Raw genomic sequence first — 72,089 nt, forward strand, 5'->3', positions numbered from 1 at the left:
CTAAAGTACAAGAATACTGAATCATCTTACTGTCTATGTTTTGAACCGTCCCTGTGACACTAGTTATAGATTCCGATGCTTCACTCCAGGTTTACTGTATCCCTTGGACCTTTTTATTGACGATGAAACACAGAATTTGCATCGGAATTAAATACAAAAGGCACAATACCGACTTAAGTACAAGAAGACTGACTCTTCTTACTGACTATGTTTTGAACCATTCCTGTGACACTAGTTATAGATTCCGATGCTTCACATCAGGTTTACTGTATCCCTCTGACCTTCTTATTGACGATGAAACACAGAAATTGCATCGGAATTAAATACAAAAGGCACAATGCCGAATTAAGTAGAAGAAGACTGACTCTTCTTACTGTCTATGCTTTGAACCATTCCTGTGACACTAGTTATAGACTCCGATGCTTCACTCTAGGTTTACTGTATTCCTTGGACCTTCTTATTGACGATGAAACACAGAAATTGCATCGGAATTAAATACAAAAGGTAAGATGCCGACTTAAGTAATAGAAGTCTGACTCTTCTTACTGACTATGTTTGAACCATTCCTGTGACACTAGCTATAGATTCCGATGCTTCACTACAGGTTTACTGTATCCCTCTGACCTTCTTATAGACGATGAAACACAGAAATTGCATCGGAATTAAGTACAAAATGCACAATGCCGACTTAAGTACAAAAAGCCTGACTCTTCTTAATGTCTATGTTTTCAACCATTCCTGTGACACTAGTTACAGACTCCGATGATCACCCCAGGTTTACTGTATCCCTTGGACCTTCTTATTGACGATGAAACTCAGAAATTGCATCGGAATTAAATACAAAAGGCACAATGCCGACTTAAGTACAAGAAGACTGACTTTTCTTACTGTCTATGTTTTGACCATCCCTGTGACACTAGTTATAGATTCCGATGCTTCACTCCAAGTTTACTGTATCCCTTGGACCTTCTTATTGACGAAGAAACACAAAAATTGCATCCGAATTAAATACAATAGGCACAATGCCGACTTAAGTACAAGAAGACTGTCTCTTCCTACTGTCTATGTTTTGAACCATTCCTGTGACACTAGTCATAGATTCCGATGCCTCACTTCAGGTTTGCTGTATCCTTTGGACCTTCTTATTGACGATGAAACACAGAAATTGCATCTGAATTAAATACAAAAGGCACAATGCCGACATATGTACAAGAAGATTGACTCTTCTTACTGACAATGTTTTGAACCATTCCTGTGACACTAGTTACAGATTCCGATGGTTCTTTTCAGGCTTACTGTATCCCTTGGTCCTTCTTATTGACGATGAAACACAGAAATTGCATTGGAATTAAATACAAAAGGCACAATGCCGACTTAAGTACAAGAAGACTGACTCTTCCAACTGTCTATGTTTTGAACCGTTCCTGTGACACCAGTTATAGATTCCGATGCTTCACTTCAGGTTTACTGTATCCCTCTGACCTTCGTATTGACGATGAAACACAGAAATTGCATCGGAATTAAATAGAAAAGACACAATGCCGACTTAAGTACTAGAAGACTGACTCTTCCTACTGTCTATGTTTTGAACATTCCTGTGACACTAGTTATCGACTCCGATGCTTCACTCCTGGATTACTGTATCCCTTGGACCTTCTTATTGACGATGAAACACAGAATTTGCATCGGAATTAAATACAAAAGCAAAATGTCGACTTAACTACAGGAAGACTGACTCTTCTTACTGACTATGCTTTGAACCATTCCTGTGACACTAGTTATAGATTCCGATGCGTAACTTCAGGATTACTGTATCCCTCTGACCGTCTTATTGACGATAAAACACAGAAATCGCATCGGAATTAAATACAAAAAGCACAATGCCGACTTAAGTACAAGTATACTGACTCAGCTTACTGTCTATGATTTGAACCGTCCCTGTGACACTAGTTATAGATTCCGATGCTTCACTCCAGGTTTAATGTATCCCTTGGACTTTCTTATTGACGATGAAACACAGAAATTGCATCGGAATTAAATACAAATGGCACAATGCCGACTTATGTACAAGAAGACTGACTCTTCATACTGACTATGTTTTTAACCATTCCTGTGACAACAATTATAGATTCCGATGCTTCACTTCAGGTTTACTGTATACCTCTGACCTTCCCTTTGACGATGAAGCACAGAAATTGCATCGGAATTAAATACAAAAGGCACAAAGCCGAATTAAGTACAAGAAGACTGACTCCTCCTACTGTCTATGTTTTGAACCATTCCTGTGACACTAGTTATCGACTCCGATGCTTCACTCCAGTTTTACTGTATCCCTTGGACCTTCTTACTGACGATGAAACACAGATATTGCATCGGAATTAAATACAAATGCCATAATGCCGACTTAAGTAAAAGAAGTCTGACTCTTCAAACTGTCTATGTTTTCAACCATTCCTGTGACACGAGGTATAGATTCCGATGCTTCGCTCCAGGTTTACTGTATGCCTTGGACCTTCTTATTAACGATGAAACACAGAAATTGCATCAAAATTAAATAGAAGATGCACAATGATGATTTAAGTACAAGAAGACTGACTCTTCTTACTGACTATGCTTTGTACCATTCCTGTGACACTAGTTATAGATTCCGATGCTTCACTTCAAGTTTACTGTATCCCTTGGACCTTCTTATTGACGATGAAACACAGAAATTGCTTCGGAGTTAAACACAACAGGCTGAATACAGACATAAGTACAAGAAGACTGACTCTTCTTAGTGACTATGTTTTGAACAATTCCTGTGACACTAGTCATAGATTCCGATGCTTAACTTCAGGATTACTGTATCCCTTGGACCTTCTTATCGACGATGAAACACAGAAATTGCTTCGGAAATAAATACAAAAGGCACAATGCCGACTTAAGTACAAGAAGACTGACTCTTCTTACTGTCTATGTTTTGAACCATTTCTGTGACTCTAGTTATAGATTCCGATGCTTCACTTCAGGTTTACTGTATCCCTCTGACCTTCTTATTGACGATGAAAGACGGAAATTGCATCGGAATTAAATACAAAATTCACAATGCCGACTTAAGGACAAGAAAACTGACTCTTCCTACTGTCTATGTTTTGAACCATTCCTGTGACACTAGTTATAGATTCCGATGCTTCAATTCAGGTCTACTGTATCCCTTGGACCTTCGTATTGACGATTAAACACAGAAATTCATCGGAATTAAATACAAAAGGCACAATGCCGACTTAAGTACAAGAAGACTGACTCTTCCTACTGTCTATGTTTTGAACCATTCCTGTGACACTAGTCATAGATTCCGATGCCTCACTTCAGGTTTGCTGTATCCTTTGGACCTTCTTATTGACGATGAAACACAGAAATTGCATCTTCATTAAATACAAAAGTCACAATACCGACTTAAGTACAAGGAGACTGTCTCTTCTTACTGACTATGATTTGAACCATTCCTGTGACACTAGTCATAGATTCCGATGCTTAACTTCAGGATTACTGTTTCCCTCTGACCCTCTTATTGACGATGAAACACAGAAATTGCTTCGGAATTAAATACAAAAGGCACAATGCCGACTAAAGTACAAGAAGACTGACTCTTCTGACAGTCTATGTTTGAACCATTCCTGTGACACTAGTTATAGATTCCGGTGCTTCACTCCAGGTTTACTGTATCCCTTGGACCTTCTTATTGACGATGAAACACAGAAATTGCATCGGAATGAAATACAAAAGGCACAATGCCGACTTAAGTGCAAGAAGACTGACTCATCTTACTGTCTATGTTTTGAACCATTCCTGTGACTCTAGTTATAGATTTCGATGCTTCATTTCCGGTTTTCTGTATCCCTTTGACCTTCTTATTGACGATGAAACACAGAAATTGCATCTGAATTAAATACAAAAGGCACAATGCCGACTTAAGTACAAGAAGATTGACTCTTCTTACTGACAATGCTTTGAACCATTCCTGTGACACTAGTTACAGATTCCGATGGTTCTTTTCAGGTTTACTGTATCCCTTGGTCCTTCTTATTGACGATGAAACACAGAAATAGCATTGGAATTAAATACAAAAGGCACAATGCCGACTTAAGTACAAGAAGACTGACTCTTCCAACTGTCTATGTTTTGAACCGTTCCTGTGACACTAGTTATATATTCCGATGCTTCACTTCAGGTTTACTGTATCCCTCTGACCTTCGTATTGACGATGAAACACAGAAATTGCTTCGGAAATAAGTACAAAAGGCACAATGCCGACTTAAGTACAAGAAGACTGACTCTTCTTACTGTCTATGTTTTGAACCATTTCTGTGACTCTAGTTATAGATTCCGATGCTTCACTTCAGGTTTACTGTATCCCTCTGACCTTCTTATTGACGATGAAAGACGGAAATTGCATCGGAATTAAATACAAAATTCACAATGCCGACTTAAGTACAAGAAGACTGTCTCTTCCTACTGTCTATGTTTTGAACCATTCCTGTGACACTAGTCATAGATTCCGATGCTTCACTTCAGGTTTACCGTATCCGTTGGACCTTCTTATTGACGATGAAACACAGAAATTGCATCTTAATTAAATACGAAAGTCACAATACCGACTTAAGTACAAGAAGACTGACTCTTCTTACTGACTATGATTTGAACCATTCCTGTGACACTAGTCATAGATTCCGATGCTTAACTTCAGGATTACTGTATCCCTCTGACCTTCTTATTGACGATGAAACACAGAAATTGCTTCGGAATTAAGTACAAAAGGCACAATGCCGACTAAAGTACAAGAAGACTGACTCTTCTGACAGTCTATGCTTTGAACCATTCCTGTGACACTAGTTATAGATTCCGGTGCTTCACTCCAGGTTTACTGTATCCCTTGGACCTTCTTATTGACGATGAAACACAGAAATTGCATCGGAATGAAATACAAAAGGCACAAAGCCGACTTAAGTGCAAGAAGACTGACTCATCTTACTGTCTATGTTTTGAACCATTCCTGTGACTCTAGTTATAGATTCCGATGCTTCACTTCAGGTTTACTGTATCCCTCTGACCGTCTTATTGACGATAAAACACAGAAATCGCGTCGGAATTAAATACAAAAAGCACAATGCCGACTTAAGTACAAGAATACTGACTCAGCTTACTGTCTATGATTTGAACCGTCTCTGTGACACTAGTTATAGATTCCGATGCTTCACTCCAGGTTTAATGTATCCCTTGGACTTTCTTATTGACGATGAAACACAGAAATTGCATCGGAATTAAATACAAATGGCACAATGCCGACTTAAGTACTAGAAGACTGACTCTTCATACTGACTATGTTTTTAACCATTCCTGTGACAACAATTATAGATTCCGATGCTTCACTTCAGGTTGTAGCGTTGCTCTTGGGGGACAAAAATAAAAAGAATTGTTACTTTTTTTTTAATGTCGAAAAAGTGAATATTTTGGTGGGCCACTTGGCAACAGAATCAGGGATTTATTACGCTATTATAATAACATACGTTGACCATTAAATACCTGAATAAGAGCAGCATATTGATATATATATTTGAGATCGCTCGGAAGAAACATTATCATTTCTGTGCATTTTTATAGTCGCGATGTAGTCATACGCAGATCAACACTAAGGGACCAGAAGATTTATAGACTTTAAAAGAAATGCAACACTACACAATTAAAAAAAGTTGGTTCAGAAATAATAGGAAAACGATAATGTTCCTTCTGCCTCATGCTGCGTTCGGCCCATCAGCGTGATCGTAATTTCTGATGATGAAGTAACACAAAATAATTGACAGTTAAGTAAATAAGGAGATGGACTCATCAAGGTTAATTTACGAAAATAAGCACACTTATCTTTAACACACGTTTTTTTTAATGCTACGTACCTTTTCATATTAAATTACAATAGATGACCATTGTGGTTAAATACTTTATACATAACAGTCAAAATGTCCTCTTGACGCTGTCTGTTCGATATCAGTTACAAGAAACTACATGTTTTCTGATTGGAAAAAAATAACAATTAGCATATTCACTAAATATTTTCACATAAAATATAAAATACAGTTGCGGAACGCAGCAAGTCCGCGTCCGCCTCTCATGGAATACAATCAGTAAAAGGTGAGGCGCGAAAAGCCTCATTTGTCTTGAAACAACAGAATTCTTTTTTTTATACCATTAATCGATACATGTACATAGAGATTTACTGGCACCGCGCAAGAAGGGCAAAGATAAAGAATAATAGATTCTGTCGCTGCTATGCGATGATTCATTTCTTTTACTTTACAATTTTTCGATAACTTTAGGCCATCAGGCGTTTACTATTGAGCGTATATTAATGTTTGTGAGGCGAAAATTACTAATATTACACTGCCTCCCATGAGGAGGGAAGGAATACCGAAGGTATTACTTTCATCCTCATGCACATTGGAATATTTGTAATTTTCGAGTGTAACATACAGGTTATTAAAAGTTTCATTTTATATTCATTCCATAATAAAAGAATTAACGTTTCAATTTGTAATTACTGACGGTGGATCATTGTGAATTTGTTCTGTATGTCTATCAGTGTTTGTATGGATTCAGTCTATCTTGATGATTCTTAAAATTAAGGCTATAAGTACACATATTTACAAGATTTATAAGGAAATAGAGTCACACTTCATTTTTCATCGTTGCAAAAGTAATTTGACTATCACAACTGGTACACAACTTTCAGTTTTGACAGTATTCATTATATTGTCATCGTCGTGTCGATTGATTGCCTTGTCCGTCGTCGCATTTAATTATACATTTATTTTCGTCGCACATACACTATTTATGATAGACTTGGATTGTAGAGCGGCCACTGGTGATGGCTTCGAAAAGGAAGTCCATATCTTTCACTTTCAGGGCTCGAGTGTGGCTCTCCGAATTATTTCACATATGAAACAGATAAAATGTCTTATATTAGAATAGCTTACAAAACTAATTTTATATACATGTGGGATGGGATATAGGAAGGATCGGATCCTTTGACGTATTTTCGTGTGCTTATTTTCATTCGTATCGTGACCTCTCGTCAAAGTTTACATTTCAACAGTGTTCAGAGGTGACCTTGTGACTTGTCTCTGTGTACAATCAGTCATTATAATAATTACGTTAACTTCTCTATTTTAGAGTCTCTCGGAAGGTTTATGATACATACTAAATGTTTTCAGTACTGGGTGTGAATGTTTTTGCTACAGAATGTAGCGCACAGCAACTGTGTTGTCGGTTGAACGTTTACATTATTTCGTCACGTGGTGGCTGTCCGCCTCCACTGTTGCGAGCAATCTTGAAATTCAGTCTGTGCGCGCGCACGTGACCGGAGCTTTCTTGCAGAGCGTTGATTTCGCGCTTGAGGTGCCGTGCGTCGCTTTTGTTCGGCGGATCGTGGCTTTGTGCTTTTTAGATTGCTGGAGGGAGCTTCTGCCACCGAAACTGCCTCACATCACTTCCTGTCCACTATCCAGTTACGGATTCACAGGTAAGTGGTAGCTACCGCTGCAACTGCATGTGTGGAATGACACTGATTATTACACACTGCACACATCAACGAAATTGTTCACACATATGGTGCAGTAGAATACTGCCACTGACAATCGTCGAACTTTAAAACTTCACTTGCACTGTGGTGAGCGTCTGCGTGAACGGTGTATTAACAGAAATTCTCGCGTCATAACATCACACGGTGTTTACAAGTTGATTTACATACTAATATTTACAAGAGTTCATTTAAATCGAGAAATAATCTAATTGACCACTTTGAATCAAAACAATTGTTTCTTAATTAGTCTTTTTTTTATTTAAGTACTTTTTCTTTGACCAACTCCATTCCAATCTCCTTTACAAATTAATTTCATTCATAGTAATCTTTATCACGCTTGCTTATTCATTTTGTAGGACCAATACTTTTTTTTTTTTAGTGCTCGTCTTGTTTAGTGTCAAAAGTTTTTCTCGTATGTGCTTGTCTTTAAAGAAAGTTCGAGGACAGATTTGAAAATAGCAATTCCGCCTCTGAGTTTCGTGTAGAAATACAAACAGTCGAAAAAAGAAAGGTGGGAAAAGCGGGTCTACTCGCTGATCGTCGACAGAATTTAAATTACTCCTCAACCAGGTCGAAAATTTAATTTACCTTGCGCATTACAAAAGCAATATGCGCGTCGCGAACCTACTCATTTTTATAAGTAGTGCCTCACTTCCTAAGCACACGTGCATCTTTACAAGTTGATCCTGAGGAGTGGATAGGATCAAGGATCTTAAAGGATTTGCACTTAGGAAAGGGATTCAATAATCACATAATCACAGAGAAAACAATAAATATTGCAGTGCACACTTAAAATAAAATCTATCACTTCAAGCATGTATATCTAATATGTATCTTGCTGCAGCTTGCTTACTACTCTTTGCTCATTTCTTAGACTAAGTCAAGTTTATGCATTACGCATTTGGGTATTAATTATCATTTGTATATCTAAGCCTCTCACTAGAGTGTTGTTTTTTTTTCTGCTGTCGCTACCTGTGAAGCTTGGGCGAGATCCTTATTATATGTGCTGCTAGCTTGTGAATTTGCAGTATCGCTAATGCTCAATAGTACCGTGAAGTTGGCATAATAAACCATGTTACTCATATATTCTTTTACTCAGCTTGTTTATAGTCTGGACTCATCTTACTTTGCGTTATATAATAAACTTCCTTTTTATTCCATCACGCTTTTACTTAAGGTTAACGTCAGGCCTTTTTAGAACAATTGCACTGCGTTATCAATCTGTTCCTGCTTAATCCTAGGTATCTGTTCACGTCAAAGAGATGTTATTTTATCGCTGGCACAGCACTGTGCTGGAATTTACAAGTTAAATCTACCGACTGTTTTACGCTAACAGGTGGTGCCTTATTTATGTCACCTCTTTTGTCTGGACGTTTAAGTATTTCCTTTTAAAACAGGCCATTAATTTGTCCTAGATTAAATTTCACTTACTAATACTAAGCACATATAATCATCATTTTCATATTACTATTTAGTGAGAGAAGTGCATTATTCGCTCCTTCCTGCTCATTCTCAAATTACTATTTAGCGAGAGAAGTGCATTATTCGCTCCTTCCTCTTTCCTCATTTTAGTACCTCGGGGCTAATTAATACCTCTCGAGTACATCATTTTCCTTACATACTAACTTATAACTAAAATTGAAAATCGCCTCTAGGACATGTCCTCCTGTTTACATAAAGATTATTCATGTAAATACTTGTCTACAACTTATTCTGTATTTTATTTTCCAGACACGTTGTTTTGATACATAAGGTTTCCTTTTAGCACCGGCTAACGTCCGTAGTCAGTTCAGTTCCGTTCTTGTTACTCATTGGTTAATCCTGGTCTCCAATACCTTAGAATTTTCTTACAGCTTAAATTAACTTAATTCCTGGCGTTATAAAATTTTCTTAAATCTTGATGGTGGAACAATCCTTTGATTTTATTCGTGGCAGGGTCAGATAACAAATAGCTACCAATGTGTGGTTTCCTCATTATCACAAAGGGACCTTCATAAATGTGTTGCCACTTACGATTCTTCTTTAACAACAGGGATGGTTTAAAGTGAGTCCTGACTAATACCTTTTCTCCTTCTTTGAAATCTATAACTCTGTTTACCTTCTTATCAAATGCCTTTTTTCGGAGGTTAGCATACGTTGTCAATGATATGAGAGCTTGCCTGATTTTTGCGTCTAGGTCCAATTCGTTGTCTTGTAACTTTGGAAGGGGGTCTATCCATTCATTCCTCTCTTTTGATCTTGACATTAACTCATGTGGCGTGAATCCGGTCGACAGATGAGGAAGGTGGTTTACAATCTGTTCGAATGGTGTTACGAAGTCTACCCACTTAGATTGCTTATTCGGAATGTACGTCCTTATAAATCTGTTAAATTCTTTGAAGATTCTTTCTGTCGGATTCGATTGCGGTCGAAACAGGGATATCAAAATTTGTTTGATTCTATGGCGAGCAAGAAATGCACGCCACGGGCGTGATGTGAAATTTGAAGCATTATCAGACAAAATTGATTCTGGAACCCCGAATCGTGGGAAATAATCATTTTCAATGCGACGAATTATTGGATTTGCACAAGAAGATTTTACTGCGTACAGTCTTATGTGCTTAGAAAAATTGTCCAGGATTGCTACTAAGTATTTAGCGCCTCCCCTACCGGTGGGTAGTGGACCTGCTAAATCAATACTAAGAAGCTGGTTTGGCCTTTCAGTAACTATTGGATTTAGTGGAATTGAAGTGGAAATGTTTAAGGATTTTGCCTTTTGACAGATGACACAGTTTCTCAATAATTTATGAATTCTCTGGTGTAGATTCGGAACATAACAGTAAGTCGAGATTTTCCTTTTACATTTTTCTGGTCCGTAGTGACCCCATGAAATGTGAGTGTACCACAGAAGATGTTCAATGAAATTTCGAGGGATGCAAACACACCACCTCTCAGATGACTCAGACGTCTTATGAAATAGCACTTGGTTATGAACTTTATAAAACTTGGACAACTTGTGGGCTGGATTTTCGTGAAGAATTTGTATAACCTTTTTCCATTTTGGATCTGTATTTTGAAGAATCTGAATCTGCCTACATAACTGAAGAAAATACTTTCTGTGAATTGGATCTTTCATTAACAAGACTTTATAATTAGACATTTGTTCCACCAGTTCGCTGGTTTCTAGTAAGCCCTCAGGTGAGCGAGAAAGTGCGTCTGCTATAACATTATCTTTACCTTTTATGTATACAATGTCAAAGTCATATTCCTGCAGGAATAAGCACCATCGAGTAAGACGAGGGTGTTGCAACTTGCATGTAAGGAGGAATGATAAGGCTTGATGGTCTGAATAGACTTTAATTTTTCTTCCATAGATATAATAGTTAAATCGCCTAAAAGCCCATATTACGGCAAGTGCCTCCAACTCCGTAACCGAATAAGACTTCTCACACTCTGATAACACTCGACTCGCAAAGCTAATCACTTGGATTTGCTCGTGTCCATTTACTAATTGAATCTGGAAAAGACAAGCGCCGATACCCACAAAGGAAGCGTCTGCAGTAATACAAAATTCCTTATCCATCTGAGGATGATGGAGAATGTTACTGTTAACCAGACTGTCTTTAATTTTCTTAAATCCGTCTTGGCATTCCGGCGTCCAATTCCAATGTGAATTCTTTTTTAAAAGGTTGTGAAGAGCGGGATTGTTCAATACCTGATTGGGAACAAAACGTCTGAAAAATGACGTAAGACCGATAAATCCTCTCAGTTGCCTTTTTGTAACAGGGGTTGGAAAGTTTTTTATAGCAGATAATTTTTCCGGGTCGGGTTTAATTCCTTCAGGGGTGATGATGTGCCCTAAAAATTTAATTTCACTTTTTCCAAACTTGGATTTCTTAAGATTTGCTGTAACACCATACTCTCTGAATCGTTGAAATATCTTTTGCAGAAGGGCCACATGATCTTCCCAATTTTTCAATGCTACAAGAACGTCATCCACATAGACTGTTACCTCATCTAAAAGTTCAGGACCTAGTACATAGTCAAGGGCAGAAATAAAAATTCCGGAACTCACATTTAGTCCAAACGGTACAACTTTGAAATGGTAAGATCTACCTGCAAATATAAACGCAGTGTACTTCCTAGACTCCTGCGCAAGTTTTACTTGCCAGTAACTGCTTTTCAAATCAAGGGTACTCAAATACTTAACTCCATGAAACTTCTGCAGATGCTCTTCAAGAGCCTCTGGTCTCGTTCTTATGGGTACTATAATTTTATTGATTAATCTTGCATCTAGGACTAGCCTTACGCTACCATCTGATTTTAGCACAGACAATAAAGGACTCGAATAAGGTGAATGAGATACTTCTATCACATTCCAGCGTAACATTTTCTTGATCTCGCACTTGACAGCTTCGCGTCTCGCATATGGAATGGAATAGCTTGTTCTACAGTAGGTTGAATGGGGCAGGACATCCATTCGATATTCAAAGCCTTTTATTAGTCCAGGTTTCTTAGAAAATACTTGAACGTAATCTGTTAACAAATTGTAAAGCTCATTCTTCTGTTGTTTGGATAATTCAATGGACTCACTAGCTTTACCGTATAATTCATTCTGACCAGGAATTAGGTCTTTATACTCATCGTCATTAACACTTTCAAGATCTGTCATGTCTTCTGTCTGACTGTACTGTTGTCTTTTAGTCCATGGCCGTACTGCTGTTTGAAGCACCCCAAAGTTTGTCTTCACCTTACTTCTTAACAAATTTACAGTTACTTGTTGCTGGCTCGCTACTAGAGTACAGATTCCACACTCGATGTCAATTTTAGCTTTCGTCTGCCTCAAGAATTCCATACTCAGGATACATGGCACTGATAGGTTTTTAACAATAAGAAAAATGCACGTTACTGAAATAGACTCTATCTGGATTTGAAGCTGAGTCTGAAGATTTACACGTTGTGTTAGTGGACCAATTGCTCCCGATATGGTGCAACCTTGAATTGGAAGTGATAAAACTTTGCATACAGAGGATATTTGCTTAAATAAACATAAAGATAAGACATTTATATTAGCTCCTGTATCTACAATAGCTGTTACTGGTATGTTGGCAATTGATATCCTTATGGAAGCTTGAACTTGTTCGTCCCATACGTCATCATTGTCTTTCGTCTCAGTGTCTGCTACTAGATCATCCCGTAAGTTTGTCTCTTTGTCATACCTAATTGCTTTAATTTCGGGTGGACTAAGGGACAGGGTGCCCCCATTCAAACCTGCAGCATCCTCTAGGAGGCTCAAAGGTGCTGCTTTTAATTTTCCGCTCGACGCTTACTTTCCTGCTGATTTATATTTCTTAATGTTTCTTCCGTCTGGAACTGGTGTTGGTTTTGTGGTACGAACTCTGTTGGAAACGGATCTTGTTGTCCTGGCGTATTCGCTTGCGCATAATAAATTTGCGTATTATGCGGGCGTTTAGGCTTCAGAGTTCCCGAAGGTCCGTTCGCTTGTGGCTGAACAGTATTTTGCTGTGGCTTGTGTTGATTGTAACCGTTAGTGAAAGGTGTACATTGGTCTCCACCTTGATTATGCCATTTATTTCTTTTCCACTGTCGATTTGAATCGTAAGACTGATCATTTTGATAATTCCCGTTGATCGGTTGCGTGTTTCCATATTGCTGGGGCTGTGTGTTATAATGTGCATTTTCGTACTGAGGTGGTGACGAATTATATATTGGATTGTATCTCTGGCCGTTATTGTACTTATTTTTGTATTTGCTGTTGGAGTACGTAGTGTGTTTATTTTTGAAACCGTTGTGGGGTTGGTACTGGCTGTCGCTGTGACGCGCTTTCGCTCGGCCACCATTGTTGCCTGCGTATTCTGTATTGTGCTGGCCGCCTGCACTGAAGTGGGCGTTGCCAACATCAACTCTAGCGTCCTCGTAAATCAGATCTAACGAGTCTAACACAGATAGGAAAGTGTCCGTATCGTCCTCAGACACGTTTACTAACTTTTCTCTGATCGCAATCGGGAGCTTAGTTTTTAGAATCATAATAACGTCTTTGGCGGTGATCGGCGAATCCCAGAACTTGATTTTCGCTAAATACTTTTCAAAATATCTTCTCAAATTACCGCGCTTACTGTTAAACACTTCGGCGTTGTAAACCTCTTTCCTCAGGCGCTGCTGCACACCAGAACTCCAGAATTTAGCTAAAAACATCTGTTCAAACTCTTTGTAACTTTTACAAGAGTCGACCATTTTGGTTCCCCATAAGGCAGCATCGCCTACGATAAATCCACTAACGAATTGAATTCGCTGGCGGTCACTCCAGCTACTCGGGAAAATTCCTGAAAAATTTCGGAGGAACACTATAGGATGAATTTCTCTTTTCTGTGGGTGAAAGGTCGGAAAAATACGATGTTTGATCACGCTTTCCTCCTGCATCAAACTGACAAAAGTGGATGGGCTGGTAGTCTGGTTAACTTGTGCTTGTATAGAACTATGAATTTGAGCGTTATCAAATGGTGAACGGTAATGTACCTGCTGTTGTTCATTACTTCGTGGTGAATTATTCCAGTTTCCTGACACGGGAGGTGGGGAATTTTCAACTTGACATTTTAGTGTACGAACTTCATCAACTATCTGTTGACGCCATTCAGGTAAATCTTGAGCTAACGTTCGTCTTATCTGGCCTAATTCTGACATCACCGTGTCTCCTGTTTTTCCAGGGGCTGCCAATATTTCAAAGGTCACGTTTTTGACAGTTTCCCTGAGTTCGTTCTTGACCTTGTTTTCTATAAATCCGTCTTTGTTTTTAATCCACTCTTGGTAGTGATCAGACAATGCTTCAGCATGTGCCTTAACAGTATTCTTTATTTGGTCCTCTACATTAAGAGTCTCAATCTGTTTCGAAAGATCATCAACAACATTCTCGATCGTGTCTACTGCGGTTTTAACTCCTTTGACCTCATCAGAGATTGCAGTATAATCTTCTTTTAAGGTCGCAGCTTGTTTTTGATATTCTATCACTTTTGAATTTATCTCTCCCTTGGCTGCTTCGATTTTTTCATCTAACCGTTTTGAAATATCCTCTATTTTTGACTCTACTTGTGTGTCAATTTCTAGCCTCATGATCGTGATCTGACTGCTGATTTGGCTTTGGACATTACCCAACAGGGTATTTAAATCAGCTGTTATGTCTGCCTTTAGTTCGGCCTTTACCGAATTTAACCGTGTATTTAGGTCATTTATCTCCGTTTGCAGATCTGTTTTTACTGAATTTATGTCTGTTTTTACCGAATTTATTTCTGTTTTTACTGAATTTATGTCTTCTTTTACTGAGTTGCACAGATTTGTAAGGACCTGATTTTTATTATGCCGTCTTTCGGCCTTCTCTTTTTCTTCGCGGGCCTTTTCATCTAATTTTTCCTGCTTTTCACGTTCCTGTCTTTGCGCCTCTCTCTGTCTTTGACTTTCGAACTTGCGTTCCATTATTGCTTCGATCATTGCAGCCAAGTCATTTTTTTCAAAAGCGGGAATAGTTTGCACACTAGGACCAGCTTCCAAAACTTCGGTCGAGGCTGCTTCTGCCTCCGCTCGTGTACCTATCGCGCGTGATCGTAATGGATAGTGAGGTCCATTCGCATCACCGCTGTCGTCTGGTTTTGTTTGTGTCCGCTGTTTACCGTCAGCCATGTTCATGAATTATTTGTCAAACGTCAAAATGCTACAGATATTGTTTGTCACTGCCGTCAGTCGTTTGTCTGTGACGTAGTGCTATGGCTTACTGGGACCTAAGATAAAATTTTAACTCTGGGTAACAACTGACGTTCATTTACGCCAAGAAGACAAGATGGTTCCTACTAATCACAAACAAATGAAATATCACACGTTTTACCAGTTTTGAGCGTAGTTATCCGCCATATCGTAATTTTTTTTATGCACTGACAACAATGGTACACTTTCACTGAATTTAACTACATAGGAATGGACTATGGACAAATTGAAATAAAGCTGTTTCAAGGCAAGGAAAGACAGGTTTACGTTCTGATCAACTCGAAAGATGCTACGTCACTACGAAAGCTTGGCTACTGCGTATAAAATTTGACTTACTAGGGCTGTCTTGATGGTGATACGGATGAATACTCGCGTTTTTTGGTAATTTCATCAATCGTTCTTCTGAATTAATTAAAAGGTTTTCCCACTTCTCTTTCTCGGTTGAATTGTATCCACATGAAAAAATGAAACAGTTATTAGAACAAGCAAAGAAAATTTTTTAAACACATACATGAAATGATTTTTTGATCAAGTCCCTGTTCGGGCGCCAAGTGTAGCGTTGCTCTTGGGGGACAAAAATAAAAAGAATTGTTACTTTTTTTTTAATGTCGAAAAAGTGAATATTTTGGTGGGCCACTTGGCAACAGAATCAGGGATTTATTACGCTATTATAATAACATACGTTGACCATTAAATACCTGAATAAGAGCAGCATATTGATATATATATTTGAGATCGCTCGGAAGAAACATTATCATTTCTGTGCATTTTTATAGTCGCGATGTAGTCATACCCGGATCAACACTAAGGGAGCAGAAGATTTATAGACTTTAAAAGAAATGCAACACTACACAATTAAAAAAAGTTGGTTCAGAAATAATAGGAAAACGATAATGTTCCTTCTGCCTCATGCTGCGTTCGGCCCATCAGCGTGATCGTAATTTCTGATGATGAAGTAACACAAAATAATTGACAGTTAAGTAAATAAGGAGATGGACTCATCAAGGTTAATTTACGAAAATAAGCACACTTATCTTTAACACACGTTTTTTTTAATGCTACGTACCTTTTCATATTAAATTACAATAGATGACCATTGTGGTTAAATACTTTATACATAACAGTCAAAATGTCCTCTTGACGCTGTCTGTTCGATATCAGTTACAAGAAACTACATGTTTTCTGATTGGAAAAAAATAACAATTAGCATATTCACTAAATATTTTCACATAAAATATAAAATACAGTTGCGGAACGCAGCAAGTCCGCGTCCGCCTCTCATGGAATACAATCAGTAAAAGGTGAGGCGCGAAAAGCCTCATTTGTCTTGAAACAACAGAATTCTTTTTTTTATACCATTAATCGATACATGTACATAGAGATTTACTGGCACCGCGCAAGAAGGGCAAAGATAAAGAATAATAGATTCTGTCGCTGCTATGCGATGATTCATTTCTTTTACTTTACAATTTTTCGATAACTTTAGGCCATCAGGCGTTTACTATTGAGCGTATATTAATGTTTGTGAGGCGAAAATTACTAATATTACAAGGTTTACTGTATCCCTCTGACCTTCCCTTTGACGATGAAGCACAGAAATTGCATCGGAATTAAATACAAAAGGCACAAAGCCGAATTAAGTACAAGAAGACTGACTCCTCTTACTGTCTATGTTTTGAACCATTCCTGTGACACTAGTTATCGACTCCGATGCTTCACTCCAGTTTTACTGTATCCCTTGGACCTTCTTATTGACGATGAAACACAGATATTGCATCGGAATTAAATACAAATGCCATAATGCCGACTTAAGTAAAAGAAGTCTGACTCTTCTTACTGTCTATGTTTTCAACCATTCCTGTGACACGAGGTATAGATTCCGATGCTTAGCTCCAGGTTTACTGTATCCCTTGGACCTTCTTATTAACGATGAAACACAGAAATTGCTTCAAAATTAATTAGAAAATGCACAATGATGACTTAAGTACAAGAAGACTGACTCTTCTTACTGACTATGTTTTGTACCATTCCTGTGACACTAGTTATAGATTCCGATGCTTCACTTCAAGTTTACTGTATCCCTTGGACCTTCTTATTGACGATGAAACACAGAAATTGCTTCGGAGTTAAACACAACAGGCTGAATACAGACATAAGTACAAGAAGACTGACTCTTCTTACTGACTATGTTTTGAACAATTCCTGTGACACTAGTCATAGATTCCGATGCTTAACTTCAGGATTACTGTATCCCTTGGACCTTCTTATCGACGATGAAACACAGAAATTGCTTCGGAAATAAATACAAATGGCACAATGCCGACTTAAGTACAAGAAGACTGACTCTTCTTACTGTCTATGTTTTGAACCATTTCTGTGACACTAGTTATAGATTCCGATGCTTCACTTCAGGTTTACTGTATCCCTCTGACCTTCTTATTGACGATGAAACACAGAAATTGCATCGGAATTAAATACAAAATTCACAATGCCGACTTAAGTACAAGAAGACTGACTCTTCTTACTGACTATGTTTTGAACCATTCCTGTGACACTAGTTATAGATTCTGATGCTTCACATCAGGTTTACTGTATCCCTTGGAACTTCTTATTGACGATGAAACACAGAAATTGCATCGGAATTAAATACAAAAGGCACAATGCCGACTTAACTACAAGAAGACTGACTCTGTTTACTGACTACGCTTTGAACCATTCCTGTGACACTAGTTACAGATTCCGATGCTTCACTTCAGGTTTACTGTATCCCTCTGACCTTCTCATTGACGATGAAACACAGATATTGCATCGGAATTAAATACAAAAGGCACAATGCCGACTTATGTACTAGAAGACTGACTCTTCTTACTGACTATGCTTTGCACCAATCCTGTGAAACTAGTTATAGATTCCGATGCTTCACATCAGGTTTACTGTATCCCTCTGACATTCTTATTGACGATGAAACACAGAAATTGCATCGGAATTAAATACAAAAGGCACAATGCCGACTTAAGTACATGTAGACTGATTCTTCTTACTGTCTATGCTTTGAACCATTCCTGTGACACTAGTTACAGATTCCGATGCTTCACTTCAGGTTTACTGTATCCCTCTGACCTTCTCATTGAAGATGAAACACAGAAATTGCATCGGAATTAAATACAAAAGGCACAATGCCGACTGAAGTACAAGAAGACTGACTCTTCTTACTGACTATGTTTTGAACCATTCCTGTGAAACTAGTTATAGATTCCGATGCTTCACATCGGGTTTACTGTATCCCTCTGACCTTCTTATTGACGATGAAACACAGAAATTGCATCGGAATTAAATACAATAGGCACAATGCCGACTTAAGTACATGTAGACTGACTCTTCCTACTGTCTATGCATTTGAACCATTTCTGTGACACTAGTAATTGGTTCCGATGCTTCACTCCAGGTTTAATGTATCCCTTGGACCTTCTTATTGACGATGAAACACAGAAATTGCCTCGGAATTAAATACAAAAGGCGCAATGCCGAATTAACTACAAGAAGAGTGACTCTTCTTACTGTCTATGTTTTGAACCATTCCTGTGACACAAGTTACAGACTCCGATGCTTCACTCCAGGTTTACGGTATCCCTTGGACCTTCTTATAGACGATGAGACACAGATATTGCATCGGAATTAAATACAAAAGGCACAATGCCGACTTAAGTAAAGGAAGACTGACTCTTCTTACTGTCTATGTTTTGAACCATTCCTGTGACACTAGTTATAGATTCCGATGCTTCACTCTAGGTTTACTGTATCCCTTGGACCTTCTTATGGACGATGAAACACAGAAATTGCAGGGGAATTAAATGGAGAATGCACAATGCCGACCTAAGTACTAGAAGACTGACTCTTCCTACTGTGTATGTTTTGAACCATTCCTGTGACACTAGTTATAGATTCCGATCCTTCACTTTAGGTTTACTGTATCCCTTGGACCTTCTTATGGACGATGAAACACAGAAATTGCATCGGAATTAAATACAAAAGGCACAATGCCAACTTAACTACAAGAAGACTTACTCTTCTTACTGACTATGCTTTGAACCATTCCTGTGACACTATTTATAGATTCCGATGCTTAACTTCAGGATTACTGTATCTCTCTGACCTTCTTAGTGACGGTGAAACACAGAAATTGCATCGGAATTAAATAAAAAAGGCACAATGCCGACTTAAGTACAAGAAGACTGACTCTTCTTACTGACTATGTTTTGAACCATTCCTGTGACACTAGTTATAGGTTCCGGATCTTCACTTCAAGTTTACTGTATCCCTCTGACCTTCTTATTGACGTTGAAGCACAGAAATTGCATCGGAATTAAATACAAAAGGCACAATGCCGACTTAAGTACAAGAAGACTGACTCTTCTTACTGACTATCTTTTGAACCATTCCTGTGACACTAGTTATAGATTCCGATGCTTCACTTCAGGTTTACTGTATCCCTTAAACCTTCTTATTGACGATGAAACACAGAAATTGCTTCGGAATTAAATACAAAAGGCACAATGCCGACTTAAGTACAAGAAGACTGACTCTTCTTACTGTCTATGTTTTGAAACATTCCTGTGACTCTAGTTATAGATTCCGATGCTTCACTTCAGGTTTACTGTATCCCTCTGACCTTCATATTGACGATGAAACACAGAAATTGCATCGGAATTTAATTCAAAATTCACAATGCCGACTTAAGTACAAGAAGCCTGACTCTTACTACTGTCTATGTTTTGAACCATTCCTGTGACACTAGGTATAGATTCCGATGCTTCAATTCAGGTCTACTGTATCCCTTGGACCTTCCTATTGACGATGAAACACAGAAATTGCATCGGAATTAAATACAAAAGGCACAATGCCGACTTAAGTGCAAGAAGACTGACTCTTCTTACTGACTATGCTTTGAACCATTCCTGTGACACTAATTATAGATTCCGATGCTTAACTTCACGATTACTGTATCCCTCTGACCGTCTTATTGACGATGAAACACAGAAATTGCATCGGAATTAAATAGAAAGGCACAATGCCGTCTTAAGTACTAGAAGACTGACTCTTCCTACTGTCTATGCTTTTGCACCATTCCTGTGACACTAGTTATCGATTCCAATGCTTCACTCCAGGTTTAATGTATCCCTTGGACCTTCGTATTGACGATGAAACACAGAAATTGCATCGGAATTAAATACAAAAGGCACAATGCCGACTTAAGTACAAGAAGACTGACTCTTCTTACTAACTATGTATTGAACCATTCCTGTGACACTAGTTATAGTCTCCGATGCTTCACTCCTGGTTTACTGTATCCCTTGGACTTTCTTATTGACGATGAAACACAGAAATTGCATCTGAATTACATACAAAAGGCACAATGCCGACTTAAGTAAAGGAAGTCTGACTCTTCTTACTGTTTATGTTTTGAACCATTCCTGTGACACTACTTATAGATTCCGATGCTTCACTTCAGGTTTGCTGGATCCCTCTGACCTTCTTATTGACGATGAAACACAGAAATTGCATCGGAATTAAATACAAAAGGCACAATGCCGATTTAAGTACAAGAAGACTGAATCTTCTTACTCTCTATGTTTTGAACCATTCCTGTGACACTAGTTATCGACTCCGATGCTTCACTCCTGGTTTACTGTATCCCTTGGACCTTCTTATTGACGATGAAACACAGAAATTGCATCGGAATTAAATACAGAAGCCACAATGCCGACTTAAGTAAAAGAAGTCTGACTCTTCTTACTGTCTACGTTTGAACCATTCCTGTGACATTAGTTATAGATTCCGATGCTTCACTCAAGGTTTACTGTATCCCTTGGACCTTCTTATTGACGATGAAACACAGAAATTGCATCAGCATTAAATGGAAAATGCACAATGATGACTTAAGTACAAGAAGACTGACTCTTCTTACTGACTATGTTTTGAACCATTCCTGTGACACTCGTTATAGATTCCGATGCTTCACTTCAGGTTTACTGCATCCCTAGGACCTTCTTATTGACGATGAAACACAGAAATTGCATCGGAATTAAATACAAAATACACAATACAGACTTAAGTACAAGAAGACTGACTCTTCTTACTGACTATGCTTTGAACCATTCCTGTGAAACTATTCATAGTTTCCGATGCTTAACATCAGGATTACTGTATCCCTTGGACCTTCTTATTGACGATGAAACACAGAAATTGCATTGGAATTGAATACAAAAGGCACAATGCCGACTTAAGTACAAGAAGACTGACTCTTCTTACTGACTATGTTTTGAACCATTCCTGTGACACTAGTTATAGATTCCGATGCTTCACTCCAGGTTTACTGTATTCCTCTGACCTTCTAATTGACAATGAAACACAGAAATTGCATCGGAATTAAATACAAAATTCACAATGCCGACTTAAGTATAGGAAGACTGACTCTTCCTACTATCCATGTTTTGAACCATTCCTGTGACACTAGTTACAGATTCCGATGCTTCAATTCAGGTCTACTGTATCCCTTGGACCTTCCTATTGACGATGAAACACAGAAATTGCATCGGAATTAAAAACAAAAGGCACAATGCAGACTTAAGTACAAGAAGACTGACTCTTCTTACTGACTATGTTTTGCACCATTCCTGTGACACTAGTTATAGATTCCGATTCTTCAAATCAGGTTTACGGTATCCTTCTGACCTTCTTATTGACGATGAAACACAGAAATTGCATCATAATTAAGTACAAAAGGCACAATGCCGACTTAAGTACATGTAGAGTGACTTTTCATAGTGTCTATGTTTTGAACCATTCCTGTGACACTAGTTGTAGATTCCGATGGTTCATATTAGGTTTACTGTATCCCTCTGACCGTCTTATTGACGATGAAACACAGAAATTGCATCGGAATTAAATACAAAAGGCACTAAGCCGACTTAAGTACATGTAGACTTCCTTTTTTTACTGTCTATGTTTTGAACCATTCCGTTGACACTAGCTATAGATTCCGATGGTTCATTTCAGGTTTACTGTATCCCGTGGACTTTCCTACTGACGATAAAACACAGAAATTGCATCAGAATTAAATACAAAAGGCACAATGCCGACTTAACTACAAGAAGACTTACTCTTCTTACTGACTATGCTTTGAACCATTCCTGTGACTTTATTTATAGATTCCGACGCTTAACTTCAGGATTACTGTATCTCTCTGACCTTCTTAGTGACGGTGAAACACAGAAATTGCATCGGAATTAAATACAAAAGGCACAATGCCGACTTAAGTACAAGAAGACTGACTCTTCTTACTGACTATGTTTTGAACCATTCCTGTGACACTAGTTATAGGTTCCGGATCTTCACTTCAGGTTTACTGTATCCCTCTCACCTTCTTATTGACGTTGGAGCACAGAAATTGCATCGGAATTAAATACAAAAGGCACAATGCCGACTTAAGTACAAGAAGACTGACTCTTCTTACTGACTATGTTTTGAACCATTCCTGTAACACTAGTTATAGATTCCGATGCTTCACTTCAGGTTTACTGTATCCCTTAAACCTTCTTATTGACGATGAAACACAGAAATTGCGTCGGAATTAAATACAAAAGGCACAATGCCGACTTAAATACAAGAAGACTGAGTCTTCTTACTGTCTTTGTTTTGAAACATTCCTGTGACTCTAGTTATAGATTCCGATGCTTCACTTCAGGTTTACTGTCTCCCTCTGACCTTCATATTGACGATGAAACACAGAAATTGCATCGGAATTTAATTCAAAATTCACAATGCCGACTTAAGTACAAGAAGCCTGACTCTTACTACTGTCTATGTTTTAAACCATTCCTGTGACACTAGTTATAGATTCCGATGCTTCAATTCAGGTCTACTGTATCCCTTGGACCTTCCTATTGATGATGAAACACAGAAATTGCATCGGAATTAAATACAAAAGGCACAATGCCGACTTAAGTACAAGAAGACTGACTCTTCTTACAGACTATGCTTTGAACCACTCCTGTGACACTAATTATAGATTCCGATGCTTAACTTCAGGATTACTGTATCCCCCTGACCGTCTTATTGACGATGAAACACAGAAATTGCATCGGAATTAAATACAAAAGGCACAATGCCGTCTTAAGTACTAGAAGACTGACTCTTCCTACTGTCTATGCTTTTGTACCATTCCTGTGACACTAGTTATCGATTCCGATGCTTCACGCCAGGTTTAATGTATCCCTTGGACCTTCTTATTGACGATGAAACACAGAAATTGCATCCGAATTAAATACAAAAGGCACAATGCCGACTTAAGTACAAGAAGACTGAGTCTTCTTACTCTCTATGTTTTGAACCATTCCTGTGACACAAGTTATCGACTCCGATGCTTCACTCCTGGTTTACTGTATCCCTTGGACCTTCTTATTGACGGTGAAACAAAGAAATTGCTTCGGAATTAAATACAGTAGCCACAATGCCGACTTAAGTAAAAGAAGTCTGACTCTTCTTACTGTCTACGTTTGAACCATTCCTGTGACATTAGTTATAGATTCCGATGCTTCACTCCAGGTTTACTGTATCCCTTGGACCTTCTTATTGACGATGAAACACAGAAATTGCATCAGAATTAAATGGAAAATGCACAATGATGACTTAAGTACAAGAAGACTGACTCTTCTTACTGACTATGCTTTGAACCATTCCTGTGACACTCGTTATAGATTCCGATGCTTCACTTCAGGTTTACTGTATCCCTAGGACATTCTTATTGACGATGAAACACAGAAATTGCATCGGAATTAAATACAATATGCACAATACAGACTTAAGTACAAGAAGACTGACTCTTCTTACTGACTATGCTTTGAACCATTCCTGTGAAACTATTCATAGATTCCGATGCTTAACATCAGGATTACTGTATCCCTAGGACCTTCTTATTGACGAAGAAACACAGAAATTGCATTGGAATTGAATACAAAAGGCACAATGCCGACTTAAGTACAAGAAGACTGACTCTTCTTACTGACTATGTTTTGAACCATTCCTGTGACACTAGTTATAGATTCCGATGCTTCACTCCAGGTTTACTGTATACCTCTGACCTTCTAATTGACAATGAAACACAGAAATTGCATCGGAATTAAATACAAAATTCACATTGCCGACTTAAGTAAAGGAAGACTGACTCTTCCTACTATCCATGTTTTGAACCATTCCTGTGACACTAGTTACAGATTCCGATGCTTCAATTCAGGTCTACTGTATCCCTTGGACCTTCCTATTGACGATGAAACACAGAAATTGCATCGGAATTTAATACAAAAGGCACAATGCAGACTTAAGTACAAGAAGACTGACTCTTCTTACTGACTATGTTTTGCACCATTCCTGTGACACTAGTTGTAGATTCCGATTCTTCAAATCAGGTTTACGGTATCCTTCTGACCTTCTTATTGACGATGAAACACAGAAATTGCATCGGAATTAAGTACAAAAGGCACAATGCCGACTTAAGTACATGTAGAGTGACTTTTCATACTGTCTATGTTTTGAACCATTCCTGTGACACTAGTTGTAGATTCCGATGGTTCATATTAGGTTTACTGTATCCCTCTGACCGTCTTATTGACGATGAAACACAGAAATTGCATCGGAATTAAATAGAAAAGGCACAATGCCGACTTAAGTACAAGAAGACTGACTCTTCCTACTGTCTATGTTTTGAACCATTCCTGTGACACTAGTTATAGATTCCGATCCTTCACTTCAGGTTTACTGTATCCCTTGGACCGTCTTATTGACGATGAAACACAGAAATTGCATCGGAATTCAATACAAACGGCACAATGCCGACTTAACTGCAAGAAGACTGACTCTTCTTACTGACTATGCTTTGAACCATTCCTGTGACAATAGTTATAGATTCTGATGCTTAACTTCAGGATTACCGTATCCCTCTGACCTTCTTATTGACGATGAAACACAGAAATTGCATCGGAATTAAATACAAAAGGCACTATGCCGACTTAAGTACATGTAGACTGACTTTTCCTACTGTCTATGTTTTGAACCATTCCTGTGACACTAGTTATAGATTCCGATGGTTCATTTCAGGTTTACTGTATCCCGTAGACTTTCCTACTGACGATAAAACACAGAAATTGCATCGAAATTTAATACTAAAGGCATAATGCCGACTTAAGTACAAGAAGACTGACTCTTCTTACTGAATATGATTTGAACCATTCATGTGACACTCGTTATAGATTCCGATGCTTCACTTCTGGTTTACTGTGTCCCTTGGACCTTCTTATTGACGATGAAACACAGAAATTGCATCGGAATTAAATACAAAAGGCACAATACAGACTTAAGTACAAGAAGACTGACTCTTCTTACTGACTATGTATTGAACCATTCCTGTGACACTAGTCATAGATTCCGATGGTTAACTTCAGGATTACTGTATCCCTCTGACCTTCTTATTGACGATGAAACACAGAAATTGCATCGGAATTAAATACAAATGGCACAATGCAAACTTAAGTACATGTAGAGTGACGTTTCATACTGTCTATGTTTTGAACCATTCCTGTGACAGTAGTTATAGATTCCGATTGTTCAAATTAGGATTACTGTATCCCTCTGACCGTCTTATTGACGATGAAACACAGAAATTGCATCGGAACTAAATAGAAAAGGCACAATGCCGACTTAAGTACTAGAAGACTGATTCTTCCTACTGCCTATGTTTTGAACCATTCCTGTGACACTAGTTATAGATTCCGATCCTTCACTTTAGGTTTACTGTATCCCTTGGACCTTCTTATTGACGATGAAACACAGAAATTGCATCAGAATTAAATACAAAAGGCACAATGAAGACTTAACTACAAGAAGACTTACTCTTCTTACTGACTATGCTTTGAACCATTCCTGTGACACTATTTATAGATTCCGACGCTTAACTTCAGGATTACTGTATCTCTCTGACCTTCTTAGTGACGGTGAAACACAGAAATTGCATCGGAATTAAATACAAAAGGCACAATGCCGACTTAAGTACAAGAAGATTGACTCTTCTTACTGACTATGTTTTGAACCATTCCTGTGACACTAGTTATAGGTTCCGGATCTTCACTTCAGGTTTACTGTATCCCTCTCACCTTCTTATTGACGTTGGAGCACAGAAATTGCATCGGAATTAAATACAAAAGGCACAATGCCGACTTAAGTACAAGAAGACTGACTCTTCTTACTGACTATGTTTTGAACCATTCCTGTGACACTAGTTATAGATTCCGATGCTTCACTTCAGGTTTACTGTATCCCTTAAACCTTCTTATTGACGATGAAACACAGAAATTGCTTCGGAATTAAATACAAAAGGCACAATGCCGACTTATGTACAAGAAGACTGAGTCTTCTTACTGTCTATGTTTTGAAACATTCCTGTGACTCTAGTTATAGATTCCGATATTTCACTTCAGGTTTACTGTCTCCCTCTGACCTTCATATTGACGATGAAACACAGAAATTGCATCGGAATTTAATTCAAAATTCACAATGCCGACTTAAGTACAAGAAGCCTGACTCTTACTACTGTCTATGTTTTAAACCATTCCTGTGACACTAGTTATAGATCCCGATGCTTCAATTCAGGTCTACTGTATCCCTTAGACCTTCCTATTGATGATGAAACACAGAAATTGCATCGGAATTAAATACAAAAGGCACAATGCCGACTTAAGTACAAGAAGACTGACTCTTCTTACTGACTATGCTTTGAACCACTCCTGTGACACTAATTATAGATTCCGATGCTTAACTTCAGGATTACTGTATCCCCCTGACCGTCTTATTGACGATGAAACACAGAAATGGCATCGGAATTAAATACAAAATACACAATGCCGTCTTAAGTACTAGAAGACTGACTCTTCCTACTGTCTATGCTTTTGCACCATTCCTGTGACACTAGTTATCGATTCCGATGCTTAACATCAGGATTACTGCATCCCTTGGACCTTCTTATTGACGATGAAACACAGAAATTGCATCCGAATTAAATACAAAAGGCACAATGCCGACTTAAGTACAAGAAGACTGAGTCTTCTTACTCTCTATGTTTTGAACCATTCCTGTGACACTAGTTATCGACTCCGATGCTTCACTCCTGGTTTACTGTATCCCTTGGACCTTCTTATTGACGATGAAACACAGAAATTGCATCGGAATTAAATACAGTAGCCACAATGCCGACTTAAGTAAAAGAAGTCTGACTCTTCTTACTGTTTACGTTTGAACCATTCCTGTGACATTAGTTATAGATTCCGATGCTTCACTCCAGGTTTACTGTATCCCTTGGACCTTCTTATTGACGATGAAACACAGAAATTGCATCAGAATTAAATGGAAAATGCACAATGATGACTTAAGTACAAGAAGACTGACTCATCTTACTGACTATGCTTTGAACCATTCCTGTGACACTCGTTATAGATTCCGATGCTTCACTTCAGGTTTACTGTATCCCTAGGACATTCTTATTGACGATGAAACACAGAAATTGCATCGGAATTAAATACAAAATGCACAATACAGACTTAAGTACAAGAAGACTGACTCTTCTTACTGACTATGCTTTGAACCATTCCTGTGAAACTATTCATAGATTCCGATGCTTAACATCAGGATTACTGTATCCCTTGGACCTTCTTATTGACGATGAAACACAGAAATTGCATTGGAATTGAATACAAAAGGCACAATGCCGACTTAAGTACAAGAAGACTGACTCTTCTTACTGACTATGTTTTGAACCATTCCTGTGACACTAGTTATAGATTCCGATGCTTCACTCCAGGTTTACTGTATTCCTCTGACCTTCTAATTGACAATGAAACACAGAAATTGCATCGGAATTAAATACAAAATTCACAATGCCGACTTAAGTAAAGGAAGACCGACTCTTCCTACTATCCATGTTTTGAACCATTCCTGTGACACTAGTTACAGATTCCGATGCTTCAATTCAGGTCTACTGTATCCCTTGGACCTTCCTATTGACGATGAAACACAGAAATTGCATCGGAATTTAATACAAAAGGCACAATGCAGACTTAAGTACAAGAAGACTGACTCTTCTTACTGACTATGTTTTGCACTATTCCTGTGACACTAGTTGTAGATTCCGATTCTTCAAATCAGGTTTACGGTATCCTTCTGACCTTCTTATTGACGATGAAACACAGAAATTGCATCGGAATTAAGTACAAAAGGCACAATGCCGACTTAAGTACATGTAGAGTGACTTTTCATACTGTCTATGTTTTGAACCATTCCTGTGACACTAGTTGTAGATTCCGATGGTTCATATTAGGTTTACTGTATCCCTCTGACCGTCTTATTGACGATGAAACACAGAAATTGCATCAGAATTAAATAGAAAAGGCACAATGCCGACTTAAGTACAAGAAGACTGACTCTTCCTACTGTCTATGTTTTGAACCATTCCTGTGACACTAGTTATAGATTCCGATCCTTCACTTCAGGTTTACTGTATCCCTTGGACCTTCTTATTGACGATGAAACACAGAAATTGCATCGGAATTAAATACAAAAGGCACAATGCCGACTTAACTACAAGAAGACTGACTCTTCTTACTGACTATGCTTTGAACCATTCCTGTGACACTAGTTATAAATTCCGATGCTTAACTTCAGGATTACTGTATCCCTCTGACCTTCTTAGTGACGATGAAACACAGAAATTGCATCGGAATTAAATACAAAAGGCACAATGCCGACTTAAGTACAAGAAGACTGACTCTTCTTACTGACTATGTTTTGAACCATTCCTGTGACACTAGTTATAGGTTCCGATGCTTTACTTCAGGTTTACTGTATCCCTCTGACCCTCTTATTGACGTTGAAGCACAGAAATTACATCGGAATTAAATACAAAAGGCACAACGCTGACTTAAGTACAAGAAGACTGACTCTTCTTACTGACTATGTTTTGAACCATTCCTGTGACACTAGTCATAGATTCCGATGCTTCACTTCAGGTTTACTGTATCACTCTGACCTTCTTATTGACGATGAAACACAGAAATTGCATCGGAATTAAATAAAAAAGGCACAATGCCGAATTAAGTACAAGAAGACTGACTCTTCTTACTGACTATGTTTTGAACCATTCCTGTGACACTAGTTATAGATTCCGATGCTTCACTTCAGGTTTACTGTATCCCTTAAACCTTCCTATTGACGATGAAATTCAGAAATTGCTTCGGAATTAAATACAAAAGGCACAATGCCGACTTAAGTACAAGAAGACTGACTCTTCTTACTGTCTATGTTTTGAACCATTCCTGTGACTCTAGTTATAGATTCCGATGCTTCACTTCAGATTTACTGTATCCCTCTGACCTTCATATTGACGATGAAACACAGAAATTGCATCGGAATTAAATACAAAAGGCACAATGCCGACTTAACTACAAGAAGACTGACTCTTCTTGCTGACTATGCTTTGAACCATTCCTGTGACACTAGTTATATATTCCGATGCTTAACTTCAGGATTACTGTATCCCTCTGACCTTCTTAGTGACGATGAAACATAGAAATTGCATCGGAATTAAATACAATAGGCACAATGCCGACTTAAGTACAAAAAGACTGACTCTTCTTACAGACTATGTTTTGAACCATTCCTGTGACACTACTTATAGATTCCGATGCTTCACTTCAGGTTTACTGGATCCCTCTGACCTTCCTATTGACGATGAAACACAGAAATTGCATCGGAATTAAATACAAAAGGCACAATGCCGAATTAGGTACAAGAAGACTGAATCTTCTTACTCTCTATGTTTTGAACCATTCCTGTGACACTAGTTATCGACTCCGATGCTTCACTCCTGGTTTACTGTATCCCATGGACCTTCTTATTGACGATGAAACACAGAAATTGCATCGGAATTAAATACAGCAGCCACAATGCCGACTTAAGTCAAAGAAGTCTGACACTTCTTACTGTCTACGTTTGAACCATTCCTGTGACATTAGTAATAGATTCCGTTGCTTCACTCCAGGTTTACTGTATCCCTTGGACCTTCTTATTGACGATGAAACACAGAAATTGCATCAGAATTAAATGGAAAATGCACAATGATGACTTAAGTACAAGAAGACTGACTCTTCTTACTGACTATGCTTTGAACCATTCCTGCGACACTCGTTATAGATTCCGATGCTTCACTTCAGGTTTACTGTATCCCTAGGACCTACTTATTGACGATGAAACACAGAAATTGCATCGGAATTAAATACAAAATGCACAATACAGACTTAAGTACAAGAAGACTGACTCTTCTTACTGACTATGCTTTGAACCATTCCTGTGAAACTATTCATATATTCCGATGCTTAACATCAGGATTACTGTATCCCTTGGACCTTCTTATTGACGATGAAACACAGAAATTGCATTGGAATTGAATACAAAAGGCACAATGCCGACTTAAGTACAAGAAGACTGACTCTTCTTACTGACTATGTTTTGAACCATTCCTGTGACACTAGTTATAGATTCCGATGCTTCACTCCAGGTTTACTGTATTCCTCTGACCTTCTAATTGACAATGAAACACAGAAATTGCATCGGAATTAAATACAAAATTCACAATGCAGACTTAAGTAAACGAAGACTGACTCTTCCTACTATCCATGTTTTGAACCATTCCTGTGACACTAGTTACAGTTTCCGATGCTTCAATTCAGGTCTACTGTATCCCTTGGACCTTCCTATTGACGATGAAACACAGAAATTGCATCGGAATTAAATACAAAAGGCACAATGCAGACTTAAGTACAAGAAGACTGACTCTTCTTACTGACTATGTTTTGCACCATTCCTGTGACACTAGTTATAGATTCCGATTCTTCAAATCAGGTTTACGGTATCCTTCTGACCTTCTTATTGACGATGAAACACAGAAATTGCATCGGAATTAAGTACAAAAGGCACAATGCCGACTTAAGTACATGTAGAGTGACTTTTCATAATGTCTATGTTTTGAACCATTCCTGTGACACTAGTTGTAGATTCCGGTGGTTCATATTAGGTTTACTGTATCCCTCTGACCGTCTTATTGACGATGAAACACAGAAATTGCATCGGAATTAAATAGAAAAGGCACAATGCCGACTTAAGTACAAGAAGACTGACTCTTCATACTGTCTATGTTTTGAACCATTCCTGTGACACTAGTTATAGATTCCGATCCTTCACTTAAGGTTTACTGTATCCCTTGGACCTTCTTATTGACGATGAAACACAGAAATTGCATCGGAATTAAATACAAAAGGCACAATGCCGACTTAACTACAAGAAGACTGACTCTTCTTACTGACTATGCTTTGAACCATTCCTGTGACACTAGTTATAAATTCCGATACTTAACTTCAGGATTACTGTATCCCTCTGACCTTCTTAGTGACGATGAAACACAGAAATTGCATCGGAATTAAATACAAAAGGCACAATGCCGACTTAAGTACAAGAAGACTGACTCTTCTTACTGACTATGTTTTGAACCATTCCTGTGACACTAGTTATAGGTTCCGATGCTTCACTTCAGGTTTACTGTATCCCTCTGACCCTCTTATTGACGTTGAAGAACAGAAATTGCATCGGAATTAAATACAAATGGCACAACGCCGACTTAAGTACAAGAAGACTGACTCTTCTTACTGACTATGTTTTGAACCATTCCTGTGACACTACTTATAGATTCCGATGCTTCACTTCAGGTTTACTGTATCCCTTAAACCTTCCTATTGACGATGAAATTCAGAAATTGCTTCGGAATTAAATACAAAAGGCACAATGCCGACTTAAGTACAAGAAGACTGACTCTTCTTACTGTCTATGTTTTGAACCATTCCTGTGACTCTAGTTATAGATTCCGATGCTTCACTTCAGATTTACTGTATCCCTCTGACCTTCATATTGACGATGAAACACAGAAATTGCATCGGAATTAAATACAAATTTCACAATGCCGACTTAAGTACAAGAAGACTGACTCTTCCTTCTGTCTATGTTTTGAACCATTCCTGTGACACCATTTATAGATTCCGATGCTTCAATTCAGGTCTACTGTATCCCTTGGACCTTCCTATTGACGATGGAACACAGAAATTGCATCGGAATTAAATACGAAAGGCACAATGCCGACTTAAGTACAAGAAGACTGACTCTTCTTAGTGACTATGCTTTGAACCATTCCTGTGACACTAGTTATAGTTTCCGATGCTTAACTTCATGATTACTGTATCCCTCTGACCTTCTTAGTGACGATGAAACATAGATATTGCAACGGAATTAAATACAATAGGCACAATGCCGACTTAAATACAAGAAGACTGACTCTTCTTACAGACTATGTTTTGAACCATTCCTGTGACACTAGTTATAGATTCCGATGCTTCACATCAGGTTTACTGTATCCCTCTGACCGTCTTATTGACGATGAAACACAGAAATTGCATCGGAATTAAATAGAAAGCCACAATGCCGTCTTAAGTACTAGAAGACTGACTCTTCCTACTGTCTATGCTTTTGAACCATTCCTGTGACACTAGTTATTGATTCCGATGCTTCAATTCAGGTCTACTGTATCCCTTGGACCTTCCTATTGACGATGAAACACAGAAATTGCATCGGAATTAAATACAAAAGGCACAATGCAGACTTAAGTACAAGAAGACTGCCTCTTCTTACTGACTATGTTTTGCACCATTCCTGTGACACTAGTTATAGATTCCGATTCTTAAGATCAGGTTTACGGTATCCTTCTGACCTTCTTATTGACGATGAAACAAAGCATTGCATCGGAATTAAGTACAAAAGGCACAATGCCGACTTAAGTACATGTAGTGTGACTTTTCATACTGTCTATGTTTTGAACCATTCCTGTGACACTAGTTGTAGATTCCGATGGTTCATATTAGGTTTACTGTATCCCTCTGACCGTCTTATTGACGATGAAACACAGAAATTGCATCGGAATTAAATAGAAAAGGCAGAATGCCGACTTAAGTACAAGAAGACTGACTCTTCCTACTGTCTATGTATTGAACCATTCCTGTGACACTAGTTATAGATTCCGATCCTTCACTTCAAGTTTACTGTATACCTTGGACCTTCTTATTGACGATGAAACACAGAAATTGCATCGGAATTAAATACAAAAGGCACAATGCCGACTTAAGTACAAGAAGACTGACTCTTCTTACTGACTATGTTTTGAACCATTCCTGTGACACTAGTTATAGGTTCCGATGCTTCACTTCAGGTTTACTGTATCCCTCTGACCTTCTTATTGACGATGAAACACAGAAATTGCATCGGAATTAAATACAAAAGGCACAATGCCGAATTAAGTACAAGAAGACTGACACTTCTCACTGACTATGTTTTGAACCATTCCTGTGACACTAGTTATAGATTCCGATGCTTCACTTCAGGTTTACTGTATCCCTTAAACCTTCCTATTGACGATGAAATTCAGAAATTGCTTCGGAATTAAATACAAAAGGCACAATGCCGACTTAAGTACAAGAAGACTGACTCTTCTTACTGTCTATGTTTTGAACCATTCCTGTGACTCTAGTTATAGATTCCGATGCTTCACTTCAGATTTACTGTATCCCTCTGACCTTCATATTGACGATGAAACACAGAAATTGCATCGGAATTAAATATAAATTTCACAATGCCGACTTAAGTACAAGAAGACCGACTCTTCCTTCTGTCTATGTTTTGAACCATTCCTGTGACACTATTTATAGATTCCGATGCTTCAATTCAGGTCTACTGTATCCCTTGGACCTTCCTATTGACGATGGAACACAGAAATTGCATCGGAATTAAACACGAAAGGCACAATGCCGACGTAAGTACAAGAAGACTGACTCTTCTTAGTGACTATGCTTTGAACCATTCCTGTGACACTAGTTATAGATTCCGATGCTTAACTTCAGGATTACTGTATCCCTCTGACCTTCTTAGTGACGATGAAACATAGATATTGCATCGGAATTGAATACAATAGGCACAATGCCGACTTAAGTACAAGAAGACTGACTCTTCTTACAGACTATGTTTTCAACCATTCCTGTGACACTAGTTATAGATTCCGATGCTTCACATCAGGTTTACTGTATCCCTCTGACCGTCTTATTGACGATGAAGCACAGAAATTGCATCGGAATTAAATGGAAAGGCACAATGCCGTCTTAAGTACCAGAAGACTGACTCTTCCTACTGTCTATGCTTTTGAACCATTCTTGTGACACTAGTTATTGATTCCGATGCTTCAATTCAGGTCTACTGTATCCCTTGGACCTTCCTATTGACGATGAAACACAGAAATTGCATCGGAATTAAATACAAAAGGCACAATGCAGACTTAAGTACAAGAAGACTGACTCTTCTTACTGACTATGTTTTGCACCATTCCTGTGACACTAGTTATAGATTCCGATTCTTCAAATCAGGTTTACGGTATCCTTCTGACCTTCTTATTGACGATGAAACACAGAAATTGCATCGGAATTTAGTACAAAAGGCACAATGCCGACTTAAGTACATGTAGAGTGACTTTTCATACTGTCTATGTTTTGAACCATTCCTGTGACACTAGTTGTAGATTCCGATGGTTCATATTAGGTTTACTGTATCCCTCTGACCGTCTTATTGACGATGAAACACAGAAATTGCATCGGAATTAAATAGAAAAGGCACAATGCCGACTTAAGTACAAGAAGACTGACTCTTCCTTCTGTCTATGTTTTGAACCATTCCTGTGACACTAGTTATAGATTCCGATCCATTAACTTCAGGTTTACTGTATCCCTTGGACCTTCTTATTGACGATGAAACACAGAAATTGCATCGGAATTAAATACAAAAGGCACAATGCCGACTTAACTATAAGAAGCCTGACTCTTCTTGCTGACTATGCTTTGAACCATTCCTGTGACACTAGTTATAGATTCCGATGCTTAACTTCAGGATTACTGTATCCCTCTGACCTTCTTAGTGACGATGAAACATAGAAATTGCATCGGAATTAAATACAATAGGCACAATGCCGACTTAAGTACAAGAAGACTGACTCTTCTTACAGACTATGTTTTGAACCATTCCTGTGACACTACTTATAGATTCCGATGCTTCACTTCAGGTTTACTGGATCCCTCTGACCTTCCTATTGACGATGAAACACAGAAATTGCATCGGAATTAAATACAAAAGGCACAATGCCGAATTAGGTACAAGAAGACTGAATCTTCTTACTCTCTATGTTTTGAACCATTCCTGTGACACTAGTTATCGACTCCGATGCTTCACTCCTGGTTTACTGTATCCCTTGGACCTTCTTATTGACGATGAAACACAGAAATTGCATCGGAATTAAATACAGAAGCCACAATGCCGACTTAAGTACAAGAAGACTGACTCTTCTTACTGACTATGTTTTGCACCATTCCTGTGACACTAGTTATAGATTCCGATTCTTCAAATCAGGTTTACGGTATCCTTCTGACCTTCTTATTGACGATGAAACACAGAAATTGCATCGGAATTAAGTAAAAAAGGCACAATGCCGACTTAAGTACATGTAGAGTGACTTTTCATACTGTCTATGTTTTGAACCATTCCTGTGACACTAGTTGTAGATTCCGATGGTTCATATTAGGTTTACTGTATCCCTCTGACCGTCTTATTGACGATGAAACACAGAAATTGCATCGGAATTAAATAGAAAAGGCACAATGCCGACTTAAGTACAAGAAGACTGACTCTTCCTTCTGTCTATGTTTTGAACCATTCCTGTGACACTAGTTATAGATTCCGATCCATTAACTTCAGGTTTACTGTATCCCTTGGACCTTCTTATTGACGATGAAACACAGAAATTGCATCGGAATTAAATACAAAAGGCACAATGCCGACTTAACTATAAGAAGCCTGACTCTTCTTGCTGACTATGCTTTGAACCATTCCTGTGACACTAGTTATAGATTCCGATGCTTAACTTCAGGATTACTGTATCCCTCTGACCTTCTTAGTGACGATGAAACATAGAAATTGCATCGGAATTAAATACAATAGGCACAATGCCGACTTAAGTACAAGAAGACTGACTCTTCTTACAGACTATGTTTTGAACCATTCCTGTGACACTACTTATAGATTCCGATGCTTCACTTCAGGTTTACTGGATCCCTCTGACCTTCCTATTGACGATGAAACACAGAAATTGCATCGGAATTAAATACAAAAGGCACAATGCCGAATTAGGTACAAGAAGACTGAATCTTCTTACTCTCTATGTTTTGAACCATTCCTGTGACACTAGTTATCGACTCCGATGCTTCACTCCTGGTTTACTGTATCCCTTGGACCTTCTTATTGACGATGAAACACAGAAATTGCATCGGAATTAAATACAGAAGCCACAATGCCGACTTAAGTACAAGAAGACTGACTCTTCTTACTGACTATGTTTTGCACCATTCCTGTGACACTAGTTATAGATTCCGATTCTTCAAATCAGGTTTACGGTATCCTTCTGACCTTCTTATTGACGATGAAACACAGAAATTGCATCGGAATTAAGTACAAAAGGCACAATGCCGACTTAAGTACATGTAGAGTGACTTTTCATACTGTCTATGTTTTGAACCATTCCTGCGACACTAGTTGTAGATTCCGGTGGCTCATATTAGGTTTACTGTATCCCTCTGACCGTCTTATTGACGATGAAACACAGAAATTGCATCGGAATTAAATAGAAAAGGCACAATGCCGACTTCAGTACAAGAAGACTGACTCTTGCTACTGTCTATGTTTTGAGCCATTCCTGTGACACTAGTTATAGATTCCGATCCTTCACTTAAGGTTTACTGTATCCCTTGGACCTTCTTATTGACGATGAAACACAGAAATTGCATCGGAATTAAATACAAAAGGCACAATGCCGACTTAACTACAAGAAGACTGACTCTTCTTACTGACTATGCTTTGAACCATTCCTGTGACACTAGTTATAAATTCCGATGCTTAACTTCAGGATTACTGTATCCCTCTGACCTTCTTAGTGACGATGAAACACAGAAATTGCATCGGAATTAAATACAAAATGCACAATACAGACTTAAGTACAAGAAGACTGACTCTTCTTACTGACTATGCTTTGAACCATTCCTGTGAAACTATTCATATATTCCGATGCTTAACATCAGGATTACTGTATCCCTTGGACCTTCTTATTGACGATGAAACACAGAAATTGCATTGGAATTGAATACAAAAGGCACAATGCCGACTTAAGTACAAGAAGACTGACTCTTCTTACTGACTATGTTTTGAACCATTCCTGTGACACTAGTTATAGATTCCGATGCTTCACTCCAGGTTTACTGTATTCCTCTGACCTTCTAATTGACAATGAAACACAGAAATTGCATCGGAATTAAATACAAAATTCACAATGCAGACTTAAGTAAACGAAGACTGACTCTTCCTACTATCCATGTTTTGAACCATTCCTGTGACACTAGTTACAGTTTCCGATGCTTCAATTCAGGTCTACTGTATCCCTTGGACCTTCCTATTGACGATGAAACACAGAAATTGCATCGGAATTAAATACAAAAGGCACAATGCAGACTTAAGTACAAGAAGACTGACTCTTCTTACTGACTATGTTTTGCACCATTCCTGTGACACTAGTTATAGATTCCGATTCTTCAAATCAGGTTTACGGTATCCTTCTGACCTTCTTATTGACGATGAAACACAGAAATTGCATCGGAATTAAGTACAAAAGGCACAATGCCGACTTAAGTACATGTAGAGTGACTTTTCATAATGTCTATGTTTTGAACCATTCCTGTGACACTAGTTGTAGATTCCGGTGGTTCATATTAGGTTTACTGTATCCCTCTGACCGTCTTATTGACGATGAAACACAGAAATTGCATCGGAATTAAATAGAAAAGGCACAATGCCGACTTAAGTACAAGAAGACTGACTCTTCATACTGTCTATGTTTTGAACCATTCCTGTGACACTAGTTATAGATTCCGATCCTTCACTTAAGGTTTACTGTATCCCTTGGACCTTCTTATTGACGATGAAACACAGAAATTGCATCGGAATTAAATACAAAAGGCACAATGCCGACTTAACTACAAGAAGACTGACCCTTCTTACTGACTATGCTTTGAACCATTCCTGTGACACTAGTTATAAATTCCGATGCTTAACTTCAGGATTACTGTATCCCTCTGACCTTCTTAGTGACGATGAAACACAGAAATTGCATCGGAATTAAATACAAAAGGCACAATGCCGACTTAAGTACAAGAAGACTGACTCTTCTTACTGTCTATGTTTTGAACCATTCCTGTGACTCTAGTTATAGATTCCGATGCTTCACTTCAGATTTACTGTATCCCTCTGACCTTCATATTGACGATGAAACGCAGAAATTGCATCGGAATTAAATACAAATTTCACAATGCCGACTTAAGTACAAGAAGACTGACTCTTCCTTCTGTCTATGTTTTGAACCATTCCTGTGACACCATTTATAGATTCCGATGCTTCAATTCAGGTCTACTGTATCCCTTGGACCTTCCTATTGACGATGGAACACAGAAATTGCATCGGAATTAAATACGAAAGGCACAATGCCGACTTAAGTACAAGAAGACTGACTCTTCTTAGTGACTATGCTTTGAACCATTCCTGTGACACTAGTTATAGTTTCCGATGCTTAACTTCAGGATTACTGTATCCCTCTGACCTTCTTAGTGACGATGAAACATAGATATTGCAACGGAATTAAATACAATAGGCACAATGCCGACTTAAATACAAGAAGACTGACTCTTCTTACAGACTATGTTTTGAACCATTCCTGTGACACTAGTTATAGATTCCGATGCTTCACATCAGGTTTACTGTATCCCTCTGACCGTCTTATTGACGATGAAACACAGAAATTGCATCGGAATTAAATAGAAAGCCACAATGCCGTCTTAAGTACTAGAAGACTGACTCTTCCTACTGTCTATGCTTTTGAACCATTCCTGTGACACTAGTTATTGATTCCGATGCTTCAATTCAGGTCTACTGTATCCCTTGGACCTTCCTATTGACGATGAAACACACAGAAATTGCATCGGAATTAAATACAAAAGGCACAATGCAGACTTAAGTACAAGAAGACTGCCTCTTCTTACTGACTATGTTTTGCACCATTCCTGTGACACTAGTTATAGATTCCGATTCTTAAAATCAGGTTTACGGTATCCTTCTGACCTTCTTATTGACGATGAAACAAAGAAATTGCATCGGAATTAAGTACAAAAGGCACAATGCCGACTTAAGTACATGTAGAGTGACTTTTCATACTGTCTATGATTTGAACCATTCCTGTGACACTAGTTGTAGATTCCGATGGTTCATATTAGGTTTACTGTATCCCTCTGACCGTCTTATTGACGATGAAACACAGAAATTGCATCGGAATTAAATAGAAAAGGCAGAATGCCGACTTAAGTACAAGAAGACTGACTCTTCCTACTGTCTATGTATTGAACCATTCCTGTGACACTAGTTATAGATTCCGATCCTTCACTTCAAGTTTACTGTATACCTTGGACCTTCTTGTTGACGATGAAACACAGAAATTGCATCGGAATTAAATACAAAAGGCACAATGCCGACTTAAGTACAAGAAGACTGACTCTTCTTACTGACTATGTTTTGAACCATTCCTGTGACACTAGTTATAGGTTCCGATGCTTCACTTCAGGTTTACTGTATCCCTCTGACCTTCTTATTGACGATGAAACACAGAAATTGCATCGGAATTAAATACAAAAGGCACAATGCCGAATTAAGTACAAGAAGACTGACACTTCTCACTGACTATGTTTTGAACCATTCCTGTGACACTAGTTATAGATTCCGATGCTTCACTTCAGGTTTACTGTATCCCTTAAACCTTCCTATTGACGATGAAATTCAGAAATTGCTTCGGAATTAAATACAAAAGGCACAATGCCGACTTAAGTACAAGAAGACTGACTCTTCTTACTGTCTATGTTTTGAACCATTCCTGTGACTCTAGTTATAGATTCCGATGCTTCACTTCAGATTTACTGTATCCCTCTGACCTTCATATTGACGATGAAACACAGAAATTGCATCGGAATTAAATATAAATTTCACAATGCCGACTTAAGTACAAGAAGACTGACTCTTCCTTCTGTCTATGTTTTGAACCATTCCTGTGACACTATTTATAGATTCCGATGCTTCAATTCAGGTCTACTGTATCCCTTGGACCTTCCTATTGACGATGGAACACAGAAATTGCATCGGAATTAAACACGAAAGGCACAATGCCGACGTAAGTACAAGAAGACTGACTCTTCTTAGTGACTATGCTTTGAACCACTCCTGTGACACTAGTTATAGATTCCGATGCTTAACTTCAGGATTACTGTATCCCTCTGACCTTCTTAGTGACGATGAAACATAGATATTGCATCGGAATTGAATACAATAGGCACAATGCCGACTGAAGTACAAGAAGACTGACTCTTCTTACAGACTATGTTTTCAACCATTCCTGTGACACTAGTTATAGATTCCGATGCTTCACATCAGGTTTACTGTATCCCTCTGACCGTCTTATTGACGATGAAGCACAGAAATTGCATCGGAATTAAATGGAAAGGCACAATGCCGTCTTAAGTACCAGAAGACTGACTCTTCCTACTGTCTATGCTTTTGAACCATTCTTGTGACACTAGTTATTGATTCCGATGCTTCAATTCAGGTCTACTGTATCCCTTGGACCTTCCTATTGACGATGAAACACAGAAATTGCATCGGAATTAAATACAAAAGGCACAATGCAGACTTAAGTACAAGAAGACTGACTCTTCTTACTGACTATGTTTTGCACCATTCCTGTGACACTAGTTATAGATTCCGATTCTTCAAATCAGGTTTACGGTATCCTTCTGACCTTCTTATTGACGATGAAACACAGAAATTGCATCGGAATTTAGTACAAAAGGCACAATGCCGACTTAAGTACATGTAGAGTGACTTTTCATACTGTCTATGTTTTGAACCATTCCTGTGACACTAGTTGTAGATTCCGATGGTTCATATTAGGTTTACTGTATCCCTCTGACCGTCTTATTGACGATGAAACACAGAAATTGCATCGGAATTAAATAGAAAAGGCACAATGCCGACTTAAGTACAAGAAGACTGACTCTTCCTTCTGTCTATGTTTTGAACCATTCCTGTGACACTAGTTATAGATTCCGATCCATTAACTTCAGGTTTACTGTATCCCTTGGACCTTCTTATTGACGATGAAACACAGAAATTGCATCGGAATTAAATACAAAAGGCACAATGCCGACTTAACTATAAGAAGCCTGACTCTTCTTGCTGACTATGCTTTGAACCATTCCTGTGACACTAGTTATAGATTCCGATGCTTAACTTCAGGATTACTGTATCCCTCTGACCTTCTTAGTGACGATGAAACATAGAAATTGCATCGGAATTAAATACAATAGGCACAATGCCGACTTAAGTACAAGAAGACTGACTCTTCTTACAGACTATGTTTTGAACCATTCCTGTGACACTACATATAGTTTCCGATGCTTCACTTCAGGTTTACTGGATCCCTCTGACCTTCCTATTGACGATGAAACACAGAAATTGCATCGGAATTAAATACAAAAGGCACAATGCCGAATTAGGTACAAGAAGACTGAATCTTCTTACTCTCTATGTTTTGAACCATTCCTGTGACACTAGTTATCGACTCCGATGCTTCACTCCTGGTTTACTGTATCCCTTGGACCTTCTTATTGACGATGAAACACAGAAATTGCATCGGAATTAAATACAGAAGCCACAATGCCGACTTAAGTACAAGAAGACTGACTCTTCTTACTGACTATGTTTTGCACCATTCCTGTGACACTAGTTATAGATTCCGATTCTTCAAATCAGGTTTACGGTATCCTTCTGACCTTCTTATTGACGATGAAACACAGAAATTGCATCGGAATTAAGTACAAAAGGCACAATGCCGACTTAAGTACATGTAGAGTGACTTTTCATACTGTCTATGTTTTGAACCATTCCTGCGACACTAGTTGTAGATTCCGGTGGTTCATATTAGGTTTACTGTATCCCTCTGACCGGCTTATTGACGATGAAACACAGAAATTGCATCGGAATTAAATAGAAAAGGCACAATGCCGACTTCAGTACAAGAAGACTGACTCTTGCTACTGTCTATGTTTTGAGCCATTCCTGTGACACTAGTTATAGATTCCGATCCTTCACTTAAGGTTTACTGTATCCCTTGGACCTTCTTATTGACGATGAAACACAGAAATTGCATCGGAATTAAATACAAAAGGCACAATGCCGACTTAACTACAAGAAGACTGACTCTTCTTACTGACTATGCTTTGAACCATTCCTGTGACACTAGTTATAAATTCCGATGCTTAACTTCAGGATTACTGTATCCCTCTGACCTTCTTAGTGACGATGAAACACAGAAATTGCATCGGAATTAAATACAAAAGGCACAATGCCGACTTAAGTACAAGAAGACTTACTCTTCTTACTGACTATGTTTTGAACCATTCCTGTGACACTAGTTATAGGTTCCGATGCTTCACTTCAGGTTTACTGTATCCCTCTGACCCTCTTATTGACGTTGAAGCACAGAAATTGCATCGGAATTAAATACAAAAGGCACAACGCCGACTTAAGTACAAGAAGACTGACTCTTCTTACTGACTATGTTTTGAACCATTCCTGTGACACTAGTTATTGATTCCGATGCTTCAATTCAGGTCTACTGTATCCCTTGGACCTTGCTATTGACGATGAAACACAGAAATTGCATCGGAAATAAATACAAAAGGCACAATGCAGACTTAAGTACAAGAAGACTGACTCTTCTTACTGACTGTGTTTTGCACCATTCCTGTGACACTAGTTATAGATTCCGATTCTTAAAATCAGGTTTACGGTATCCTTCTGACCCTCTTATTGACGATGAAACACAGAAATTGCATCGGAATTAAGTACAAAAGGCACAATGCCGACTTAAGTACATGTAGAGTGACTTTTCATACTGTCTATGTTTTGAACCATTCCTGTGACACTAGTTATAAATTCCGATGCTTAACTTCAGGATTACTGTATCCCTCTGACCTTCTTAGTGACGATGAAACACAGAAATTGCATCGGAATTAAATACAAAAGGCACAATGCCGACTTAAGTACAAGAAGACTGACTCTTCTTACTGACTATGTTTTGAACCATTCCTGTGACACTAGTCATAGATTCCGATGCTTCACTTCAGGTTTACTGTATCCCTCTGACCTTCTTATTGACGATGAAACACAGAAATTGCATCGGAATTAAATACAAAAGGCACAACGCCGACTTAAGTTTAAGAAGACTGACTCTTCTTACTGACTATGTTTTGAACCATTCCTGTGACACTACTTATAGATTCCGATGCTTCACTTCAGGTTTACTGTATCCCTTAAACCTTCCTATTGACGATGAAATTCAGAAATTGCTTCGGAATTAAATGCAAAAGGCACAATGCCGACTTAAGTACAAGAAGACTGACTGTTCTTACTGTCTATGTTTTGAACCATTCCTGTGACTCTAGATATAGATTCCGATGCTTCACTTCAGATTTACTGTATCCCTCTGACCTTCATATTGACGATGAAACACAGAAATTGCATCGGAATTAAATACAAATTTCACAATGCCGACTTAAGTACAAGAAGACTGACTCTTCCTTCTGTCTATGTTTTGAATCATTCCTGTGACACTATTTATAGATTCCGATGCTTCAATTCAGGTCTACTGTATCCCTTGGACCTTCCTATTGACGATGGAACACAGAAATTGCATCGGAATTAAATACGAAAAGCACAATGCCGACTTAAGTACAAGAAGACTGACTCTTCTTAGTGACTATGCTTTGAACCATTCCTGTGACACTAGTTATAGATTCCGATGCTTAACTTCAGGATTACTGTATCCCTCTGACCTTCTTAGTGACGATGAAACATAGATATTGCATCGGAATTAAATACAATAGGCACAATGCCGACTTAAGTACAAGATGACTGACTCTTCTTACAGACTATGTTTTGAACCATTCCTGTGACATTAGTTATAGATTCCGATGCTTCACATCAGGTTTACTGTATCCCTCTGACCGTCTTATTGACGATGAAACACAGAAATAGCATCGGAATTAAATAGAAAGGCACAATGCCGTCTTAAGTACTAGAAGACTGACTCTTCCTACTGTCTATGCTTTTGAACCATTCCTGTGACACTAGTTATTGTTTCTGATGCTTCACTCCAGGTGTAATGTATCCCTTGGACCTTCTTATTGACGATGAAACACAGAATTTGCATCCGAATTAAATACAAAAGGCAAAATGCCGACTTAAGTACAAGAAGACTGACTCTTATTACTGACTATGTTTTGAACCGTTCCTGTGACACTAGTTATAGATTCCGGTGCTTCACTTCAGGTTTTCTGTATCCCTCTGAATTTCTTATTGACGATGAAACACAGAAATTGCATCGGAATTAAATACAAAAGGCGCAATGCCGAATTAAGTACAAGAAGACTGACTCTTCTTACTGTCTATGTTTTGAACCATTCCTGTGACACTAGTTATAGACTCCGATGCTTCACTCCTGGTTTACTGTATCCCTTGGACCTTCTTATTGACGATGAAACACAGAAATTGCATCGGAAATACATACAAAAGGCACAATGCCGACTTAAGTAAAGGAAGTCTGACTCTTCTTACTGTCTATGTTTTGAATCATTCCTGTGACACTAGTTATAGATTCCGATGCTTCACTCCAGGTTTACTGTATCCCTTGGACCTACTTATGGACGATGAAACACAGAAATTGCATCGGAATTAAATAGAAAATGCACAATGCCGACTTAAGTACTAGCAGACTGACTCTTCCTACTGTGTATGATTGAACCATTCCTGTGATACTAGTTATTGATTCCGATGGCTCATTTCAGGTTTTCTGTATCCCTTGGACCTTCTTATTGACGATGAAACACAGAAATTGCATCGGAATTAAATACAAAAGGCACAATGCCGACTTAAGTACAAGAAGACTGACTCTTCTTACTGACTATGTTTTGAAATATTCCTGTGACACTAGTTATAGATTCCGATGCTTCACCTCAGGTTTACTGTATCCCTCTGACCTTCTTATTGACGATGAAACACAGAAATTTTATTGGAATTGAATACAAAAGGCGCAATGCCGAATTAAGTACAAGAAGACTGACTCTTCTTACTGTCTATGATTTGATCCATTCCTGTGACACTAGTTATAGACTCCGATGCTTCACTACGGGTTTACTGTATCCCTTGGTCCTTCTTATTGACGATGAAACACAGAAATTGCATCGGAATTAAATACAAAAGGCACAATGCCGACTTAAGTAAAGGAAGTCTGACTCTTCTTACTGTCTATGTTTGAACCATTCCTGTGACACTAGTTATAGATTCCGATGCTTCACTTCAGGTTTACTGTATAGCTCTGACCTTCCAATTGACGATGAAACACAGAAATTTCATCGGAATTAAATACAAAATTCACAATGCCGACTTAAGTACAAGAAGACTGACTCTTCCTACTGTCTATTTTTTGAACCATTCCTGTGACACTAGTTATAGAATCCGATGCTTCAATTCAGGTCTACTGTATCCCTTGGACCTTCCTATTGACGATGAAACACAGAAATTGCAAATGAATTAAATACAAAAGGTACAATGCGGACTTAAGTACAAGAAGACTGACTCTTCTTACCGACTATGTTTTGCACCATTCCTGTGACACTAGTTATAGATTCCGATGCTTCACATCAGGTTTACTGTATTCCTCTGACCTTCTTATTGACGATGAAACACAGAAATTGCATCGGAATTAAATACAGAAGCCACAATGCCGTCTTAAGTAAAAGAAGTCTGACTCTTCTTACTGACTATGTTTTGAACCATTCTTGTGACACTAGCTATGAATTCCGATGCTTCACTTCAAGTTCACTGTATCCCTTAAACCTTCTTATTGACGATGAAACACAGAAACTACTCCGGAATTAAATTCAAAAGGCACAATGCCGACTTAAGTACAAGAAGACTGACTCTTCTTACTGACTATGTTTTGAACCATTCCTGTGACACTAGTTATAGATTCCGATCCTTCACTTCAGGTTCACTGTATCCCTCTGACCTTCTAATTGACGATGAAACACAGAAATTGCATCGGAAATAAATACAAAATTCACAATGCCGACTTAAGTACAAGAAGACTGACTCTTCCTACTGTCTATGTTTTGAACCATTCCTGTGACACTAGTTATAGATTCCGATGCTTCAATTCAGGTCTACTGTATCCCTTGGACCTTCCTATTGACGATGAAACACAGAAATTCCATCGGAATTAAATACAAAAGGCAAAATGCAGACTTAAGTACAAGAAGACTGACTCCTCTTACTGACTATGCTTTGCACCATTCCTGTGACACTAGTTATAGATTCCGATGCTTCACATCGGTTTTACTGTATCCCTCTGACCTTCTTATTGACGATGAAACACAGAAATTGCATCGGAATTAAATACAAATGGCACAATGCCGACTTAAGTACATGTAGAGTGACGTTTCATACTGTCTATGTTTTGAACCATTCCTGTGACAGTAGTTATAGATTCCGATGGTTCATATTAGGATTACTGTATCCCTCTGACCGTCTTATTGACGTTGAAACACAGAAATTGCATCGGAATTAAATAGAAAAGGCACAATGCCGACTTAGGTACAAGAAGACTGACTCTTCCTACTGTCTATTTTTTGAACCATTCCTGTGACACTAGTTATAGATTCCGATGCTTCAATTCAGGTCTACTGTATCCCCTGGACCTTCCTATTGACGATGAAACACAGAAATTGCAAATGAATTAAATACAAAAGGTACAATGCAGACTTAAGTCTAGAAGACTGACTCTTCTTACCGACTATGTTTTGCACCATTCCTGTGACACTAGTTATAGATTCCGATGATTCACATCAGGTTTACTGTATTCCTCTGACCTTCTTATTGACGATGAAACACAGAAATTGCATCGGAATTAAATACAGAAGCCACAATGCCGACTTAAGTAAAGGAAGTCTGACTCTTCTTTCTGTCTATGTTTGAACCATTCCTGTGACATTAGTTATAGATTCCGATGCTTCACTCCAGGTTTACTGTATCCCTTGGACCTTCTTATTGACGATGAAACACAGAAATTGCATCAGAATTAAATGGAAAATGCACAATAATGACTTAAGTACAAGAAGACTGACTCTTTTTACTGACTATGTTTTGAACCTTTCATGTGACACTCGTTATAGATTCCGATGCTTCACTTCAGGTTTACTGTATCCCTTGGACCTTCTTATTGACGATGAAACACAGAAATTGCATCGGAATTAAATACAAAAGGCACAATACAGACTTAAGTACAAGAAGACTGACTCTTCTTACTGACTATGTTTTGAACCTATCCTGTGACACTAGTCATAGATTCCGACGGTTAACTTCAGGATTACTGTATCCGTTGGACCTTCTTATTGACGATGAAACACAGAAATTACATCGGAATTAAATACAAAAGGCACAATGCCGACTTAAGTACAGGAAGACTAACTCTTCTTACTGACTATGTTTTGAACCATTCTTGTGACACTAGCTATGGATTCCGATGCTTCACTTCATGTTGACTGTATCCGCTAAACCTTCTTATTGACGATGAAACACAGAAACTGCTTCGGAATTAAATACAAAAGGCACAATGCCGACTTAAGTACAAGAAGACTGACTCTTCTTACTGACTATGTTTTGAACCATTCCTGTGACACTAGTTGTAGATTCCGATGCTTGACTTCAGGTTTACTGTATCCCTCTGACCTTCAAATTGACGATGAAACACAGAAATTGCATCGGAATTAAATACAAAATTCACAATGCCGACTTAAGTACAAGAAGACTTACTCTTCCTACTGTCTATGCTTTGAACCATTCCTGTGACACTACTTATAGATTCCGATGCCTCAATTCAGGTCTACTGTATCCCTTGGACCTTCCTATTGACGATGAAACACAGAAATTGCATCGGAATTAAATACAAAATGCACAATGCAGACTTAAGTACAAGAAGACTGACTCCTCTTACTGACTATGTTTTGCACCATTCCTGTGACACTAGTTATAGATTCCGATGCTTCACATCGGGTTTACTGTATCCCTCTGACCTTCGTATTGACGATGAATCACAGAAATTGCATCGGAATTAAATACAAATGGCTCAATGCCGACTTAAGTACATGTAGAGTGACGTTTCATACTGTCTATGCTTTGAACCATTCCTGTGACAGTAGTTATAGATTCCGATGTTTCATATTAGGATTACTGTATCCCTCTGACCGTCTTATTGACGATGAAACACAGAAATTGCATCGGAATTAAATAGAAAAGGCACAATGCCGACTTAAGTGCAAGAAGACTGACTCTTCCTACTGCCTATGTTTTGAACCATTCCTGTGACACTAGTTATAGATTCCGATCCTTTACTTTAGGTTTACTGTATCCCTTGGACCATCTTATTGACGATGAAACACAGAAAATGCATCGGAATTAAATACAAAAGGCACAATGCCGGCTTAACTACAAGAAGACTTTCTCTTCTTACTGACTATGCTTTGAACCATTCCTGTGACACTATTTATAGATTCCGATGCTTAACTTCAGGATTACTGTATCTCTCTGACCTTCTTAGTGGCGATGAAACACAGAAATTGCATCGGAATTAAATACAAAATTCACAATGCCGACTTAAGTACAAGAAGAGTGACTCTTCTTACTGATTATGTTTTCAACCATTCCTGTGACACTAGTCATAGATTCCGATGCTTGACTTCAGGTTTACTGTATCCCTCTGACCTTCTTGTTGACGATGAAACACAGAAAACGCAGCGGAATTAAATACAAAAGGCACAATGCCGACTTAAGTACAAGAGGACTGACTCTTCTTACTGACTATGTTTTGAACCATTCCTGTGACACTAGTTATAGATTCCGATGCTTCACTTCAGGTTTACTGTATCCCTTAAACCTTCTTATTGACGATGAATCACAGAAATTGCTTCGGAATTAAATACAAAAGGCACAATGCCGACTTAAGTACAAGAAGACTGACTCTTCTTACTGTCTATGTTTTGAAACATTCCTGTGACTCTAGTTATAGATTCCGATGCTTCACATCAGGTTTACTGTATCCCTCTGACCTTCATATTGATGATGAAACACAGAAATTGCATCGGAATTAAATACAAAATTCACAATGCCGACTTAAGTACAAGAAGACTGACTCTTACTACTGTCTATGTTTTGAACCATTCCTGTGACACTAGTTATAGATTCCGATGCATCAATTCAGGGCTACTGTATCCCTTGGACCTTCCTATTGACGATGAAACACAGAAATTGCATCGGAATTAAATACAAAAGGCACAATGCCGACTTAAGTACAAGAAGACTGACTCTTCATACTGACTGTGCTTTGAACCATTCCTGTGACACTAATTATAGATACCGATGCTTAACTTCAAAATTACTGTATCCCTCTGACCGACTTATTGACGATGAAACACAGAAATTGCATCCGAATTAAATACAAAAGGCACAATGCCGACTTAAGTACAAGATGACTGACTCTTCTTACTAACTATGTATTGAACCATTCCTGTGACACTAGTTATAGTCTCCGATGCTTCACTCCTGGTTTACTGTATCCCTTGGACTTTCTTATTGACGATGAAACACAGAAATTGCATCGGAATTAAATACAAAAGGCACAATACAGACTTAAGTACAAGAAGACTGACTCTTCTTACTGACTATGTTTTGAACCATTCCTGTGACACTAGTCATAGATTCCGATGGTTAACTTCAGGATTACTGTATCCCTTGGACCTTCTTATTGACGATGAAACACAGAAATTGCATCGGAATTAAATACAAAAGGCACAAAGCCGACTTAAATACAAGAAGACTGACTCTTCTTACTGACTATGTTTTGAACCATTCTTGTGACACTAGCTATTAATTCCGATGCTTCACTTCAGGTTGACTGTATCCCTTAAACCTTCTTATTGACGATGAAACACAGAAACTGCTTTGGAATTAAATACAAAAGGCACAATGCCGACTTATGTACAAGAAGACTGACTCTTCTTACTGACTATGTTTTGATCCATTCCTGTGACACTAGTTATAGATTCCGATGGTTCATATTAGGTTTACTGTATCCCTCTGACCGTCTTATTGACGAAGAAACACAGAAATTGCATCGGAATTAAATAGAAAAGGCACAATGCCGACTAAAGTATAAGAAGACTGATTCTTCCTAGTGTCTATGTTTTGAACCATTCCTGTGACACTAGTTATAGATTCCGATGCTTAACTTCAGGATTACTGTATCCCTCTGACCTTCTTAGTGACGATGAAACACAGATATTGCATCGGAATTAAATACAAAAGGCACAATGCCGACTTAAGTACAAGAAGACTGACTCTTCTTACAGACTATGTTTTGAACCATTCCTGGGACACTAGTTATAGATTCCGATGCTTCACATCAGGTTTACTGTATCCCTCTGACCGTCTTATTGACGATGAAACACAGAAATTGCATCGGAAATAAATAGAAAGGCACAATGCCGTCTTAAGTACTAGAAGACTGACTCTTCCTACTGTCTATGCTTTTGAACCATTCCTGTGACACTAGTTATTGATTCCGATGCTTCACTCCAGGTTTAATGTATCCCTTGGACCTTCTTATTGACGATGAAACACAGAAATTGCATCCAAATTAAATACAAAAGGCACAATGCCGACTTAAGTACAAGAAGACTGACTCTTCTTACTGACTACGTTTTGAACCGTTCCTGTGACACTAGTTATAGATTCCGATGCTTCACTTCAGGTTTAATGTATACCTCTGACCTTCTTATTAACGATGAAACACAGAAATTGCATCGGAATTAAATACAAAAGGCACAATTCCGACTTAAGTACATGTAGACTGACTTTTCCTACTGTGTATGATTCAACCATTCCTGTGACACTAGTTATAGATTCCGAGGATTCACTTCAGGTTTACTGCATCCCTTGGACCTTCATATTGACGATGAAACACAGAAATTGCATCGGAATTAAATACAAAATTCACAATGCCGACTTAAGTACGAGAAGACTGACTCCTCCAACTGTCTATTTTTTGAACCATTCCTGTGACACTAGTTATAGATTCCGATGCTTCAATTCAGGTCTACTGTATCCCTTGGACCTTCCTGTTGACGATGAAACACAGAAATTGCAAATGAATTAAATACATCAGGTACAATGCAGACTTAAGTACAAGAAGACTGACTCTTCTTACCGACTATGTTTTGCACCATTCCTTTGACACTAGTTATAGATTCCGATGCTACACTTCAGGTTTACTGGATTCCTCTGACCTTCTTATTGACGATGAAACACAGAAATTGCATCGGAATTAAATACAAAAGGCACAATGCCGAATTAAGTATAAGAAGACTGACTCTTCTTACTCTCTATCTTTGAACCATTCCTGTGACACTAGTTATCGACTCCGATGCTTCACTCCTGGTTTACTGTATCCCTTGGGCCTTCTTATTGACGATGAAACACAGACATTGCATCGGAATTAGTTACAGAAGCCACAATGCCGACTTAAGTAAAAGAAGTCTGACTCTTCTTACTGTCTATGTTTGAACCATTCCTGTGACATTAGTTATAGATTCCGATGCTTCACTCCAGGTTTACTGTATCCCTTGGACCTTCTCATTGACGATGAAACACAGAAATTGCATCAGAATTAAATGGAAAATGCACAATAATGACTTAAGTTCAAGAAGACTGACTCTTCTTACTGACTATGTTTTGAACCATTCCTGTGACACTAGTCATAGATTCCGATGCTTAACTTCAGGATTACTGTATCCCTCTGACCTTCTTAGTGACGAAGAAACACAGAAATTGCATCGGAATTAAATACAAAAGGCACAATGCCGACTTAAGTACATGTAGACTGACTTTTCCTACTATCTATGTTTTGAACCTTTCCTGTGACACTAAATATAGATTCCGATGCTTCAATTCAGGTCTATTGTATCCCTTGGACCTTCCTATTGACGATGAAACACAGAAATTGCATTGGAATTAAATACAAAAGGTACAATGCAGACTTAAGTACAAGAAGACTGACTCTTCTTACCGACTATTTTTATGCACCATTCCTGTGACACTAGTTATAGATTCCGATGCTTCACATCAGGTTTACTGTATTCCTCTGACCTTCTTATTGACGATGAAACACAGAAATTGCATCGGAATTAAATACAAACGGCACAATGTCGACTTAAGTACCTGTAGAGTGACTTTTCATACTGTCTATGTTTTGAACCATTCCTATGACACTAGTTATAGATTCCGATGGTTCATATTAGGTTTACTGTATCCCTCTGACCGTCTTATTGACGATGAAACACAGAAATTGCATCGGAATTAAATAGAAAAGGCACAATGCCGACTTAAGTATATGAAGACTGATTCTTCCTACTGTCTATGTTTTGAACCATTCCTGTGACACTAGTTATAGATTCCGATCCTTCACTTCAGGTTTACTGTATCCCTTGGACCTTCTTATTGACGATGAAACACAGAAATTGCATTGGAATTAAATACAAAAGGCACAATGCCGACTTAAGTATAAGAAGACTGACTCTTCTTACTGACTATGCTTTGAACCATTCCTGTGACACTAGTTATAGATTCCGATGCTTAACTTCAGGTTTACTGTATCCCTCTGACCTTCTTAGTGAATGATGAAACACAGATATTGCATCGGAATTAAATACAAAAGGCACAATGCCGACTTAAGTACAAGAAGACTGACTCTTCTAACAGACTATGTTTGGAACCATTCCTGTGACACTAGTTATAGATTCCGATGCTTCACATAAGGTTTACTGTATCCCTCTGACCGTCGTATTGACGATGAAACACAGAAATTGCATCGGAAATAAATAGAAAGGCACAATGCCGTCTTAAGTACTAGAAGACTGACTCTTCCTACTGTCTATGCTTTTGAACCATTCCTGTGACACTAGTTATTGATTCCGATGCTTCACTCCAGGTTTAATGTATCCCTTGGACCTTCTTATTGACGATGAAACACAGAAATTGCGTCCGAATTAAATACAAAAGGCACAATGCCGACTTAAGTACAAGAAGACTGACTCTTCTTACTGACTATGTTTTGAACCGTTCCTGTGACACTAGTTATAGATTCCGATGCTTCACTCCAGGTTTACTGTATCCCTCTGACCTTCTTATTGACGATGAAACACAGAAATTTCATCGGAATTAAATACCAAAGGCACAATTCCGACTTAACTACATGTAGACTGACTTTTCCTACTGTGTATGATTGAACCATTCCTGTGACACTAGTTATAGATTCCGAGGCTTCACTTCAGGTTTACTGTATCCCTTGGACCTTCTTATTGACGATGAAACACAGATATTGCATCGGAATTAAATACAAGATTCACAATGCCGACTTAAGTACGAGAAGACTGACTCTTCCTACTGTCTATTTTTTGAACCATTCCTGTGACACTAGTTATAGATTCCGATGCTTCAATTCAGGTCTACTGTATCCCTTGGACCTTCCTGTTGACGATGAAACACAGAAATTGCAAATGAATTAAATACAAAAGGTACAATGCAAACTTATGAACAAGAAGACTGACTCTTCTTACCGACTATGTTTTGCACCATTCCTGTGACACTAGTTATAGATTCCGATGCTTCACATCAGGTTTACTGTATTCCTCTGACCTTCTTATTGACGATGAAACACAGAAATTGCATCGGAATTAAGTACAAAAGGCACAATGCCGACTTAAGTACATGTAGAGTGACTTTTCATACTGTCTATGCTTTGAACCATTCCTGTGACACTATTTATAGATTCCGATGGTTCATATTAGGTTTACTGTATCCCTCTGACCGTCTTATTGACGATGAAACACAGAAATTGCATCGGAATTAAATAGAAAAGGCACAATGCCGACTTAAGTATAAGAAGACTGATTCTTCCTACTGTCTATGTTTTGAACCATTCCTGTGACACTAGTTACAGATTCCGATCCTTCACTTCAGGTTTACTGTATCCCTTGGACCTTCTTATTGACGATGAAACACAGATATTGCATTGGAATTAAATACAAAAGGCACAATGCCGACTTAACTACAAGAAGACTGACTCTTCTTACTGACTATGCTTTGAACCATTCCTGTGACACTAGTTATAGATTCCGATGCTTAACTTCAGGATTACTGTATCCCTCTGACCTTCTTAGTGACGATGAAACACAGAAATTGCATCGGAATTAAATACAAAAGGCACAATGCCGACTTAAGTACATGTAGACTGACTTTTCGTACTGTCTATGTTTTAAACCATTCCTGTGACACTAGTTATAGATTCCGATGGTTCATTTCAGGTTTACTGTACCCCTTGGACCTTCTTGTTGACGATGAAACACAGAAATTGCATCGGAATTATATACAAAATGCACAATGCCGACCTAAGTTCAAGAAGACTGACTCTTCTTTCTGACTATGTTTTGAACCGTTCCTGTGACACTAGTTATAGATTCCGATGCTTCACTTCTGGTTTTCTGTATCCCTCTGACCTTCTTATTGACGATGAAACACAGAAATTGCGTTGGAATTAAATACAAAAGGCGCAATGCCGAATTAAGTACAAGAAGACTGTCTCTTCTTACTGTCTATGATTTGAACCATTCCTGTGACACTAGTTATAGACTCCGATGCTTCACTCCAGGTTTACTGTCTCCCTTAGAACTTCTTATTGACGATGAAACACAGAAATTACATTGGAATTAAATACAAAAGGCACAATGCCGACTTAAGTAAAGGAAGTCTGACTCTTCTTACTGTCTATGTTTTGAACCATTTCTGTGACATTAGTTATAGATTCCGATGCTTCACTCCAGGTTCACTGTATCCCTTGGACCTCCTTATGGACGATGAAACACCGAAATTGCATCAGAATTATATAGAAAATGCACAAAGATGACTTAAGTACAAGAAGACTGACTCTTCTTACTGACTATGTTTTGAACTATTCCTGTGACACTAGTTATAGATTTCGATGCTACACTTCAGGTTTACTGTATCCCTTGGACCTTCTTAGTGACGATGAAACACAGAAATTGCATCGGAATTAAATAGAAAAGGCACAATGCCGACTTAAGTACAAGAAGACTGACTCTTGCCTCTGACTATGTTTTGAACCATTCCTGTGACACTAGTTATAGATTCCGATGCTTCACTTCAGGTTTACTGTATCCCTTGGACCTTCCAATTGACGATGAAACACAGAAATTGCATTGGAATTAAATACACAACGCACAATGCCGACTTAAGTACAAGAAGACTGACTGTTCTTACTGTTTATGTTTTGAACCATTCCGGTGACACTAGTTATAGATTCCGATGCTTCACTTCAAGTTTACTGTATCCCTCTGACCTTCTAATTGATGATGAAACACAGAAATTGCATCGGAATTAAATACAAACACACAATGCCGACTTAAGAACAAGAAGACTGACTCTTCCTACTGTCTATGTTTTGAACCATTCCTGTGACACTAGTTATAGATTCCGATGCTTCAATTCAGGTCTACTGTATCCCCTGGACCTTCCTATTGACGATGAAACACAGAAATTGCATCGGAATTAAATACAAAAGGCACAATGCAGACTTAAATACAAGAAGACTGACTCTTCTTACTGACTATGTTTTGCACCATTCCTGTGACACTAGTTATAGATTCCGATGCTTCACATCAGGTTTACTGTATCCATCTGACCTTCTAATTGACGATGAAACAAAGAAAATGCATCGGAATTAAATACAAAGGCACAATGCCGACTTAAGTACATGTAGTGTGACTTTTCATACTGTCTATGTTTTGGACCATTCCTGTGACACTAGTTATAGATTCCGATGGTTCATATTAGTTTTACTGTATCCCTCTGACCGTCTTATTGACGATGAAACACAGAAATTGCATCGGAATTAAATAGAAACGGCACAATGCCGACTTAAGTACAAGAAGACTGACTCTTTCTTTTGTCTATGTTTTGAACCTTTCCTTTGACACTAGTTATAGATTCCGATCCTTCCCTTCAGGTTTACTGTATCCCTTGGACCTTCTTATTGACGATGAAACACAGAAATTGCATCGGAATTAAATACAAAAGGCACAATGCCGACTTAAGTACAAGAAGACTGACTCTTCTTACTGACTATGCTTTGAACCATTCCTGTGACACTAGTTATAGATTCCGATGCTTCACTTCAGGTTTACTGTATCCCTCTGACCTTCTAATTGATGATGAAACACAAAAATTGCATCGGAATTAAATACAAACACACAATGTCGACTTAAGTACAAGAAGACTGACTCTTCCTACTGTCTATGTTTTGAACCATTCCTGTGACACTAGTTATAGATTTCGATGCTTCAATTCAGGTTTACTGTATCCCTTGGACCTTCTTGTTGACGATGAAACACAGAAATTGCATCGGAATTATATACAAAACGCACAATGCCGACTTAAGTTCAAGAAGACCGACTCTTCTTTCTGACTATGTTTTGAACCATTCCTGTGACACTAGTTATAGATTCCGATGCTTCACTTCTGGTTTACTGTATCCCTCTCACCTTCTTATTGACGATGAAACACAGAAATTGCATTGGAATTAAATACAAAAGGCGCAATGCCGAATTAAGTACAAGAAGACTGACTCTTCTTACTGTCTATGATTTGAACCATTCCTGTGACACTAGTTATAGACTCTGATGCTTCACTCCAGGTTTACTGTATCCCTTGGACCTTCTTATTGACGATGAAACACAGAAATTACATCGGAATTAAATACAAAAGGCACAATGCCGACTTAAGTAAAGGAAGTCTGACTCTTCTTACTGTCTACGTTTTGAACCATTCCTGTGACATTAGTTATAGATTCCGATGCTTCACTCCAGGTTCACTGTATCCCTTGGACCTTCTTATGGACGATGAAACACCGAAATTGCATCAGAATTATATAGAAAATGCACAATGATGACTTAAGTACAAGAAGACTGACTCTTCTCACTGACTATGTTTTGAACCATTCCTGTGACACTAGTTATATATTTCGATGCTACACTTCAGGTTTACTGTATCCCTTGGACCTTCTTAGTGACGATGAAACACAGAAATTGCATCGGAATTAAATAGAAAAGGCACAATGCCTACTTAAGTACAAGAAGACTGACTCTTGCCTCTGACTATTTTTTGAACCATTCCTGTGACACTAGTTATAGATTCCGATGCTTCACTTCAGGTTTACTGTATCCCTTGGACCTTCCAATTGACGATGAAACACAGAAATTGCATCGGAATTAAATACACAACGCACAATGCCGACTTAAGTACAAGAAGACTGACTGTTCTTACTGTTTGTTTTGAACCATTCCTGTGACACTAGTTATAGATTCCGATGCTTCACTTCAGGTTTATTGTATCCCTCTGACCTTCCTACTGACGATGCAACACAGAAATTGTATCCGAATTAAATACAAAAGGCACAACGCCGACTTAAGTACAAGAAGACTGACTCTTCCTACTGTCTATGTTTTGAACCATTCCTGTGACACTAGTTATAGATTCCGATGCTTAACTTCAGGATAACTGCATCCCTTGGACCTTCTTATTGACGATGAAACACAGAAATTGCATCGGAATTAAATACAAAAGGCACAATGCCGACTTAAGTACAAGAAGACTGACTCTTCTTACTGACTTTGTTTTGAACCATTCCTGTGACACTAGTTATAGATTCCGATGCTTCACTTCAGGTTTACTGTATCCCTCTGACCTTCTAATTGATGATGAAACACAGAATTAGCATCGGAATTAAATACAAACACACAATGCCGACTTAAGTACAAGAAGACTGACTCTTCCTACTGTCTATGTTTTGAACCATTCCTGTGACACTAGTTATAGATTCCGATGCTTCAAATCAGGTCCACTGTATCCCCTGGACCTTCCTATTGACGATGAAACACAGATATTGCATCGGAATTAAATACAAAAGGCACAATGCAGACTTAAGTACAAGAAGACTGACTCTTCTTACTGACTATGTTTTGCACCATTCCTGTGACACTAGTTATAGATTCCGATGCTTCACATCAGGTTTACTGTATCCATCTGACCTTCTAATTGACGATGAAACAAAGAAATTGCATCGGAATTAAATACAAAAGGCACAGTGCCGACTTAAGTACATGTAGTGTGACTTTTCATACTGTCTATGTTTTGAACCATTCCTGTGACACTAGTTATAGATTCCGATGGTTAATATTAGGTTTACTGTATCCCTCTGACCGTCTTATTGACGATGAAACACAGAATTTGCATCGGAATTAAATAGAAAAGGCACAATGCCGACTTAAGTACAAGAAGACTGACTCTTTCTTTTGTCTATGTTTTGAAACATTCCTTTGACACTAGTTATAGATTCCGATCCTTCCCTTCAGGTTTACTGTATCCCTTGGACCTTCTTATTGACGATGAAACACAGAAATTGCATCGGAATTAAATACAAAAGGCACAATGCCGACTTAACTACAAGAAGACTGACTCTTCTTACTGACTATGCTTTGAACCATTCCTGTGACACTAGTTATAGATTCCGATGCTTCACTTCATGTTTACTGTATCCCTCTGACCTTCTAATTGATGATGAAACACAGAAATTGCATCGGAATTAAATACAAACACACAATGCCGACTTAAGTACATGTAGACTGACTTTTCCTACTGTCTATGTTTTAAACCATTCCTGTGACACTAGTTATAGATTCCGATGGTTCATTTCAGGTTTACTGTACCCCTTGGACCATCTTGTTGACGATGAAACACAGAAATTGCATCGGAATTATATACAAAATGCACAATGCCGACCTAAGTTCAAGAAGACTGACTCTTCTTTCTGACTATGTTTTGAACCGTTCCTGTGACACTAGTTATAGATTCCGATGCTTCACTTCTGGTTTTCTGTATCCCTCTGACCTTCTTATTGACGATGAAACACAGAAATTGCGTTGGAATTAAATACAAAAGGCGCAATGCCGAATTAAGTACAAGAAGACTGTCTCTTCTTACTGTCTATGATTTGAACCATTCCTGTGACACTAGTTATAGACTCCGATGCTTCACTCCAGGTTTACTGTCTCCCTTAGAACTTCTTATTGACGATGAAACACAGAAATTACATTGGAATTAAATACAAAAGGCACAATGCCGACTTAAGTAAAGGAAGTCTGACTCTTCTTACTGTCTATGTTTTGAACCATTTCTGTGACATTAGTTATAGATTCCGATGCTTCACTCCAGGTTCACTGTATCCCTTGGACCTCCTTATGGACGATGAAACACCGAAATTGCATCAGAATTATATAGAAAATGCACAAAGATGACTTAAGTACAAGAAGACTGACTCTTCTTACTGACTATGTTTTGAACTATTCCTGTGACACTAGTTATAGATTTCGATGCTACACTTCAGGTTTACTGTATGCCTTGGACCTTCTTAGTGACGATGAAACACAGAAATTGCATCGGAATTAAATAGAAAAGGCACTATGCCGACTTAAGTACAAGAAGACTGACTCTTGCCTCTGACTATGTTTTGAACCATTCCTGTGACACTAGTTATAGATTCCGATGCTTCACTTCAGGTTTACTGTATCCCTTGGACCTTCCAATTGACGATGAAACACAGAAATTGCATCGGAATTAAATACACAACGCACAATGCCGACTTAAGTACAAGAAGACTGACTGTTCTTACTGTTTATGTTTTGAACCATTCCGGTGACACTAGTTATAGATTCCGATGCTTCACTTCAAGTTTACTGTATCCCTCTGACCTTCTAATTGATGATGATACACAGAAATTGCATCGGAATTAAATACAAACACACAATGCCGACTTAAGAACAAGAAGACTGACTCTTCCTACTGTCTATGTTTTGAACCATTCCTGTGACACTAGTTATAGATTCCGATGCTTCAATTCAGGTCTACTGTATCCCCTGGACCTTCCTATTGACGATGAAACACAGAAATTGCATCGGAATTAAATACAAAAGGCACAATGCAGACTTAAATACAAGAAGACTGACTCTTCTTACTGACTATGTTTTGCACCATTCCTGTGACACTAGTTATAGATTCCGATGCTTCACATCAGGTTTACTGTATCCATCTGACCTTCTAATTGACGATGAAACAAAGAAAATGCATCGGAATTAAATACAAAGGCACAATGCCGACTTAAGTACATGTAGTGTGACTTTTCATACTGTCTATGTTTTGGACCATTCCTGTGACACTAGTTATAGATTCCGATGGTTCATATTAGGTTTACTGTATCCCTCTGACCGTCTTATTGACGATGAAACACAGAAATTGCATCGGAATTAAATAGAAACGGCACAATGCCGACTTAAGTACAAGAAGACTGACTCTTTCTTTTGTCTATGTTTTGAACCTTTCCTTTGACACTAGTTATAGATTCCGATCCTTCCCTTCAGGTTTACTGTATCCCTTGGACCTTCTTATTGACGATGAAACACAGAAATTGCATCGGAATTAAATACAAAAGGCACAATGCCGACTTAAGTACAAGAAGACTGACTCTTCTTACTGACTATGCTTTGAACCATTCCTGTGACACTAGTTATAGATTCCGATGCTTCACTTCAGGTTTACTGTATCCCTCTGACCTTCTAATTGATGATGAAACACAAAAATTGCATCGGAATTAAATACAAACACACAATGTCGACTTAAGTACAAGAAGACTGACTCTTCCTACTGTCTATGTTTTGAACCATTCCTGTGACACTAGTTATAGATGTCGATGCTTCAATTCAGGTTTACTGTATCCCTTGGACCTTCTTGTTGACGATGAAACACAGAAATTGCATCGGAATTATATACAAAACGCACAATGCCGACTTAAGTTCAAGAAGACCGACTCTTCTTTCTGACTATGTTTTGAACCATTCCTGTGACACTAGTTATAGATTCCGATGCTTCACTTCTGGTTTACTGTATCCCTCTCACCTTCTTATTGACGATGAAACACAGAAATTGCATTGGAATTAAATACAAAAGGCGCAATGCCGAATTAAGTACAAGAAGACTGACTCTTCTTACTGTCTATGATTTGAACCATTCCTGTGACACTAGTTATAGACTCCGATGCTTCACTCCAGGTTTACTGTATCCCTTGGACCTTCTTATTGACGATGAAACACAGAAATTACATCGGAATTAAACACAAAAGGCACAATGCCGACTTAAGTAAAGGAAGTCTGACTCTTCTTACTGTCTACGTTTTGAACCATTCCTGTGACATTAGTTATAGATTCCGATGCTTCACTCCAGGTTCACTGTATCCCTTGGACCTTCTTATGGACGATGAAACACCGAAATTGCATCAGAATTATATAGAAAATGCACAATGATGACTTAAGTACAAGAAGACTGACTCTTCTCACTGACTATGTTTTGAACCATTCCTGTGACACTAGTTATATATTTCGATGCTACACTTCAGGTTTACTGTATCCCTTGGACCTTCTTAGTGACGATGAAACACAGAAATTGCATCGGAATTAAATAGAAAAGGCACAATGCCTACTTAAGTACAAGAAGACTGACTCTTGCCTCTGACTATTTTTTGAACCATTCCTGTGACACTAGTTATAGATTCCGATGCTTCACTTCAGGTTTACTGTATCCCTTGGACCTTCCAATTGACGATGAAACACAGAAATTGCATCGGAATTAAATACACAACGCACAATGCCGACTTAAGTACAAGAAGACTGACTGTTCTTACTGTTTGTTTTGAACCATTCCTGTGACACTAGTTATAGATTCCGATGCTTCACTTCATGTTTACTGTATCCCTCTGACCTTCTAATTGATGATGAAACACAGAAATTGCATCGGAATTAAATACAAACACACAATGCCGACTTAAGTACAAGAAGACTGACTCTTCCTACTGTCTATGCTTTGAACCATTCCTGTGACACTAGTTATAGATTCCGATGCTTCGATTCAGGTCTACTGTATCCCTTAGACCTTCCTATTGACGATGAAACACAGAAATTGCATCGGAATTTAATACAAAAGGCACAATGCAGACTTAAGTACAAGAAGACTGACACTTCTTACTGACTATGTTTTGCACCATTCCTGTGACACTAGTTATAGATTCCGATGCTTCACATCAGGTTTACTGTATCCCTCTGACCTTCTAATTGACGATGAAACAAAGAAATTGCATCGGAATTAAATACAAAAGGCACAATGCCGACTTAAGCACATGTAGAGGGACTTTTCATACTGTCTATGTTTTGAACCATTCCTGTGACACTAGTTATAGACTCCGATGGTTCATATTAGGTTTACTGTACCCCTCTGACCGTCTTATTGACGATGAAACACAGAAATTGCATCGGAATTAAATAGAAAAGGCACAATGCCGACTTAAGTACAAGAAGACTGACTCTTTCTACTATCTATGTTTTGAACCATTCCTGTGACACTAGTTATAGATTCCGATCCTTCCCTTCAGGTTTACTGTATCCCTTGGACCTTCTTATTGACGATGAAACACAGAAATTGAATCGAAATTAAATACAAAAGGCACAATGCCGACTTAACTACAAGAAGACTGACTCTTCTTACTGACTATGCTTTGAACCATTCCTGTGACACTAGTTACAGATTCCGATGCTTAACTTCAGGATTACTGTATCCCTCTGACCCTCTTAGTGACGATGAAACACAGAAATTGCATCGGAATTAAATACAAAAGGCACAATGCCGACCTAAGTACAAGAAGACTGACTCTTCTTACTGACTATGTTTTGAACCATTCCTGTGTCACTAGTTATTGGTTCCGATGCTTCACTTCAGGTTTACTGTGTCCCTCTGACCTCCTTATTGACGTTGAAGCACAGAAATTGCATCGGAATTAAATACAAAAGGCACAACGCCGACTTAAGTACAAGAAGACTGACTCTTCTTACTGACTATGTGTTGAACCATTCCTGTGACACTAGTCATAGATTCCGATGCTTCACATCAGGATTACTGTATCCCTCTGACCTTCTTATTGACGATGAAACACAGAAATTAGATCGGAATTAAATACAAAAGGCACAATGCCGACTTAAGTACAAGAAGACTGACTCTTCTTACTGACTATGTTTTGAACCATTCCTGTGACACTAGTTATAGATTCCGATGCTTCACTCCAGGTTTACTGTATCCCTTTGGACCTACTTATGGACGATGAAAGACAGAAACTGCATCAGAATTAAATAGAAAATGCACAATGCCGACTTAAGTACTAGAAGACTGACTCTTCCTACTGTGTATGATTGAACCATTCCTGTGACACTAGTTATAGATTCCGAGGCTTCACTTCAGGTTTACTGTATCCCTTGGACCTTCTTATTGACGATGAAACACAGTAATTGCATCGGAATTAAATACAAACGGCACAATGCCGACTTAACTACAAGAAGACTGACTCTTCTTACTGAATATGCTTTGAACCATTCCTGTGACAACAGTTATATATTCTGATGCTTAACTTCAGGATTACTGTATCCCTCTGACCTTCTTATTGACGATGAAACAAATAAATTGCGTCGAAATTAAGTACAAAAGGCACATTACCGACTTAAGTACATGTAGACTGACTTTTTCTACTGTCTATGTTTTGAACCATTCCTGCGACACTAGTTATAGATTCCGATGCTTCACTTCAGGTTTACTGTATCCCTCTGACCTTCTTATTGACGATGAAACACAGAAATTGCATTGGAATTAAATACAAAAGGCGCAATGCCGAATTAAGTACATGAAGACTGACTCTTCTTACTGTCTATGATTTGAACCATTCCTGTGACACTAGTTATAGACTCCGATGCTTTACTCCAGGTTTACTGTATCCCTTGGACGTTCTTATTGACGATGAAACACAGAAATTGCATCGGAATTAAATACAAAAGGCACAATGCCGACTTAAGTAAAGGAAGTCTGACTCTTCTTACTGTCTATGTTTTGAACCATTCCTGTGACATTAGTTATAGATTCTGATGCTTCACTCCAGGTTTACTGAATCCCTTGGACCTTCTTATGGACGATGAAACACAGAAATTGCATCAGAATTAAATAGAAAATGCACAATGATGACTTAAGTACAAGAAGACTGACTCTTCCTACTGACTATGTTTTGAACCATTCCCTTGACACTAGTTATAGATTTCGATGCTACTCTTCAGGTTTCCTGTATCCCTAGGACCTTCTTAGTGACGATGAAACACAGAAATTGCATCGGAATTAAATAGAAAAGGCACAATGCCGACTTAAGTACAAGAAGACTGACTCTTCTTACTGACTATGTTTTGAACCATTCCTGTGACACTAGTCATAGATTCCGATGCTTAACTTCAGGATTACTGTATCTCTTGGATCATCTTATTGACGATGAAACACAGAAATTGCATCGGAATTAAATACAAAAGGCACAATGCCGACTTAAGTACAAGAAGACTGACTCTTCCTACTGTCTATGTTTTGAACCATTCCTGTGACACTAGTTATAGATTCCGATGCTTCAATTCAGGTCTACTGAATCCCTTGGACCTTCCTATTGACGATGAAACACAGAAATTGCATCGGATTTTAATACAAAAGGCTTAATGCCGACTTAAGTACAAGAAGACTGACTCTTTCTACTATCTATGTTTTGAACCATTCCTGTGACACTAGTTATAGATTCCGATCCTTCCATTCAGGTTTACTGTATCCCTTGGACCTTCTTCTAGACGATGAAACACAGAAATTGCATCGGAATTAAATACAAAAGGCACAATGCCGACTTAACTACAAGAAGACTGACTCTTCTTACTGACTATGCTTTGAACCACTCCTGTGACACTAGTTACAGATTCCGATGATTAACTTCAGGATTTCTGTATCCCTCTGACCCTCTTAGTGACGATGAAACACAGAAGTTGCATCGGAATTAAATACAAAAGGCACAATGCCGACTTAAGTACAAGAAGACTGACTCTTCTTACTGACTATGTTTTGAACCATTCCTGTGACACTAGTTATAGGTTCCGATGCTTCACTTCAGGTTTACTGTATCCCTCTGACCTCCTTATTGACGTTGAAGCACAGAAATTGCATCGGAATTAAATACAAAAGGCACAACGCCGACTTAAGTACAAGAAGACTGACTCTTCTTACTGACTATGTGTTGAACCATTCCTGTGACACTAGTCATAGATTCCGATGCTTCACATCAGGATTACTGTATCCCTCTGACCTTCTTATTGACGATGAAACACAGAAATTGGATCGGAATTAAATACAAAAGGCACAATGCCGACTTAAGTACAAGAAGACTGACTCTTCTTACTGACTATGTTTTGAACCATTTCTGTGACACTAGTTATAGATTCCGATGCTTCACTCCAGGTTTACTGTATCCCTTGGACCTACTTATGGACGATGAAAGACAGAAATTGCATCGGAATTAAATAGAAAATGCACAATGCCGACTTAAGAACTAGAAGACTGACTCTTCCTACTGTGTATGATTGAACCATTCCTGTGACACTAGTTGTAGATTCCGATACTTCACTTCAGGTTTACTGTATCCCTTGGTCCTTCTTATTGACGATGAAACACAGTAATTGCATCGGAATTAAATACAAAAGGCACAATGCCGACTTAACTACAAGAAGACTGACTCTTCTTACTAAATATGCTTTGAACCTTTCCTGTGACAACAGTTATATATTCTGATGCTTAACTTCAGGATTACTGTATCCCTCTGACCTTCTTATTGCCGATGAAACACATAAATAGCGTCGGAATTAAGTACAAAAGGCACAATGCCGACTTAAGTACATGTAGACTAAATTTTTCTACTGTCTATGTTCTGAACCATTCCTATGACACTAATTATAGATTCCGATGCTTCACTCCAGGTTTACTGTATCCCTTGGACCTTCTTATTGACGATGAAACACAGAAATTGCATCGGAATTAAATACAAAAGGCACAATGCCGACTTAAGTACAAGAAGACTGACTCTTCCTACTGTCTATGTTTTGAACCATTCCTGTGACACTAGTTATAGATTCCGATGCTTCAATTCAGGTCTACTGAATCCCTTGGACCTTCCTATTGACGATGAAACACAGAAATTGCATCGGAATTTAATACAAAAGGCACAATGCAGACTCAAGTACAAGAAGACTGACACTTCTTACTGACTATGTTTTGAACCATTCCTGTGACACTAGTTATAGATTTCGATGCTTCACTTCAGGTTTACTGTATCCCTCTGACCTTCTAATTGACGATGAAACACAGAAATTGCATCGGAATTAAATACAAAATTCACAATGCCGACTTGAGTACAAGAAGACTGACTCTTCCTACTGTCTATGTTTTGAACCATTCCTGTGACACTAGTTATAGATTCCGATGCTTCAATTCAGGTCTACTGTATCCCTTGGACGTTCTTATTGACGATGAAACACAGAAATTGCATCGGAATTAAATACAAAAGGCACAATGCCGACTTAAGTAAAGGAAGTCTGACTCTTCTTACTGTCTATGTTTTGCACCATTCCTGTGACACTAGTTATAGATTCCGATGCTTCACATCAGGTTTACTGTATCCCTCTGACCTTCTAATTGACGATGAAACAATGAAATTGCATCGGAATTAAATACAAAAGGCACAATGCCGACTTAAGCACATGTAGAGGGACTTTTCATACTGTCTATGTTTTGAACCATTCCTGTGACACTAGTTATAGACTCCGATGGTTCATATTAGGTTTACTGTACCCCTCTGACCGTCTTATTGACGATGAAACACAGAAATTGCATCGGAATTAAATAGAAAAGGCACAATGCCGACTTAAGTACAAGAAGACTGACTCTTTCTACTATCTATGTTTTGAACCATTCCTGTGACACTAGTTATAGATTCCGATCCTTCCCTTCAGGTTTACTGTATCCCTTGGACCTTCTTATTGACGATGAAACACAGAAATTGAATCGAAATTAAATACAAAAGGCACAATGCCGACTTAACTACAAGAAGACTGACTCTTCTTACTGACTATGCTTTGAACCATTCCTGTGACACTAGTTACAGATTCCGATGCTTAACTTCAGGATTACTGTATCCCTCTGACCCTCTTAGTGACGATGAAACACAGAAATTGCATCGGAATTAAATACAAAAATCACAATGCCGACCTAAGTACAAGAAGACTGACTCTTCTTACTGACTATGTTTTGAACCATTCCTGTGTCACTAGTTATTGGTTCCGATGCTTCACTTCAGGTTTACTGTATCCCTCTGACCTCCTTATTGACGTTGAAGCACAGAAATTGCATCGGAATTAAATACAAAAGGCACAACGCCGACTTAAGTACAAGAAGACTGACTCTTCTTACTGACTATGTGTTGAACCATTCCTGTGACACTAGTCATAGATTCCGATGCTTCACATCAGGATTACTGTATCCCTCTGACCTTCTTATTGACGATGAAACACAGAAATTAGATCGGAATTAAATACAAAAGGCACAATGCCGACTTAAGTACAAGAAGACTGACTCTTCTTACTGACTATGTTTTGAACCATTCCTGTGACACTAGTTATAGATTCCGATGCTTCACTCCAGGTTTACTGTATCCCTTTGGACCTACTTATGGACGATGAAAGACAGAAACTGCATCAGAATTAAATAGAAAATGCACAATGCCGACTTAAGTACTTCAAGACTGACTCTTCCTACTGTGTATGATTGAACCATTCCTGTGACACTAGTTATAGATTCCGAGGCTTCACTTCAGGTTTACTGTATCCCTTGGACCTTCTTATTGACGATGAAACACAGTAATTGCATCGGAATTAAATACAAACGGCACAATGCCGACTTAACTACAAGAAGACTGACTCTTCTTACTGAATATGCTTTGAACCATTCCTGTGACAACAGTTATATATTCTGATGCTTAACTTCAGGATTACTGTATCCCTCTGACCTTCTTATTGACGATGAAACAAATAAATTGCGTCGGAATTAAGTACAAAAGGCACATTACCGACTTAAGTACATGTAGACTGACTTTTTCTACTGTCTATGTTTTGAACCATTCCTGCGACACTAGTTATAGATTCCGATGCTTCACTTCAGGTTTACTGTATCCCTCTGACCTTCTTATTGACGATGAAACACAGAAATTGCATTGGAATTAAATACAAAAGGCGCAATGCCGAATTAAGTACATGAAGACTGACTCTTCTTACTGTCTATGATTTGAACCATTCCTGTGACACTAGTTACAGACTCCGATGCTTAACTCCAGGTTTACTGTATCCCTTGGACGTTCTTATTGACGATGAAACACAGAAATTGCATCGGAATTAAATACAAAAGGCACAATGCCGACTTAAGTAAAGGAAGTCTGACTCTTCTTACTGTCTATGTTTTGAACCATTCCTGTGACATTAGTTATAGATTCCGATGCTTCACTCCAGGTTTACTGTATCCCTTGGACCTTCTTATGGACGATGAAACACAGAAATTGCATCAGAATTAAATAGAAAATGCACAATGATGACTTAAGTACAAGAAGACTGACTCTTCCTACTGACTATGTTTTGAACCATTCCCTTGACACTAGTTATAGATTTCGATGCTACTCTTCAGGTTTCCTGTATCCCTAGGACCTTCTTAGTGACGATGAAACACAGAAATTGCATCGGAATTAAATAGAAAAGGCACAATGCCGACTTAAGTACAAGAAGACTGACTCTTCTTACTGACTATGTTTTGAACCATTCCTGTGACACTAGTCATAGATTCCGATGCTTAACTTCAGGATTACTGTATCTCTTGGATCATCTTATTGACGATGAAACACAGAAATTGCATCGGAATTAAATACAAAAGGCACAATGCCGACTTAAGTACAAGAAGACTGACTCTTCCTACTGTCTATGTTTTGAACCATTCCTGTGACACTAGTTATAGATTCCGATGCTTCAATTCAGGTCTACTGAATCCCTTGGACCTTCCTATTGACGATGAAACACAGAAATTGCATCGGATTTTAATACAAAAGGCTTAATGCCGACTTAAGTACAAGAAGACTGACTCTTTCTACTATCTATGTTTTGAACCATTCCTGTGACACTAGTTATAGATTCCGATCCTTCCATTCAGGTTTACTGTATCCCTTGGACCTTCTTATAGACGATGAAACACAGAAATTGCATCGGAATTAAATACAAAAGGCACAATGCCGACTTAACTACAAGAAGACTGACTCTTCTTACTGACTATGCTTTGAACCACTCCTGTGACACTAGTTACAGATTCCGATGATTAACTTCAGGATTTCTGTATCCCTCTGACCCTCTTAGTGACGATGAAACACAGAAGTTGCATCGGAATTAAATACAAAAGGCACAATGCCGACTTAAGTACAAGAAGACTGACTCTTCTTACTGACTATGTTTTGAACCATTCCTGTGACACTAGTTATAGGTTCCGATGCTTCACTTCAGGTTTACTGTATCCCTCTGACCTCCTTATTGACGTTGAAGCACAGAAATTGCATCGGAATTAAATACAAAAGGCACAACGCCGACTTAAGTACAAGAAGACTGACTCTTCTTACTGACTATGTGTTGAACCATTCCTGTGACACTAGTCATAGATTCCGATGCTTCACATCAGGATTACTGTATCCCTCTGACCTTCTTATTGACGATGAAACACAGAAATTGGATCGGAATTAAATACAAAAGGCACAATGCCAACTTAAGTACAAGAAGACTGACTCTTCTTACTGACTATGTTTTGAACCATTTCTGTGACACTAGTTATAGATTCCGATGCTTCACTCCAGGTTTACTGTATCCCTTGGACCTACTTATGGACGATGAAAGACAGAAATTGCATCGGAATTAAATAGAAAATGCACAATGCCGACTTAAGAACTAGAAGACTGACTCTTCCTACTGTGTATGATTGAACCATTCTTGTGACACTAGTTATAGATTCCGATACTTCACTTCAGGTTTACTGTATCCCTTGGTCCTTCTTATTGACGATGAAACACAGTAATTGCATCGGAATTAAATACAAAAGGCACAATGCCGACTTAACTACAAGAAGACTGACTCTTCTTACTAAATATGCTTTGAACCTTTCCTGTGACAACAGTTATATATTCTGATGCTTAACTTCAGGATTACTGTATCCCTCTGACCTTCTTATTGCCGATGAAACACATAAATAGCGTCGGAATTAAGTACAAAAGGCACAATGCCGACTTAAGTACATGTAGACTAAATTTTTCTACTGTCTATGTTCTGAACCATTCCTATGACACTAATTATAGATTCCGATGCTTCACTCCAGGTTTACTGTATCCCTTGGACCTTCTTATTGACGATGAAACACAGAAATTGCATCGGAATTAAATACAAAAGGCACAATGCCGACTTAAGTACAAGAAGACTGACTCTTCCTACTGTCTATGTTTTGAACCATTCCTGTGACACTAGTTATAGATTCCGATGCTTCAATTCAGGTCTACTGAATCCCTTGGACCTTCCTATTGACGATGAAACACAGAAATTGCATCGGAATTTAATACAAAAGGCACAATGCAGACTCAAGTACAAGAAGACTGACACTTCTTACTGACTATGTTTTGAACCATTCCTGTGACACTAGTTATAGATTTCGATGCTTCACTTCAGGTTTACTGTATCCCTCTGACCTTCTAATTGACGATGAAACACAGAAATTGCATCGGAATTAAATACAAAATTCACAATGCCGACTTGAGTACAAGAAGACTGACTCTTCCTACTGTCTATGTTTTGAACCATTCCTGTGACACTAGTTATAGATTCCGATGCTTCAATTCAGGTCTACTGTATCCCTTGGACGTTCTTATTGACGATGAAACACAGAAATTGCATCGGAATTAAATACAAAAGGCACAATGCCGACTTAAGTAAAGGAAGTCTGACTCTTCTTACTGTCTATGTTTTGAACCATTCCTGTGACATTAGTTATA

Source organism: Schistocerca americana, unplaced genomic scaffold, assembly GCF_021461395.2.
Source record: "Schistocerca americana isolate TAMUIC-IGC-003095 unplaced genomic scaffold, iqSchAmer2.1 HiC_scaffold_13, whole genome shotgun sequence".
NCBI classification, from domain to species: Eukaryota; Metazoa; Arthropoda; class Insecta; order Orthoptera; family Acrididae; genus Schistocerca; species Schistocerca americana.